This window comes from Carettochelys insculpta, chromosome 27 (genome assembly GCF_033958435.1).
Source record: "Carettochelys insculpta isolate YL-2023 chromosome 27, ASM3395843v1, whole genome shotgun sequence".
Classification (NCBI taxonomy): domain Eukaryota; kingdom Metazoa; phylum Chordata; order Testudines; family Carettochelyidae; genus Carettochelys; species Carettochelys insculpta.
The window spans coordinates 4,226,476-4,297,844 of record NC_134163.1 but is presented as its reverse complement, the minus strand read 5'-3'; the positions used below and the strand labels follow the sequence as shown (position 1 = coordinate 4,297,844).

The 71,369-nt window shown below is 59.4% G+C and overlaps 1 protein-coding gene across 1 annotated transcript; it reads right to left on the bottom strand.

Annotated features, from left to right (window-relative positions):
• Window positions 1-22,450: 22,450 nt before the first annotated feature.
• Window positions 22,451-70,361, bottom strand: CTXN1 (cortexin 1). The gene is made up of 2 exons (XM_074978293.1): window positions 70,262-70,361; window positions 22,451-28,179 (listed from the first exon to the last, which is right to left on the bottom strand). The coding sequence occupies exon 2, from the start codon at window positions 27,979-27,981 to the stop codon at window positions 27,727-27,729; it is 255 nt and encodes an 84-aa protein (XP_074834394.1). The 5' UTR covers window positions 27,982-28,179; window positions 70,262-70,361; the 3' UTR covers window positions 22,451-27,726.
• Window positions 70,362-71,369: the final 1,008 nt, after the last annotated feature.

Sequence of the window (71,369 nt, the reverse complement as noted above, 5' to 3'; positions counted from 1 at the left end):
TGCGTCCCACCCCAGCCCCCACTCAACCCCTGCCGCCCCATACACAGCCATCCCCCAGCCCCACCTTCTCTGCGTCCCACCCCAGCCCCCACTCAACCCCTGCCGCCCATACACAGCCATCCCCCAGCCCCACCTGCTCTGCGTAGCACCCCAGCCCCTCACTGCACCCCTGCCCCCCCATATGCAGCCATTCCCCACGCCCACCTGCTCTGCGTCCCACCCGAGCCCCTCACTGCCCAACTGCCCCCCATACACAGCCATCCCCCAGCCCCACCTGCTGTGCGTCCCACCCCAGCCCCTCACTGCACCCCTGCCTCCCACACACAGCCATCCCCCAGCCCCACCTGCTCTGCGTCCCACCCCAGACCCACACTCCACCCCTGCCCCCCATACACAGCCATCCCCAGGCCCACCTGCTCTGCATCCCACCAAAGCCCCTCAGTGCCCAACTGCCCCCCATACACAGCCCTCCCCCAGCCCCACCTGCTGTGCGTCCCACCCCAGCCCTTAACTGCACCCCTGCCTCCCACACACAGCCATCCCCCAGCCCCACCTGCTCTGCGTCGCACCCCAGCCACTCACTTCATCCCTGCCCTCACATATGCAGCCATCTCCCACGCCCACCTGCTCTGCGTCCCACCCCAGTCCCTCACTGCACCCCTGCCCCCCATACACAGCCATCCCCCAGCCCCACCTTCTCTGCGTCCCACCCCAGCCCCTCACTCAACCCCTGCCGCCCATAGACAGCCATCCCCCAGCCCCACCTGCTCTGCGTCCCACCCCAGCCCCTCACTGCCCAACTGCCCCCCATACACAGCCATCCCCCAGCCCCACCTGCTGTGCGTCCCACCCCAGCCCTTAACTGCACCCCTGCCTCCCACACACAGCCATCCCCCAGCCCCACCTGTTCTGAGTCGCACCCCAGACCCACACTGCATCCCTGCCCCCCCATATAGAGCCATCCCCCACGCCCACCTGCTCTGCGTCCCACCGCAGCCCCACACTGCACCCCTGTCCCCCATAAACAACCATCCCCCAGGCCCACCTGCTCTGTCCCACACCCCAGCCCCTCTCTGCACCCCTGCCCCCCCAAACACAACCATCCCCCAGCCCCACCTGCTCTGCGTCCCACCCCAGCCCCTCACTGCACCCCTGCCCCCCCATACACAGACATCCCCCAGGCCCACCTGCTCTGCATCCCACCCCAGCCCCTCACTGCCCCCCTGCCCCCCCATACACAGCAATCCCCCAGGCCCACCTGCTCTGCGTCCCACCCCAGCCCCTCACTGCACCCCTGCCTCCCACAGACAGCCATCCCCCAGCCCCACCTGCTCTGCGTCCCACCCCAGCCCCTCTCCACCCCTGCCCCCCATACACAGCCATCCCCCAGCCCCACCTGCTCTGCGTCGCACCCCAGCCCCTCACTGCCCAACTGCCCCCCCATACACAGCCATCCCCCAGCCCCACATGCTCTGCGTCCCACCCGAGCCCCTCACTGCCCAACTGCCCCCCCATACACAGCCATCCCCCAGCCCCACATGCTCTGCGTCCCACCCCAGCCCCTCACTGCCCAACTGCCCCCCCATACACAGCCATCCCCCAGCCCCACCTGCTCTGCGTCGCACCCCAGCCCCTCACTGCCCAACTGCCCCCCCATACACAGCCATCCCCCAGCCCCACCTGCTCTGCGTCCCACCCCAGACCCTCATTGCCGAACTGCCCCCCATACACAGCCATCCCCCAGGCCCACCTGCTCTGCATCTCACCCCAGCCCCTCAGTGCACCCCTGCCCCCCCATACACAGCCATCCCCCAGCCCCACCTGCTCTACGTCCCACCCCAGCCCCACACTGCACCCCTGCCCTCCCAAACACAACCATCCCCCAGCCCCACCTGCTCTGCGTCCGACCCCAGCCCCTCACTGCACTTCTGCCCATCCATACACAGCCATCCCCCAGCCCCACCTGCTATGTGCCACACCCCAGCCCCTCACTGCACCCCTGCCCCCCCATACAAAACCATCCCCCAGCCCCACCTGCTCTGCGTCCCACCCCAGCCCCTCACTGCATCCCTGCCCCCCCAAACACAACCATCCCCAAGCCCCACCTGCTCTGCGTCCTACCCCAGCGCCTCACTGCACCCCTGCCCCCCCTTACACAGCCATCCCCAAGGCCCACCTGCTCTGCGTCCCACCCCAGCCCCTCACTGCCCCCCTGCCCCCCATACACAGCCATCCCCCAGGCTCACCTGCTCTGCGTCCCACCCCAGCCCCTCACTGCCCCCTGCCCCCCCATACACAGCCATCCCCCAGGGCCACCTGCTCTACGTCCCACCCCAGCCCCTCACTGACCCCCTGCCCCCCCAATACACAGCCATCCCCCACCCCACCTGCTCTGCGTCCCACCCCAGACCCTCACTCCACCCCTGCCCCCCATACACAGCTATCCCCCAGGCCCACCTGCTCTCCATCCCACCTCAGCCACTGACTGCATCCCTGCACCCCCATACACAGCGATCCTCCAGCACCACTTGCTCTGCGTCCCACCGAGGCCCCTCACTGCACACTGCCCCCCCATACACAGCCATTCCCCAGCCCCACCTGCTCTGCGTCCCACCCCAGCCCCTCACTGCACACCTGCCTCCCACACACAGCAATCCCCCAGCCGCACCTGCTCTGCGTCCCACCCCACCGCTCACTGCCCCCCTGCCCCCCCATACAGAGCCATCCCCCAGGCCCACCTGCTCTGCCTCTCACCTCAGCCCCTCACTGCACACTGCCCCCCCATACACAACCATCCCCCAGCCCCACCTGCTCTGCGTCCCACCCCAGCCCCTCACTGCCCAACTGCCCCCCATACACAGCCATCCCCCAGCCCCAACTGCCCTGCGTCCCACCCCAGCCCCTAACTGCACCCCTGCCTCCCACACACAGCCATCCCCCAGCCCCACCTGCTCTGCGTCGCTCCCCAGCCCCTCACTGCACCCCTCCCCCCCCATACACAGCCATCCCCCAGGCCCACCTGCTCTGCGTCCCACATCAGCCCCTCAGTGCACACCTGCCCCCCCATACACAGCCACTCCCCAGGCCCACCTGCTCTGCGTCCCACCTCAGCACCTCACTGCACCCCTGCCCCCCATACACAACCATCCCAGAGGCCCACCTGCTCTGTATCCCACCCCAGCCCCTCACTGCCCCCCTGCCCCCCCAATACACAGCCATCCCCCAGGCCCACCTGCTCTGCGTTCCACCTCAGCCCCTCAGTGCACACTGCCCCACCATACACAGCCATCCCCCAGCCCCACCTGCTCTGCGTCCCACCCCAGCCCCTCACTGCCCCCCTGCCCCCCATACACAGCCATCCCCCAGCCCCACCTGCTCTGCGTCCCATCCCAGCCCCTCACTGCACCCCTGCCTTCCACAAACAGCCATCCCCCAGCCCCACCTGCTCTGCGTCGCACCCCAGCCCCTCACTCCACCCCTGCCCCCCATACACAGCCATACCCCAGCACCACCTGCTCTGCGTCCCACCCCAGCCCCTCACTGCACCCCTTCCCCCCCATACACAGCCATCCCCCAGCCCCACGTGCTCTGCGTCCCACCCCACCCCCTCACTGCACCCATGCCTCCCACACACAGCCATCCCCCAGCCCCATCTGCTCTGCGTCGCACCCCAGCCCCTCACTGCATTCCTGCCCCCCCATATACAGCCATCCCCCAGCCCCACCTGCTCTGCGTCGCACCCCAGCCCCTCACTGCATTCCTGCCCCCCCATATACAGCCATCCCCCAGCCCCACCTGCTCTGCGTCGCACCCCAGCCCCTCACTGCATTCCTGCCCCCCCATATACAGCCATCCCCCACGCCCACCTGCTCTGCGTCCCACCCCAGCCCCTCACTCCACCCCTGCCCCCCATACACAGCCATCCCCCAGCCCCACCTGCTCTGAGTCACACCCCAGCCCCTCACTGCACCCCTGCCCCCCCACACACAACCATCCCCCAGGAGCACCTGCTCTGCTTCCCACCCCAGCCCCTCACTGCACCCCTGCCCTCCATAAACAACCATCCCCCAGCCCCACCTTCTCTGCATCCCACCCCAGCCCCTCACTGCACCCCTGCCCCCCCCATACACAGCCATCCCCCAGGCCCACCTGCTCTGCGTCGCACCCCAGCCCCTCACTGCACCCCTGCCCCCCAATACACAACCATCCCCCAGCCCCACCTGCTCTGCTTCCCACCCCAGCCCCTCACTGCACCCCTGTCCCCCCATATACAGCCATCCCCCAGGCCCACCTGCTCTGCATCACACCCCAGCCCCTCACTGCACCCCTGCCCCCCAATACACAACCATCCCCCAGCCCCACCTTCTCTGCATCCCACCCCAGCCCCTCACTGCACCCTTGCCCCCCCCATACACAGCCATCCCCCAGGCCCACCTGCTCTGCATCACACCCCAGCCCCTCACTGCACCCCTGCCCCCCCACACACAACCATTCCGCAGCCCCACCTGCTCTGCTTCCCACCCCAGCCCATCACTGCACCCCTGCCCCACATACACAACAATCCCCCAGCCCCACCTGCTTTGCATCCCACCCCAGCCCCTGACTGCACCCCTCCCCCGCCATATACAGTCATCCCCCAGGCCCACCTGCTCTGCATCTCACCCCAGCCCCTCAGTGCACCCCTGCCCCCCCATACACAGCCATCCCCCAGCCCCACCTGCTCCGCGTCTTACCCCAGTCCCTCACTGCACCCCTCCCACCCCATACAAAGCCATCCCCCAGCCCCACCTGCTCTGCGTCCCACCTCAGGCCCTCATTGCACCCCTGCCCTCCCATATACAGCCATCCCCCAGCCCCACCTGCTCTGCGTCCCACCGCAGCCCCTCACTGCGCCCCTGTCCCCCATAAACAACCATCAGCCAGGCCCACCAGCTCTGTGCCATACCCCAGCCCCTCACTGCACCCCTGCCCCCCCAAACACAACCATCAGCTAGGCCCACCTGCTCTGCGTCCCACCCCAGCCCCTCACTGCCCCCCTGCCCCCCCATACACAGCCATCCCCCAGCCAGACCTGCTCTGCGTCCCACCCCAGCCCCTAACTGCACCCCTGTCTCCCATACACAGCCATTCCCCAGCCCCACCTGCTCTGCGTCGCTCCCCAGCCCCTTACTGCATCCCTGCCCCCCCATATACAGCCATCCCCCACGCCCACCTATTCTGCGTCGCACCCCAGCCCCTTACTGCATCCCTGCCCCCCCATATACAGCCATCCCCCACGCCAACCTGCTCTGCGTCCCACCCCAGCCCCTCTCTCCACCCCTGCCCCCCATACACAGCCATCCCTCAGCCCCACCTGCTCTGCGTCGCACCCCAGCCCCTCACTGCCCCCCTGCCCCCCCATACACAACCATCCCCCCAGGCGCACCTGCTCTGCGTCCCACCCCAGCCCCTCACTGCACCCCCTCCCCCAAACACAGCCATCCCCAGGCCCACCTGCTGTGCATCCCACCCCAGCCCTTCACTGCACCCCCTCCCCCAAACACAGCCATCCCCCAGGCCCACCTGCTCTGCATCGCACCCCAGCCCCTCACTGCACCCCTGCCCCCCCATACACAACCATTCCGCAGCTCCACCTGCTCTGCTTCCCACCCCAGCAAATCACTGCACCCCTGCCCCACATACACAACCATCCCCCAGCCCCACCTGCTCTGCATCCCACCCCAGCCCCTCACTGCACCCCTCCCCCCCCATGCACAGTCATCCCCCAGGCCCACCTCCTCTGCATCTCACCCCAGCCCCTCAGTGCACCCCTGCCCCCCCATACACAGCCATCCCTCAGGCCCACCTGCTCTGCGTCCCACCTCAGCCCCTCACTGCACCCCTGCCTCCCACACACAGCCACCCCCCAGCCCCACCTGCTCCGCGTCCCAACCCAGTCCCTCACTGCACCCCTCCCCCCACATACACAGCCATCCCCCAGCCCCAACTGCTCTACGTCCCACCCCAGCCCCTCACTGCACCCCTGCCCCCCCAAACACAACCATCCCCCAGCCCCACCTGCTCTGCGTCCCACCCCAGCCCCTCACTGCATTTCTGCCCCCCCATACACAGCCATCCCCAAGCCCCACCTTCTCTGCTTCCCACCCCACCCCCTCACTGCACCCCTGCCTCCCACACACAGCCATCCCCCAGCCCCACCTGCTCTGCATCCCACCCCACCCCCTCACTGCACCCTTGTCCCCCATAAACAACCATCCCCCAGGCCCACCTGCTATGTGCCACACCCCAGCCCCTCACTGCACCCCTGCCCCCCCAAACATAACCATCCCCCAGCCCCACCTGCTCTGCGTCCTACCCCAGCGCCTCACTGCACCCCTGCCCCCCAATACACAGCCATCCCCAAGGCCCACCTGCTCTGCGTTCCACCCCAGCCCCTTACTCCACCCCTGTCCCCCCAATACACAGCCATCCCCCAGGCCCACCTGCTCTCCATCCCACCTCAGCCCCTCACTGCATCACTGCCCCCCCGTACACAGCCATCCCCCCGCACCACTTGCTCTGCGTCCCACTGCAGCCCCTCACTGCACACTGCCCCCCCATACACAGCCATCCCCAAGCCCCACCTGCTCTGCGTCCCACCCCACACCCTCACTGCACCCCTGTCTCCCACACACAGCCATCCCCCAGCCCCACCTGCTCCGCGTCCCACCCCAGTTCCTCACTGCACCCCTCCCACCCCATAAACAGCCATCCCCCAGCCCCACCTGCTCTGCGTCCCACTGCAGCCCCTCACTGCACACTGCCCCCCCATACACAGCCATCCCAAAGCCCCACCTGCTCTGCGTCCCACCCCACACCCTCACTGCACCCCTGTCTCCCACACACAGCCATCCCCCAGCCCCACCTGCTCCGCGTCCCACCCCAGTCCCTCACTGCACCCCTCCCACCCCATAAACAGCCATCCCCCAGCCCCACCTGCTCTGCGTCCCACTTCAGGCCCTCATGGCACCCCTGCCCGCCCATATACAGCCATCCCCCAGGCCCACCTGCTCTCCATCCCACCTCAGCCCCTCACTGCATCACTGCCCCCCCGTACACAGCCATCCCCCCGCACCACTTGCTCTGCGTCCCACTGCAGCCCCTCACTGCACACTGCCCCCCCATACACAGCCATCCCCCAGCCCCACCTGCTCCGCGTCCCACCTCAGGCCCTCATTGCACCCCTGCCCCCCCATAAACAGCCATCCCCCAGCCCCACCTGCTCTACGTCCCACCCCAGCCCCTCGCTGCACCCTTGTCCCCCATAAACAACCATCCCCCAGGCCCACATGCTCTGTGCCACATCCCAGCCCCTCACTGCACACCTGCCCCCCCAAACACAACCATCCCCCAGGCCCACCTGCTCTGCGTCCCAACCCAGCCCCTCACTGCACCCCTGCCTCCCACACACAGCCATCCCCCACCCCACCTGCTCTGCGTCCCACCTCAGGCCCTCATTGCACCCCTGCCCCTCCATACACAGCCATCCCCCAGGCCCACCTGCTCTGCGTCCCAACCCAGCCCCTCACTGCACCCCTGCCTCCCACACACAGCCATCCCCCAGCCCCACCTGCTCTGCGTCCCACCCTAGCCCCTCACTCCACCCCTGCCCCCCATACACAGCCATCCCCCAGCCCCACCTGCTCTGCGTCCCATCCCAGCCCCTCACTGCACCCCTGCCTCCCACAAACAGCCATCCCCCAGCCCCACCTGCTCTGCGTCCCACCCCACCCCCTCACTGCACCCCTGCCTCCCACACACAGCCATCCCCCAGCCCCACCTGCTCTGCTTCCCACCCCACCCCCTCACTGCACCCCTGCCTCCCACACACAGCCATCCCCCAGCCCCACCTGCTCTGCTTCCCACCCCAGCCCCTCACTGCACCCCTGCCCCCCATACACAGCCATCCCCCAGCCCAACCTGCTCTGCGTCCCACCCCAGCCCCTCACTGCACCCCTGCCTCCCACACACAGCCATCCCCCAGCCCCACCTGCTCTGCGTCGCACCCCAGCACATCACTGCATTCCTGCCCCCCCATATACAGCCATCCCCCACGCCCACCTGCTCTGCGTCACACCCCAGCCCCTCACTCCACCCCTGCCCCCCATACACAGCCATCCCCCAGCCCCACCTGCTCTGCGTCGCACCCCAGCCCCTCACTGCACCCCTGCCCCCCCATACACAACCATCCCCCAGGAGCACCTGCTCTGCTTCCCACCCCAGCCCCTCACTGCACCCCTGCCCCCCATAAACAACCATCCCCCAGCCCCACCTGCTCTGCGTCCCACCCCAGCCCCTCACTCCACCCCTGCCCCCCATACACAGCCATCCCCCAGCCCCACCTGCTCTGCGTCGCACCCCAGCCCCTCACTGCACCCCTGCCCCCCCATACACAACCATCCCCCAGGAGCACCTGCTCTGCTTCCCACCCCAGCCCCTCACTCCACCCCTGCCCCCCATACACAACCATCCCCAAGCCCCACCTGCTCTGCGTCCCACCCCAGCCCCTCACTGCCCCCCTGCCCCCCCAATACACAGCCATCCCCCAGCCCCACCTGCTCTGCGTCCCACCCCAGACCCTCACTCCACCCCTGCCCCCCATACACAGCTGTCCCCCAGGCCCACCTGCTCTCCATCCCACCTCAGCCACTCACTGCACCCCGTACACAGCCATCCTCCAGCACCACTTGCTCTGCGTCCCACCGAGGCCCCTCACTGCACACCTGCCCCCCAATATACAGCCATCCCCCAGCCTCAACTGCTCTGCGTCCCACCTCAGGCCCTCATTGCACCCCTGCCCCCCCATATACAGCCATCCCCCAGCCCCACCTGCTCTACGTCCCACCCCACCCCCTCACTGCACCCCTGTCTCCCACGCACAGCCATCCCCCAGCCCCACCTGCTCCGCGTCCCACCCCAGTCCCTCTCTGCACCCCTCCCACCCCATACAAAGCCATACCCCAGACCCACCTGCTCTGCGTCCCACCTAAGGCCCTCATTGCACCCTTGCCCCTCCATATACAGCCATCCCCCAACCCCACCTGCTCTACGTCCCACCGCAGCCCCTCTCTGCACCCCTGTCCCCCATAAACAACCATCCCCCAGGCCCACCTGCTCTGTGCCACACCCCAGCCCCTCAGTGCACCCCTGCCCCTCCAAACACAACCATCCCCCAGCCCCACCTGCTCTGCATCCCACCCCAGCCCCTCACTGCACCCCTGCCCCCCCATACAGAGCCATCCCCCAGGCCCACCTGCTCTGCCTCTCACCTCAGCCCCTCACTGCACACTGCCCCCCCATACACAGCCATCCCCCAGCCCCACCTGCTCTGCGTCCCACCCCAGCCCCTCACTGCCCAACTGCCCCCCATACACAGCCATCCCCCAGCCCCACCTGCTCTGCGTCCCACCCCAGCCCCTAACTGCACCCCTGCCTCCCACACACAGCCATCCCCCAGCCCCACCTGCTCTGCGTCCCACCCCAGCCCCTAACTGAACCCCTCCCCCCCCATACACAGCCACTCCCCAGGCCCACCTGCTCTGCGTCCCACCTCAGCACCTCACTGCAGCCCTGCCCCCCATACACAGCCATCCCCCAGCCCCACCTGCTCTGCGTCCCACCCCAGCCCCTCACTGCCCAATTGCCCCCCATACACAGCCATCCCCCAGCCCCACCTGCTCTGCGTCCCACCCCAGCCCCTAACTGAACCCCTCCCCCCCCATACACAGCCACTCCCCAGGCCCACCTGCTCTGCGTCCCACCTCAGCACCTCACTGCAGCCCTGCCCCCCATACACAACCATCCCAGAGGCCCACCTGCTCTGTATCCCACCCCAGCCCCTCACTGCCCCCCTGCCCCCCCAATACACAGCCATCCCCCAGGCCCACCTGCTCTGCGTTCCACCTCAGCCCCTCACTGCCCCCCTGTCCCCCATACACAGCCATCCCCCAGCCCCACCTGCTCTGCGTCCCATCCCAGCCCCTCACTGCACCCCTGCCTCCCACAAACAGCCATCCCCCAGCCCCACCTGCTCTGCGTCCCACCCCAGCCCCTCACTGCACCCCTTCCCCCCCATACACAACCATTCCCCAGCCCCACCTGCTCTGCGTCCCACCCCAGCCCCTCACTGCCCCCCTGTCCCCCATACACAGCCATCCCCCAGCCCCACCTGCTCTGCGTCCCACCCCAGCCCCTCACTGCCCCCCTGTCCCCCATACACAGCCATCCCCCAGCCCCACCTGCTCTGCGTCCCACCCCAGCCCCTCACTGCACCCCTCCCCCCCCATACACAGCCATCCCCCAGGCCCACCTGCTCTGCGTCCCACCTCAGCCCCTCACTGCACCCCTTCCCCCCCATACACAGCCATCCCCCAGCCCCACCTGCTCTGCGTCCCACCCCAGCCCCTCACTGCACCCCTTCCCCCCCATACACAGCCATCCCCCAGCCCCACCTGCTCTGCGTGCCACCCCACCCCCTCACTGCACCCCTGCCTCCCACACACAGCCATCCCCCAGCCCCACCTGCTCTGCGTCGCACCCCAGCCCCTCACTGCACCCCTGCCCCCCCATACACAGCCATCCCCCAGCCCCAGCTGCTCTGCGTCCCACCCCAGCCCCTCACTGCACCCCTGCCCCCCCATACACAGCCATCCCCCAGCCCCAGCTGCTCTGCGTCCCACCCCAGCCCCTCACTGAATCCCTGCCCCCCATAAACAACCATCCCCCAGCCCCACCTGCTCTGCATCCCACCCCAGCCCCTCACTGCACCCCTGCCCCCCATACACAACCATCCCCCAGCCCCACCTGCTCTGCATCCCACCCCAGCCCCTCACTGCACCCCTGCCCCCCCATACACAACCATCCCCCAGCCCCAACTGCTCTGCTTCCCACCCCAGCCCCTCACTGCACCCCTGCCCCCCATACACAACCATCCCCCAGCCCCACCTGCTCTGAGTCCCACCCCAGCCCCTCACTGCATCCCTGCCCCCCAATACACAACCATCCCCCAGCCCCACCTGCTCTGCGTCCCACCTCAGGCCCTCATTGCACCCCTGCCCTCCCATATACAGCCATCCCCCAGCCCCACCTGCTCTGCGTCCCACCGCAGCCCCTCACTGCACCCCTGTCCCCCATAAACAACCATCAGCCAGGCCCACCAGCTCTGTGCCATACCCCAGCCCCTCACTGCACCCCTGCCCCCCCAAACACAACCATCAGCTAGGCCCACCTGCTCTGCGTCCCACCCCAGCCCCTAACTGCACCCCTGTCTCCCACACACAGCTATTCCCCAGCCCCACCTGCTCTGCGTCGCACCCCAGCCCCTCACTGCACCCCTGCCTCCCACACACAGCCATCCCCCAAGCCCCACCTGCTGTGCGTCCCACCCTAGCCCCTAACTGCACCCGTGCCTCCCACACACAGCCATCCCCCAAGCCCCACCTGCTCTGCGTCGCACCCCAGCCCCTTACTGCATCCCTGCCCCCCCATATACAGCCATCCCCCACGCCAACCTGCTCTGCGTCCCACCCCAGCCCCTCTCTCCACCCCTGCCCCCCCATACACAACCATCCCCCCAGGCGCACCTGCTCTGCGTCCCACCCCAGCCCCTCACTGCACCCCCTCCCCCAAACACAGCCATCCCCAGGCCCACCTGCTGTGCATCCCACCCCAGCCCTTCACTGCACCCCCTCCCCCAAACACAGCCATCCCCCAGGCCCACCTGCTCTGCATCGCACCCCAGCCCCTCACTGCACCCCTGCCCCCCCATACACAACCATTCCGCAGCTCCACCTGCTCTGCTTCCCACCCCAGCAAATCACTGCACCCCTGCCCCACATACACAACCATCCCCCAGCCCCACCTGCTCTGCATCCCACCCCAGCCCCTCACTGCACCCCTCCCCCCCCATGCACAGTCATCCCCCAGGCCCACCTCCTCTGCATCTCACCCCAGCCCCTCAGTGCACCCCTGCCCCCCCATACACAGCCATCCCTCAGGCCCACCTGCTCTGCGTCCCACCTCAGCCCCTCACTGCACCCCTGCCTCCCACACACAGCCACCCCCCAGCCCCACCTGCTCCGCGTCCCAACCCAGTCCCTCACTGCACCCCTCCCCCCACATACACAGCCATCCCCCAGCCCCAACTGCTCTACGTCCCACCCCAGCCCCTCACTGCACCCCTGCCCCCCCAAACACAACCATCCCCCAGCCCCACCTGCTCTGCGTCCCACCCCAGCCCCTCACTGCATTTCTGCCCCCCCATACACAGCCATCCCCAAGCCCCACCTTCTCTGCTTCCCACCCCACCCCCTCACTGCACCCCTGCCTCCCACACACAGCCATCCCCCAGCCCCACCTGCTCTGCATCCCACCCCACCCCCTCACTGCACCCTTGTCCCCCATAAACAACCATCCCCCAGGCCCACCTGCTATGTGCCACACCCCAGCCCCTCACTGCACCCCTGCCCCCCCAAACATAACCATCCCCCAGCCCCACCTGCTCTGCGTCCTACCCCAGCGCCTCACTGCACCCCTGCCCCCCAATACACAGCCATCCCCAAGGCCCACCTGCTCTGCGTTCCACCCCAGCCCCTTACTCCACCCCTGTCCCCCCAATACACAGCCATCCCCCAGGCCCACCTGCTCTCCATCCCACCTCAGCCCCTCACTGCATCACTGCCCCCCCGTACACAGCCATCCCCCCGCACCACTTGCTCTGCGTCCCACTGCAGCCCCTCACTGCACACTGCCCCCCCATACACAGCCATCCCAAAGCCCCACCTGCTCTGCGTCCCACCCCACACCCTCACTGCACCCCTGTCTCCCACACACAGCCATCCCCCAGCCCCACCTGCTCCGCGTCCCACCCCAGTCCCTCACTGCACCCCTCCCACCCCATAAACAGCCATCCCCCAGCCCCACCTGCTCTGCGTCCCACTTCAGGCCCTCATGGCACCCCTGCCCGCCCATATACAGCCATCCCCCAGGCCCACCTGCTCTCCATCCCACCTCAGCCCCTCACTGCATCACTGCCCCCCCGTACACAGCCATCCCCCCGCACCACTTGCTCTGCGTCCCACTGCAGCCCCTCACTGCACACTGCCCCCCCATACACAGCCATCCCCCAGCCCCACCTGTTCCGCGTCCCACCCCAGTCCCTCACTGCACCCCTCCCCTCCCCATACACAGCCATCCCCCAGCCCCACCTGCTCCGCGTCCCACCTCAGGCCCTCATTGCACCCCTGCCCCCCCATAAACAGCCATCCCCCAGCCCCACCTGCTCTACGTCCCACCCCAGCCCCTCGCTGCACCCTTGTCCCCCATAAACAACCATCCCCCAGGCCCACATGCTCTGTGCCACATCCCAGCCCCTCACTGCACACCTGCCCCCCCAAACACAACCATCCCCCAGGCCCACCTGCTCTGCGTCCCAACCCAGCCCCTCACTGCACCCCTGCCTCCCACACACAGCCATCCCCCACCCCACCTGCTCTGCGTCCCACCTCAGGCCCTCATTGCACCCCTGCCCCTCCATACACAGCCATCCCCCAGGCCCACCTGCTCTGCGTCCCAACCCAGCCCCTCACTGCACCCCTGCCCCCCCATATACAGCCATCCCCCAGCCCCACCTGCTCTGCGTCCCACCTCAGCCCCTCACTGCACCCCGCCCCCCCATACACAACAATTCCCCAGGCCCACCTGCTCTGCTTCCCACCTCAGACCCTCACTGCACACTGCCCCCCCATACAGAGCCATCCCCTAGACCCATCTGCTCTGAGTCCCACCCCAGCCTCTCATTGCACCCCTGCCCCCCCATACACAGCCATCCCCCAGCCCCACCTGCTCTGCATCCCACCCCACCCCCTCACTGCACCCGTCTCCCACACACAGCCATCCCCCAGCCCCACCTGCTCCGCGTCCTACCCCAGTCGATCACTGCACCCCTCCCACTCCATACAAAGCCATCCCTCAGCCCCACCTGCTCTGCGTCCCACCGCAGCCCCTCACTGCACCTGTGTCCCCCATAAACAACCATCAGCCAGGCCCACCTGCTCTGTGCCATACCCCAGCCCCTCACTGCCCCCCTGCCAACCCATACACAGCCATCCCCCAGCCCCACCTGCTCTGCGTCCCACCCCAGCCCCTCACTGCCCAACTGCCCCCCATACACAGCCATCCCCCAGCCCCACCTGCTGTGCGTCCCACCCCAGCCAATAACTGCACCCCTGTGTCCCACACACAGCTATTCCCCAGCCCCACCTACTCTGCGTCCCACCCCAGCCCCTCTCTCCACCCCTGCCCCCCATACACAGCCATCCCCCAGCCCCACCTGCTCTGCATCGCACCCCAGCCCCTCACTGCACCCCTGCCCCCCCATACACAACCATCCCCCAGCCCCACCTGCTCTGCATTCCACCCTAGCCCCTCACAGCACCCCTCCCCCCCATACACAGCCATCCCCCAGGCCCACCTGCTCTGCGTCCCACCTCAGCCCCTCACTGCACCCCTGCTTCCCACACACAGCCACCCCCCAGCCCCACCTGCTCCGCGTCCCACCCCAGCCCCTCACTGCACCACTCCCCCCCCAATACACAGCCATCCCCCAGCCCCACCTGCTCTACGTCCCACCCCAGCCCCTCACTGCACCCCTGCCGCCCCCAAACACAACCATCTCCCAGCCCCACCTGCTCTGCGTCCCACCCCAGCCCCTCACTGCACTTCTGCCCCCCCATACACAGCCATCCCCAAGCCCCACCTTCTCTGCCTTCCACCCCACCCCCTCACTGCACCCCTGCCTCCCACACACAGCCATCCCCCAGCCCCACCTGCTCCGCGTCCCACCCCAGCCCCTCACTGCACCCTTGTCCCCCATAAACAACCATCCCCCAGGCCCACCTGCTCTGTGCTACACCCCAGCCCCTCACTGCACACCTGCCCCCCCATACAAAGCCATCCCCCAGGCCCACCTGCTCTGCGTCCCACCCCAGCCCCTCACTGCTCCCCTGCCCCCCCATACACAGCCATCCCCCAGGGCCACCTGCTCTGCATCCCACCCCAGCCCCTCACTGCCCCCTGCCCCCCCATACACAGTCATCCCCCAGGGCCACCTGCTCTACGTCCCACCCCAGCCCCTCACTGCCCCCCTGCCCCCCCAATACACAGCCATCCCCCAGCCCCACCTGCTCTGCGTCCCACCCCAGACCCTCACTGCACCCCTGCCCCCCATACACAGCTATCCCCCAGGCCCACCTGCTCTCCATCCCACCTCAGCCACTCACTGCATCCCTGCCCCCCCATACACAGCCATCCTCCAGCACCACTTGCTCTGCGTCCCACCGAGGCCCCTCACTGCACACTGCCCCCCCATACACAGCCATTCCCCAGCCCCACCTGCTCTGCGTCCCACCCCAGCCCCTCACTGCACACCTGCCTCCCACACACAGCAATCCCCCAGCCGCACCTGCTCTGCGTCCCACCCCACCCCCTCACTGCCCCCCTGCCCCCCCATACACAGCCATCCCCCAGGCCCACCTGCTCTGCCTCTCACCTGAGCCCCTCACTGCCCAACTGCCCCCCATACACAGCCATCCCCCAGCCCCAACTGCCCTGCGTCCCACCCCAGCCCCTAACTGCACCCCTGCCTCCCACACACAGCCATCCCCCAGCCCCACCTGCTCTGTGTCGCACCCCAGCCCCTCACTGCACCCCTCCCCCCCCATACACAGCCATCCCCCAGCCCCACCTGCTCTGCGTCCCACCCCAGCCCCTCACTGCCCCCCTGCCCCCCATACACAGCCATCCCCCAGCCCCACCTGCTCTGCGTCCCATCCCAGCCCCTCACTGCACCCCTGCCTCCCACAAACAGCCACCCCCCAGCCCCACCTGCTCTGCGTCCCACCCCACCCCCTCACTGCACCCCTGCCTCCCACACACAGCCATCCCCCAGCCCCACCTGCTCTGCGTCCCACCCTAGCCCCTCACTCCACCCCTGCCCCCCATACACAGCCATCCCCCAGCCCCACCTGCTCTGCGTCCCATCCCAGCCCCTCACTGCACCCCTGCCTCCCACAAACAGCCATCCCCCAGCCCCACCTGCTCTGCGTCCCACCCCACCCCCTCACTGCACCCCTGCCTCCCACACACAGCCATCCCCCAGCCCCACCTGCTCTGGTTCCCACCCCAGCCCCTCACTGCACCCCTGCCCCCCATACACAGCCATCCCCCAGCCCAACCTGCTCTGCGTCCCACCCCAGCCCCTCACTGCACCCCTGCCTCCCACACACAGCCATCCCCCAGCCCCACCTGCTCTGCGTCCCATCCCAGCCCCTCACTGCACCCCTGCCCCCCATACACAGCCATCCCCCAGCCCAACCTGCTCTGCGTCCCACCCCAGCCCCTCACTGCACCCCTGCCTCCCACACACAGCCATCCCCCAGCCCCACCTGCTCTGCGTCCCATCCCAGCCCCTCACTGCACCCCTGCCCCCCACACACAGCCATCCCCCAGCCCCACCTGCTCTGCGTCCCATCCCAGCCCCTCACTGCACCCCTGCCTCCCACACACAGCCATCCCCCAGCCCCACCTGCTCTGCGTCGCACCCCAGCCCCTCACTGCACCCCTGCCCCCCCATACACAACCATCCCCCAGGAGCACCTGCTCTGCTTCCCACCCCAGCCCCTCACTGCACCCCTGCCCTCCATAAACAACCATCCCCCAGCCCCACCTTCTCTGCATCCCACCCCAGCCCCTCACTGCACCCCTGCCCCCCCATAAACAACCATCCCCCAGCCCCACCTGCTCTGCGTCCCACCTCAGCACCTCGCTGCATCCCTGCGCCCCCATACACAGCCATCCCCCAGCCCCACCTGCTCTGCATCCCACCTCAGCCCCTCACTGCACCCCTGCCCCCCCATACACAACCATCCCCCAGCCCCAACTGCTCTCCATCCCACCTCAGCCCCTAACTGCACCCCTGCCCCCCCATACACAACCATCCCCAAGCCCCACCTGCTCTGCGTCCCACCCCAGCCCCTCACTGCCCCCCTGCCCCCCCAATACACAGCCATCCCCCAGCCCCACCTGCTCTGCGTCCCACCCCAGACCCTCACTGAACCCCTGCCCCCCCATACACAGCCATCCCCCAGCCCCACCTGCTCTGCTTCCCACCCCAGCCCCTCACTGAACCCCTGCCCCCCCATACACAGCCATCCCCCAGCCCCACCTGCTCTGCATCCCACCCAAGCCCCTCACTGCACCCCTGCCCCCCCATACACAACCATCCCCAAGCCCCACCTGCTCTGCGTCCCACCCCAGCCCCTCACTGCCCCCCTGCCCCCCCAATACACAGCCATCCCCCAGCCCCACCTGCTCTGCGTCCCACCCCAGACCCTCACTCCACCCCTGCCCCCCATACACAGCTGTCCCCCAGGCCCACCTGCTCTCCATCCCACCTCAGCCACTCACTGCACCCCGTACACAGCCATCCTCCAGCACCACTTGCTCTGCGTCCCACCGAGGCCCCTCACTGCACACCTGCCCCCCAATATACAGCCATCCCCCAGCCTCAACTGCTCTGCGTCCCACCTCAGGCCCTCATTGCACCCCTGCCCCCCCATATACAGCCATCCCCCAGCCCCACCTGCTCTACGTCCCACCCCACCCCCTCACTGCACCCCTGTCTCCCACGCACAGCCATCCCCCAGCCCCACCTGCTCCGCGTCCCACCCCAGTCCCTCTCTGCACCCCTCCCACCCCATACAAAGCCATACCCCAGACCCACCTGCTCTGCGTCCCACCTAAGGCCCTCATTGCACCCTTGCCCCTCCATATACAGCCATCCCCCAACCCCACCTGCTCTACGTCCCACCGCAGCCCCTCTCTGCACCCCTGTCCCCCATAAACAACCATCCCCCAGGCCCACCTGCTCTGTGCCACACCCCAGCCCCTCAGTGCACCCCTGCCCCTCCAAAAACAACCATCCCCCAGCCCCACCTGCTCTGCATCCCACCCCAGCCCCTCACTGCACCCCTGCCCCCCCATACAGAGCCATCCCCCAGGCCCACCTGCTCTGCCTCTCACCTCAGCCCCTCACTGCACACTGCCCCCCCATACACAGCCATCCCCCAGCCCCACCTGCTCTGCGTCCCACCCCAGCCCCTCACTGCCCAATTGCCCCCCATACACAGCCATCCCCCAGCCCCACCTGCTCTGCGTCCCACCCCAGCCCCTAACTGCACCCCTGCCTCCCACACACAGCCATCCCCCAGCCCCACCTGCTCTGCGTCCCACCCCAGCCCCTAACTGAACCCCTCCCCCCCCATACACAGCCACTCCCCAGGCCCACCTGCTCTGCGTCCCACCTCAGCACCTCACTGCAGCCCTGCCCCCCATACACAGCCATCCCCCAGCCCCACCTGCTCTGCGTCCCACCCCAGCCCCTCACTGCCCAATTGCCCCCCATACACAGCCATCCCCCAGCCCCACCTGCTCTGCGTCCCACCCCAGCCCCTAACTGAACCCCTCCCCCCCCATACACAGCCACTCCCCAGGCCCACCTGCTCTGCGTCCCACCTCAGCACCTCACTGCAGCCCTGCCCCCCATACACAACCATCCCAGAGGCCCACCTGCTCTGTATCCCACCCCAGCCCCTCACTGCCCCCCTGCCCCCCCAATACACAGCCATCCCCCAGGCCCACCTGCTCTGCGTTCCACCTCAGCCCCTCACTGCCCCCCTGTCCCCCATACACAGCCATCCCCCAGCCCCACCTGCTCTGCGTCCCATCCCAGCCCCTCACTGCACCCCTGCCTCCCACAAACAGCCATCCCCCAGCCCCACCTGCTCTGCGTCCCACCCCAGCCCCTCACTCCACCCCTGCCCCCCATACACAACCATTCCCCAGCCCCACCTGCTCTGCGTCCCACCCCAGCCCCTCACTGCACCCCTTCCCCCCCATACACAGCCATCCCCCAGCCCCACCTGCTCTGCGTGCCACCCCACCCCCTCACTGCACCCCTGCCTCCCACACACAGCCATCCCCCAGCCCCACCTGCTCTGCATCCCACCCCAGCCCCTCACTGCATCCCTGCCCCCCCATATACAGCCATCCCCCACGCCCACCTGCTCTGCGTCCCACCCCAGCCCCTCACTGCACCCCTGCCCCCCCATATACAGCCATCCCCCAGCCCCACCTGCTCTGCGTCCCACCCCAGCCCCTCACTCCACCCCTGCCCCCCATACACAACCATTCCCCAGCCCCACCTGCTCTGCGTCCCACCCCAGCCCCTCACTGCACCCCTTCCCCCCCATACACAGCCATCCCCCAGCCCCACCTGCTCTGCGTCGCACCCCAGCCCCTCACTGCACCCCTGCCTCCCACACACAGCCATCCCCCAGCCCCACCTGCTCTGCGTCGCACCCCAGCCCCTCACTGCATCCCTGCCCCCCCATATACAGCCATCCCCCACGCCCACCTGCTCTGCGTCCCACCCCAGCCCCTCACTGCACCCCTGCCCCCCCATACACAGCCATCCCCCAGCCCCAGCTGCTCTGCGTCCCACCCCAGCCCCTCACTGCACCCCTGCCCCCCATAAACAACCATCCCCCAGCCCCACCTGCTCTGCATCCCACCCCAGCCCCTCACTGCACCCCTGCCCCCCATACACAACCATCCCCCAGCCCCACCTGCTCTGCGTCCCACCCCAGCCCCTCACTGCACCGCTGCCCCCCCAATACAGAACCATCCCCCAGCCCCACCTGCTCTGCTTCCCACCCCAGCCCCTCACTGCACCCCTGCCCCCCATACACAACCATCCCCCAGCCCCACCTGCTCTGCGTCCCACCCCAGCCCCTCACTGCACCCCTGCCCCCCCAATACAGAACCATCCCCCAGCCCCACCTGCTCTGCTTCCCACCCCAGCCCCTCACTGCACCCCTGCCCCCAATACACAACCATCCCCCAGCCCCAACTGCTCTGCTTCCCACCCCAGCCCCTCACTGCACCCCTGCCCCCCATACACAACCATCCCCCAGCCCCACCTGCTCTGCGTCCCACCCCAGCCCCTCACTGCACCCCTGCCCCCCAATACACAACCATCCCCCAGCCCCACCTGCTCTCCGTCCCAACCCAGCCGCTAACTGCACCCCTGCCCCCCAATACACAACCATCCCCCAGCCCCACCTGCTCTGCGTCCCACCCAGCCACTAACTGCACCCCTGCCCCCCAATACACAACCATCCCCCAGCCCCACCTGCTCTGCTTCCCACCCCAGCCCCTCACTGCACCCCTGTCCCCCCATATACAGCCATCCCCCAGGCCCACCTGCTCTGCATCCCACCTCAGCCCCTCACTGCACCCCTGCCCCCCCATACAGAGCCATCCCCCAGCCCCACCTGCTCTGCGTCCCACCTCAGCCCCTTGCTGCACCCCTGTCCCCCCATATACAGCCATCCCCCAGGCCCACCTGCTCTGCATCCCACCTCAGCCCCTCACTGCACCCCTGCCCCCCCATACACAACCATCCCCCAGCCCCACCTGCTCTGCTTCCCACCCCAGCCCCTCACTGCACCCCTGTCCCCCCATATACAGCCATCCCCCGGGCCCACCTGCTCTGCATCCCACCTCAGCCCCTCACTGCACCCCTGCCCCCCATATACAGCCATCCCCCAGCCCCACCTGCTCTGCGTCCCACCTCATCCCCTCACTGCACCCCTGCCCCCCCATACACAACCATCCCCCAGCCCCACCTGCTCTGCGTCCCACCCCAGCCCCTCACTGCCCCCCTGCCTGCCACACACAGCCATCCCCCAGCCCCACCTGCTCTGCGTCCCACCTCAGCCCCTCACTGAACCCCTGCCCCTCATACACAGCCATCCCCCAGCCCCACCTGCTCCGCGTCCCACCCCAGTCCCTCACTGCATCCCTCCCCCCCATACACAGCCATCCCCCAGCCCCACCTGCTCTGCGTCCCACCTCAGGCCCTCATTGCACCCCTGCCCCCCCATATACAGCCATCCCCCAGCCCCACCTGCTCTACGTCCCACCGCAGCCCCTCACTGCACCCCTGTCCCCCATAAACAACCTTCCCCCAGGCCCACCTGCTCTGTGCCACACCCCAGCCCCTCACTGCCCCCCTGCCCCCCATACACAGCCATCCCCCAGCCCCACCTGCTCTGCGTCCCACCTCAGGCCCTCATTGCACCCCTGCCCCCCAATATACAGCCATCCCCCAGCCCCACCTGCTCTACGTCCCACCCCAGCCCCTCACTGCACCCCTGTCCCCCATAAAAAACCATCCCTCAGGCCCACCTGCTCTGTGCCACACCCCAGCCCCTCACTGCACCCCTGCCCCCCCATACAAAACCATCCCCCAGCCCCACCTGCTCTGCGTCCCACCCAAGCCCCTCACTGCACCCCTGCCCCCCCATACACAACCATCCCCCAGCCCCACCTGCTCTGCGTCCCACCCCAGCCCCTCACTGCACCCCTGCCCCTCCATACACAGCCATCCCCCAGGCCCACCTGCTCTGCATCCCACCTCAGCCCCTCACTGCACACTGCCCCCCCATACACAGCCATCCCCCAGCCCCACCTGCTCTGCGTCCCACCCCAGCCCCTCACTGCACCCCTGCCCCCCCATACACAACCATCCCCCAGCCCCACCTGCTCTGCGTCCCACCCCAGCCCCTCACTGCACCCCTCCCCCCCCATACACAGCCATCCCCCAGCCCCACCTGCTCTACGTCCCACCGCAGCCCCTCCCTGCACCCCTGCCCCCCCATACACAGCCATCCATTGCTTGCCACAGTGTCTTGGTTCCACTTGTGTAAATTAGAGCATTCCCAAGTGGTTTGGTGTGGGGGAGTGCTCACTTCACTCACCCAGATGGAGTGATATCTTTGATGGCAGCTTCCTTCTTCAGGAGCATTGGCAAGGTGGCTGGTCCCTCAGAGGTTCATGTGGTACCATAAGGTCGGGGGCGGGGCAGAGCGGGGCGGGCGGGGGCGGGGGGGCGGCTTTCAATCTTTTCCATCCATGTGTGGAACATTTTGTCTGATTTGCGAATTTTTACTAGTGTGGGAAATTAGCCATTTGACCCATTTCCCAGGAATCATGGTAAGCTCTGGCTCTTTCTCTCCAAACTCTGGTCTAGGCAGTGTTTGGGGCAAGCCTCTGGCTGGTGCTGGGCAGGAGGTTGTTGTAGGCCCTTCTACCTTGTAATCTGTGACTGAAAGTAGGTTTGCTAAAGATATCTGTGTTGTAGCCAATCGAGACAGGGAATGTGATTAGGCTACTTTCTATTGATTCCAAGGTACAGTGGCTTACGAATTTAAATGCAAGGTTCTTTTCAGGTCAAGGTACACCTGGGACAATAGTTCTTAAATCAGGACCCCAACTGAGCATGTGATGCTCTTAACCAGTCAACAGTTTATTTAATTCACCCAGAAACACACAAGTATACAATCAACAGCTCGTCAACCAAGTGTAGACACAACCAGTGTTCTTAGGCATTTACTGAACATATAAATATAATCTTGCAAGCAATTGTCATAGACTAGGGTTGAGGCTCAGCAGTTTTACCAAGGAACAATGCAAATCACCAAGTGTTCTCATTCCATAGGACTATCTTTAACCAACAATTCTGTAGTGTTTCCAATACACTGAATACACTCCTAGCGCCTCTCAAGGAGTAAGGATGCACTTGTTTTAAAGGCACCTCGAAGAATGTGGTCCCTGCTATTTGGATGGATTGATATGAAAGGGGCAAGTCTAAAATACCAAAAGTAATTGCTTAAAGTTGCAGTTTAACCCTTCTTATTTCAGTCTCCTCGGCCTGGGGAGGCGCACGCATATGCACAGTAGCTAGTTAACATTCCCAGTCTGGTTACCTGAAATACACAGACCTAGTGAGCAAATGCAAACCTGCCATTATTCGTCTTCTACAACAGTGGCAGAATCTTTGAAACGGTCTCTCCGCACTTCTTCATAACCCTGGGATGGGGATCGCTGCCGCACGGCTGCTTCAAACTCTGCACTCTAAATCTTAGTTATGGCGCCAGTCACCTTGGCTTTAGAGCTGTGAGCCTGAATGAACACCATCATCTCCACATGGGGAGTCATCAGACGTTCAAAACTCATCACCACCCCATGAGCCTGAACACAAAGAGTAGCTTGTTATTGGGCTCAGCAAGCTCTGAGGTCCCCTGAATCCAGGCCTCTCTGGAAGGTGTCAGTTGAATGCTTTTCCTTCTGAATTGCTCTCAACCTTCAGCCATGTTTGTTACTTCCATCAGTGGCCAGTAGATGGTGATGGCCTATAACAAAGTCTTCAGGGCTCCTTTTACTTGTCTGTCGGGTGTTTTGTAATTTCATGGACTATATGTCAGTATTAAACATGACTTTGAATTGCCCCCCTGCCATTTAAGCAATTTCTCTTAATATTCCAAAGCTATACCTTGGTTCAGTGCTTGTACCATTCAATACTTGATGATCTAAATGTCCCCATCTAGTCCTATGCAGTATTGTTATCTCTTCTCATGCCGTACGATGGATACTTCTCGAGCGGAACATTCATTCACAAAGACAACAAAATCCCTCCTAGTTTTCTAAATCTAGAGGACCAGGGCCATTTCCTGTTCGATTATATCTAACACACTGCACATCTTTCAGGGCTTTTCATAGGACATGAGACATTACACTGGAGGAACAAGACAGATTATTCACATAGAAAGATGAAGTTCTGACTTATAAGGCAAACGACTGTTGAGTCTGGGGAAAGGGTGAGCAGTTTGGATTTGGAGAAATAAGAAGTGGCCCCATTTGACTGGCAGGTTTCACAAGTTATTTCTCATTGGTTTAACACCTTCCCTATGCACTCCTGGTCCTTGATTCACACCAAGGACATGTTCCAGCCTGACACTGGCTTTTCTAGGGGGAGCAGTGTCACTGCACCTGTGATTCACCAGCTCACTCCAAGTGGGATTACAAGAAGGCACCTGAGGCCTCAAGAGCAACCTGGTGAGTCAAGAAAGGATTGGCCAGAGTGGGAGTGGGACCAGAATGCAGCAGAGAATTGCTGCCAGGATTCAGGGGGCCAGAGGAGGTGCCTAGGTGAGAGAGCAGCAAGAGGGGTTTGCTGGATGACAGCCCCATGCCATAGGCCTGGGGCCAGAGAAGAGCAGTGGGACGTACCTGGTGGCTCTAAGCCAGCGTGCGGGAACCAAGGCTGGAGGCAGGACAGCAGAGAGCAGAAGCCGAGAGCTGGTACCCAGGCAACCAGCACCAGGGCCAAGGGAGTGAGGGCTGCAGAGAGGCTCAGAGTTTGCCTTTCCTGGGGACTGTGTAGTTTGACCTTTGCTAAATAAATTTGTGCTCCCCAGACATGATGTCCACCTGCTGGGACAGGCCCACTGCTCCTCAGCACCTTGTACTCAAGGAGGAAGCTAATGGTTTGGAAGCTACACGGGGGCAGTTGGCTGCATTTAGTCAGAAGGGAGGCCAGAGAGCAATAGCTGGGATTAAGGTATGGTCAAGGCATCGGATACCTACTGCATCCATTTACTAAGTGAGCCAGATCTCCCACTACTGGTGACCTGTCTTCTCCAGCATTTATCACTCCTCAGTGCTTCGCACATCTGCAAACTTCACCCATGGTGGTTCTCTGGTTCCTTACAGGTCATTGATAAAAAAGTTTGACAGAGGAGGGCCAAGAACTGGGAACAACTGGGAACACACCTGCTCAGTGATGAGCCCCTGTTTTCAGTTACATTTTGAGGCCTGTCGGTCAGCCAGTCTGTAATGCATTTAAAGTGTGCCACATTAATCTGATATTCTTCTCATTTTTAATCAGAGTTTTGTGCAGTATCAATCAAAGTTGTAATTTCATCAAAGAAAATATCACATTAGTTTGGCAGGGTCTGTTTTCCATTGAGCCATGCTGAATGGCACTAATTACATTAATGCCAGTTCTTCATTAGCTGTTTCATTACTTTGTATTTTTTAGGATCAATGACACACTGACAGGCCAATAATTTTCCAACTTGTCTCATTTACGTTTTTAAATATATGCACATTCACTTCTTCTGGCCCTGTGGAATTTTCAAGTCTCCCCAGACACAGTGAAAATCAAAACTGATAGTCCAGCAAGCTTCTCAGTCAGCTCTTTTAAAACTCTTGGACTTAAATTACCAGACCCGCTGATTTAAAAATGTCTAGTTTTAACATCCTCCTGAATTACTGTTGGAACAGAAAGCATTTCTTCTTCTACTACCTCTTCATCTGTCTACATCCTCTGGCTTTTCCCAGATACAGAAGTATTGAACAATACATGGCCATCTCTGCAGTTGTACTGATAATTGAACCATTTACCAATACCCTTGTAAGGCTTCTTATTGTTCCTTGCATGAGGGCACAGAACCGATTTGACTCACACTACGGGAGGTGGTGGTACACAGGGCTGGCTCATGGGGATTCATAGGGCAAGCTCTGGTTCACATGCAGCGGCAGGGGTGGGGTGGGGGCTGGGGCTTGCTCACACAGGAAGCGTGGCTGGCTCTGGCTCCTGTGGGAGGATGTGCAGTGCAGGGGGTCGGTGGTGCTTGTTCTCAGGGACACAGTGTAGCTATGACAAGAAGCAGAGAAGGGAGGCAGCTGGGCTGGGCACGTTTAACCAAGGTGCAGTTTTATTTCTGGGACAGCGACAGGGCCCTGCCCAAGGGGAGGAGCAGCTGCCCTGGGGCACGGTGATTTAAAGGGACCCGGGGCTCCTAGCCAGAGCCCCAAGCAGCACACTCCAGGCTCCCCTGAAGGGCTGACAGGAGAGGCTAGCCGCAGCCCCGCCCCTTCTGCCAGAAGCCCCAGGCCCTTGAGCACAGAGCTAGGCCCCCTCTACCGCGCCCAGGAGAGCACTAAGTCTCTCTGCAGCCCTGGGAGGAGGTTCTGCTCTCCCCGGGCACAGCCCCTCAGCCATACGTCCTCTCCCCAAGCCTCCCACCAGCCCACGCCTAGAACCCCAGCGCAGGGCTCAGGGTTGCAGGCCCCATCCTATCAAGGGCTTGGGGGTGGCAATGGGGCAGCACCAGTAAGAAGCTGAAGTAGGGGGTGGAGGGCAGGGGACTTAGAGCAGGGGCTTGGGAGGTGCGAGGAGGAAGGGATAGGCTGGTTGGGGGGCAGTGAGGGAGGAGGTGCCACAGGATCCTGGCTGCCAGCCCCATACGGCGGCTGGGGGCTCAGCTGCCAGCCCTGGGTCCTGCCTGCTGCCCTGCAGACCTGGGGCTCTGATGCTTGTGCCAGGCCCAGACGGGGTTTTGCTCTCGGCTGGAGATGAGTGGTGGGCATGGGGAGACGGATTTTAGCTCCCCCCCCCAACTCTTCAATGTGTCCAACGCCACTGACTGGAGCCCAGAGGAGAGTGCAGGCCTCCTGCAGCACCCCAGCAGCCCTGTCGCCTGCCTGCGGCTCAGCCCACTCCGCCTGGCCACCAGCGCTGTGTGGCAGCAGAGCCGCAGGAGCTCGGGGGAGCCCCGGGGGCAGCACCCTCTGCAGCGCAGCGCCTGGCACAGCCAGCTCCTTCCCTCACACACACCGCGCTGCTTGCCCCTCTGCCCACGGCCAGCTGCAGCGGCTGACTTGCCCTGGAAGGCTGCCTGGCTCTGCGACCGTGGCCGGGAGATGTCACCACAGCTGGTGGATCACTTGTGAGGGGCAAGCGATACCCCTCCCCACTCCAGAGCCAGCCCCCCGGCACTGTGCCACAGGCAGACCTGCAAAAGGGCACCAGGAGCAGGCTCAGACGGGTTGGTGTGGGCTCACCAGGGTGCGCTATTCCTGCCTGTCACTACAGCCCCCAGGGCGCAGGGGCTGAGCTTCCTGGTGACCCACGGCCACAGCTGTCGTCAGCTGCAGGGCCAAGGCATGTCCTCCAGCCAGGGCAGCACACACTGCTCAGGCAGACCTACACTAGGGGCAAGTCACACTAAGACATGCACACTCGCTACGAGCCTAGGAGCCCAGGTACCTCAGGGCAACTTTCCGAAGGGCCAATTTACCGTGGCCCCACAAGACTCGAACCCTGCCTGATCGGCCTCCGGTGCACAGAGCTGCCTGTAACTCAGTGCCCTCAGGCTCTCTGCAGGGCCTAGGCGGGGAGCCCTCAAGAAACAGGGCCCCTTGCATGTGGGGCAGCAGCTGCCTGGGGACCGGCAGACCAAAGGGAAAGTCACAGAACCCAGCACTGGAGGTGTCTATAACAGCCCCCGCTCCCAGACACAACCCCCCAGCCCTGCCCCAGGCGACACCAGTAACTGCAGGAGCTGGCTGGCAGCAGGAGCCGTGGGCTGTGTCTGGAATGTAGCCACCGAGCCCTGACCCCCCCGAGAAACCTGACCTGCAACACCCCAGCCCCACCCAGGCCCAGGCCCATGCCCATGCCCATAGCACACAACACTGGGAAGCACAATTCAGTGCTTTTGCGGGGGGTCTGATGACTTGCCCTGCCCCAGACACCCCCTTACTGGATCCCCCCAGATATCCAAGCCACGCAGTGCTGCAGCCTCGGGGCGACTGGAGACCTGCCGGATACAAGACAAAGCCAGGCAGGCCCTGCTGTGCCACGGGCAGGGTAGGGGTGGGGCAGGCCAGCTCTCCTGGAGCGGAGCAGGACGAAGGTGGGGTCCTGCGCTCCTGGCCCTGCTACACCAGCGCGTAGTCAAACTGGCCCCTCTCCAGGCCCTCCTTGTGGTCAGTCCAGGAGGAGGCGGGCATGCGGCTGTAGGGGTCCAGCAGGATGCGGAAGCAGCGCACCATGAGCATCACCAAGAAGACCAGGAGGAAGATGACGAAGGCGAAGACCGTCTTCTGCTCAGCGTCCATGCCCAGGCCCCCGGCGGGCGGCTCTGCCAGGGAGGGCGAGAGCAGCTCATAATCCAGCGTCGAGGCATCATTCATTGCAGTGCCGGAGCACGCCCGCCACGCAGGGAGCTGGGCCAGGGTGCAGGCTGGTCACTTGGCACCCATCCTCCCAGCCTAGCACACAGGCAGCCACCGTGGACCTGCTCAGCCTACGCTCAGCAGCCCAGGACTAGTCCATGGCTGGGGCCCTGCACTCACTCCCCACTGCAGCTGCCCAGCTCCGGCTCAGCGCTCCTGAAAGGGAAGGAGAAGGGCATGAGGCTGCTGGCTGAAGGGAGCTCACATGTCCCGCTAGCCCAGGGCTACTCCTGACCCTCTGCCCCAGCCGCTGCCCCACCCCGGGGAACGGGCCCTCAGCCTGAGCCACCAGCTTTTGCAAGTAACGTCTCTCCGATGCTGGCAGAGTCGCGTCCCCGGGAGCCCAGGGAGTGCTCCAGGACCCTGCCCGGCCTGCCATGCCCCAGCACTTCTGCTGTTTGCTCTCCTCCACTGCCAAGTGCACCTGGTCCTGCAGGGCTCAGGGAGCGGTGCTGGCTCCCCCGCGGGAGACGGGGCCCTCCCCTGGGAAGCCTCAGAGGGGTCACTATGCCACTATTTCCTTTCACCAACTCCCTTTACTCCACCTGCCCGCCACACTCCAACCCTCCTCTCTCCAGCCACCCATCCCTCCCCCATACTCTCACCTGATCCTGTCCATTCCTCTCCAGCTCCCTAGCCGCTCCTTCCACCCATCCCTTGCTCACGCAGCCCCTGCGTCTTCCCCATTCCCCGAGTGAGCCGCACCGCAGGCCTCCGCCATCAAAGCCATTCCACTGCCGCAGCTGACAACATGAAACTGGTTCATTGGCAAACCATCGAGGTGCCCAGAGCACCTTAGAGACCAACACATTTACGTGGGCCTGAGCGTTTGTGGGGAAAGCCCACTTTGCCAGAGGCATGGAGATGAATCCACGCACCTGACAAAGACCTACCACACACCCCCACACTTACCACCCTGCTGGGAGGGTCCCTGGGAAGCAGCGCCCCATGGGGGCTCTCAAGAGGTAAGCAGGACAGTCTCCTGCCTCTCGGTTCAGCTCTGTTCTGGCCCATCCGCCCGCCTGCTCGCTCTCTGCCCCTTGGGCAGCCTGCAATGGGGCGAGCACTAGCTTCTCCCAGCAGGGCCCTGTGGGCGACACTGACCCGGCCCTTTCCAGAGGGCTCCGGGCACAGGTGCAGCATGGGGAGAGCTGCACACGCACCCTACCCCCATCACAGCAGAGCCAGCTGCTTGCCACAGACACTGCAGCCCCCCCGGCCATGTCAGGCTGAGGGGAGGGGGCTGAGCTGCAGAGCTCTCCAGCGCCGGGGTGTGGAGGGCCGCCAAGTGTCGCATCAGTCTCTCAAACGCAACCATGGAGCTACCGAGCGCTCCGCAGCAGGCGAGGCTGTGACAGGAACACCTCCCCCACAACGTGTCAGCCCTGGGACCAGTCCCCCTTCCCAGAGCCAGCGCTGAACCAGACCTCACAGGCCCAGGCCTCTAGCTCCACTCCCAGCCTGGCTGACTGCAGGCAGCTCAGCAGTACATGCGCCGAGCCCACCGCTGCACCTGCCAAGCCGACAGAGCCCAGACGCTGGCTGGAACGTGGAGACCGCCCTGCTGGCACTGCAGCCTGCTGAGTTCCCAGCGGTGCCCCCAGTCTGCCTGATCCCAGGGGTCCGCGCAGAAGGCCAGCACCCCAGGTGCTCGGTGCTGAGCCCTGCCTAACACACCAGGCCAGAGAGGCCAGCACAGGCCCAGGCCCTCAGGGAGCTGATCACAACGATGGGTTCCAAGCAGCACGCAGACAAAGGCGCATTGGGCCTGGGCCAGGAAGCAGCACCCGCACCCCAGAGCCTGTCCTGCTTGCAGGGCTGTCATCAGCCCTGACAGCAGCAACTGTGCCCTTGGCTGGGCCAGTCTCACTGCTCCGCTCCCCTTCACAGCCACACAGTCCCAGCCCAGCCCGTCTTGTCACACCACCTGCCCTGCCCAGCTCCACCCTCGGCTCCAGGCTAGATGGGCTCTCAGGCTCTGCGTCCTGACCCCAACCCTCCACTGTGCTGTCCAGCCAGGTCCCCGCAGCACAGCCTGCAGGAGCTCAGAGAACCTCCTGCCGTGACAGTCCCAGCCCTGGGCTCTCGCCTGTCCCCTGCGCACAGGGCTCGGGTGGGTCCATGCGGCACCAGGTGACTGGGGGAACCCTCTGAGAGGCATCTCCAGACTCATCTGGCCCCGTCACCAGGAGCGTCCCTGGGGCACTGGCTGCAGCAAGCCATCGTGCCCATACAGGCTGTGGAGCCCCACAGGTTGGAGGATGGTATGGGACAGGCTGCCAAAGAAGGACCCCCTGCCCCCATGCAAGCCCTCCTGCATTCCCACCCTCCCCTCCCTTGCCTCTTGTCAGCTCTGGCTGGCATTTAGCCACCACCAGCAGGGCCTGTACTCTGGGGGGTAGGGGAGGCTGTGCAACACCCCCAGGCTCCAAGTGCCTGTCTGCAGCCTCTGGCCGTGCCCCTGCTGTGTGCACTGGGGTGTAGGGTCAGCACCCCAGGCCCAGCACTCATCAGGGCATAGGAGAGACCAGTCAAGTTGTGTTCCTTAGCGACCCATTTTCAACCACAGCGCCGGAGCCACAGCTGCTAGTGCCCTGTGTGCCCCACACATGCAGCCTCCAGCCCCAGCCAGCAGCCCAACCGTGGAGTAGCTACTGGTTTCCCTGCAGACACAGGCTCAGTGGGCAAAGCCCTGCAGAATAAGCCTGCCCTTAGCCCCTGCTCAGTACAGTGCAGGGTGGGGAAGGAGCCCAGGCAAGTTCCATGACTGACTGTGGCGTGACAGAAAGCGGCTCCAAGCATCAGCTTTGGAGACCAGAGCCCTATGTGCATGGGTCAGCTCCCATTAGCTGGGAGTACCTACAGTGTAACCACAGCAGCATGAGAAGCAGAGAGCTGTGGGTACTACCTGGGGCAACCCAAGCAGCCGTTAGTCCTTTATTTGCACACTAGCGGCAGGGAAGAATGCAACATGTCTGGCCCAATGTAGCAAAGAGCGGCATGGCTGCAATGTGGGTTCCCAGCCGATTGGCCAGGTAAAACCAGCAGATATTTTTAAAACATCATCCAGGAAGTTCTGCTTCTTTGCTTTTGGCTTTCAAAGCCCTTAGGAGGCCAAATGTTTCCAGTCAAATGGGCTAACAAGATCCATTGTTTAAGGAAAGGTGAGAGTCTTGTGGAATCCCCTGAGTCCTGGAGCTGGGGCTTTAAGCAAAGCATCATACCCTGGGTGTTTTGCAACAAATCTGAGCTAGTTAGCACTGGGCCTTGCTAGTGCATAGCTGTTCCAAGAGTGAACGCAACCTGCTCAGCCCACATCCAGGCTGTCTCCCAGTTGCTCTCTCCTTTGTGTGTATTGTATTTTGTTATTTATGCTAGAAAACAATATGGTCAATGTGTTACTGATCCTGTTGTGCCATTAATCCAGGACCCCTCCTGACTCTCCCCCATTTGCTGATTCAGTAGTCCAATGTCCATGCAGTGCAGCTTTGTCAGCCCAGACTTCAGTGGAGACAGCAGTCCCAGGCTTCCTGGCAGAGTTGCATGCAGGGCCTTGCCACTCACTGACTGCTCCAGGAGTGACTCATACAGCCTCACGTCTCCCTAGCTTCAAGGAAAGGTGCCCCGTGGCTGGGGGAAGGTGCTCAGTGGGTTGCAAGAAGCCAGCCTAAACAAAGTATCGCCAGATGCAAGCTGTGTTGGCCACATCCTGGGTGTTCCTGGGGCAAGGAGCCCCCAGACAGAGAGACAGGTAAGGACAGGAGCATGGGGGCAGTAAGAGGTGGCAGGGGTAACGGATGAGTAAGACTGGTGAGATTGACTCCCCTGCAAGGCTTGGTGACTCCTGGGGTGCCCCATGGGCAGTGGCATGCCCCATTGCCCTGGCATAGGCCAGAGCCTGCAAGGGAGGCAGTGTTGCCTAGTGAGTAGAGCACTGGACAGGGACTCAGGAGAGAGGGGCTCTGTTCTGCTTTGTTGCTGTCTGTCACCTTCCCCCCGACCTCACTTCCCGTCGGTAACATGGGGCTAACGACACTGACCTCTGGGCATGATCGCTGAGCTCAGGATGTGACAACAGAGCCACTGACTGCTTGAGAGCACCAACATCACTGCACTGTCCCCGGGCAGGCTGGGCCCTGGGCGTGTGGACTGGCTCCGCTTCCAGCCCCAGCAGGGGCAGGAGGCTCATGCCCAGTCGCAGCGTAGCCGTGCCCTTTGTGAGCAGCGTTCCCCTGAGACAAGCTCACTGTGCACACAGCTGAGGCCAGTCGTCATGGGGGCTGAGCAGAGAACCTTGCTCCTCTGGCCATGCCCCCTTCCCCACCCACACCTTCTGCCAGGCTGCAAGGGCACTCTAGCCTCCCCCAGACCCCAGGGGACACAGCTCCAGAGGAACCCCCACTGGAGGACTCCTTCCTGCAGCAATGCTGCGCAGGGGCTGGCTGGAACTGGGAGCTGGACCCTCGGCAGCACTGAGGACCCCATTCTAATTAGTCACCTAATGCAGAGCTGATGAGGGTCTGCCTCCTCCGGTTTCTGGGACTCTGCCCGGGCACCTCCACACAGCCATCACCTCCCCTGCACTCCCAGCCTCACTGCTGCTCCGAACACAGCAGGTAATGAATGCGGCTGGTGGTTAAGGAATATTCCATTGACTTTTGTTAAGATTCAGGTTCCCTTAGTAACTAAGAACACCTCCCTGCGAGATAAGCCACTGGCTTAATGGGGGCAGAATCCGGTTAGAAAGGAAAGCAATTGTGACTAACACCAGCAGCACCACGAGGACCAGAAACGTGACTGTTAAATCGGAGAGCAGGCGAGTTACCGACCACAACTAGGCAATTGCCTCTACCAAGGCAGGCCCAGTCCGGGAAGTCATGGCTGCCAGAGTCAGGCTGGACAGACGAAGGACAGACAAACTGGGGAGCTGGCAGAACTGTGGTGCTCGCTCCGAGTTCTCTGCAGCTGTCCGACGGCTCCTGCGCTGACCCACAGGCTCTGCTGCAGGGCGAGGGTCACACTTCCTGCTGAGCTGGGGAGGAGCCAGGCTCTGGAGAGGCCCAGTGCACTGGCAGGATGTCCCCAACCCTCTCCCAGCACCTGTCTTGCGGAAGGGCAGCTGCGGGGTCTGAGGGAAGGAGGCTGATGGCTCCTGTCCCCAGGGGGAGATCTCTAGGGCCAGCAGGAGGAAGTGTCTCCGTCTCTAGATGGTGTCGCTTTGGGCCTGGTGGTGCCCTCACAGGGACTGTCTGGGAGTCAGGGCCTACCTTGAGCCATAGGGCGGCACACCAGTGTTCCCTGTGAGCTGAGCACTTGGGCAGCCGCCCGGGAGAGGTTCAGCTCTGCCCAGCGGATTAGCAGAGCCCCCAGCCGGCAGCGAGGTTTGCCCAGGTGGTACACATCCACAGGGGCCTCAGTGTACACAACAAAATTCATTCTGCCCCAGATGGGGAAAATCAGCAGGAGCCCTGCTGGATACCTGAGCCCGTCCCACCCGGGAATGGCCCGAGGTTGTGCCCAGTGCCACATCTGCCAAGCCAGCCACTGGGCTCCGAAAAGAGCTCCTCCCTCTGTGCCCCTCCTCGCCCTGAGCCACACAAAGCCCACCAGGTTTCCCGGCTACAGCTGGCGTGAGGCTGGGCTCTGGGAACATGGGGCAAGAGCCAGGGAGATCACCTGGAGCAGCCTCTAGCTCAGCTTCAGTAAGCCCAGCACTCAGGGCCTGATCCTGGCAAGACCTTGGCTGCACGGTGGTCAGTGGCACAGAGGCTCCCAGCCCACAGGCTCAGTGCTGGCGTCATCCTCTCAGTGTTACTGGTAACTCTCAGGCTGTTCGCAATTACCAGCCATTGGAAGCAGGAGCCGGACTGTTTACATGGACATGCACCAGTAGTGTCCAAAGTCGAGCAAGAGTCTAATTCCAGAAAGCAGCTCTGGGAACAGTCACTAGGCAGAGCAACATGCCTCTCCCTGGCGATTGCATGAACCACCCCGACAGCTGCTGCATACAGACATCTGGGTGTTGCGATCCCTGGGCCCCCCAGAGTGGCCTCAGGCCATTCCCAGGGGGTCAGGCTCAGGCGTGCCGCAGGGGTCCTGCTAATTCTTCCACCCACATGCAGAATAAATGTTGTTCTGTGCACATGTGCACAGTCAGCAGACGCACCCGCTGCCAATTTACTAGGGACTCGTCATGCTGAAGGCACTGCAGGCAAGGTGCTGCACCCCAGCTGTCACTCACAGCTGGGGGACAGAACTGGGTCGGGCTTCCTTCACTTGGCTGGCTTAGAAAAGAGGCCCAGCCCCCGGCCATTGAGAGAGGCTGTAACCCACAGGCGAGCGCGGCTGACTGAGTCTGACATCCTGGGCATGGAGCTGACAGGTTCCCTCTGCCGGGTCACAGCTGTCTGAAGCTCTGGTGGCTGGGATCCTCCTCAAGCCCTGGAAACTGCCATCTCCAAGTGATGGTTAAAAACTATGCAGCGTCCCCAGGAACAGCCAGCCAGTGATGTGATTTAGGCATTGTCAAGCTGCCTGGTACGTAGTTAAGGAAACTCCATTCTCTCAGGGTCAGGCCCTGTGTGCCCCTGGTCATTAACCTCCGATCTCCTGTATTGTGTCTACTGCATGGGTCTCTATAGAGCACCTCAATGCATGTGTGACATCACCTCCTCGGAAACAGCCCTTGCTCAGAACATGGGGACCCCAGGATCAGGTCCAATGGTCCCAGTCCAATGGAGACGCTAGTTTGCTCCAAGCCACAGCAGCCAAGCCCTCTCCACACATGCTCCAAAGCTGAACCCACTTTCTCTGCCTCTGCCTGCCCGAGGCTGGCCTGTGCCTTCACCTGCCCACAGCTGCAGCTGGTGTGTGCGGCTGGGAAGCATAGCCCCATGCGTGGCTCAGTGGTATCAGCCCGGAGCACGTCACTCACATCTTAAAGGGCTTAGGGCTCCTGTTTCAGGAAAGGTTATGGCTGATGCCAAAGAAAAAGGAATCCCAGTGGGTTACTGGGCAGCTGCCAGAGCCAGTACAAGCCCTGCCATGTCCGTGTCACAGCAAATAAGAGACTGATGGAAAATGCAGCACACACATCCTGGCCTGGAAAGAATTATTTCCCGCCCTGCACAGAAAGCTCCAGCGCACCCCAGCACACTTTCACTTCACATATAACCTACTTTTGCACTAGGATCTCACTGCCACGAGACAGTTGTACATCCCAGGCCAGCCCTGCCCCTCTGGAGGGGTGTGTGTGACCTTCCCTCCCAGGCACAGTCCCAGCTCAAGTGGCCGAGGGGGTGGGGAGAGGTACCAGCTTTAGAAGTTTATTTGCTGCCTTGAGTAACAACTGAAAGTGGTTCCCACTGGAGACGACCCTCTGCTTCACTCTGACCAGAAGCTGCCCAGGTGTACTCTGCACGAGGGCACAAGCGCCAGCGTTCACCCCAGAGGTGGCTGCAGTTCAGTGCTGGATAAGTGGCAGCCCGATTGCAAGACCAGTTTCCAAATCTGCCCTCCCATTACCACCCCATTCTGCATGGGGGGTGTCTAGCAGCAGGTGCCGCTCAGCGACTGGCAGGAGGGCTGAGTTCCAGGTATGTCACCCTCCTGCAGAGCTCCGCTGCCGTCACCCTGGACAGCAGAGCCCAGCTCGACCAGGGGATGCTGTGGGTACGTTGCTGACCTTTGCAAGCGCCTTGTGAGCTGCCAGGCTGAGAGCTGCAGGACCTTGGCTCCAGCAGAGGCTCATCCCTCCCTGCGCCACAAGCAGGGGTGTGATCTGACCTGGGAGCCATGGCTGGGACTCCTGACTAGTTCCTGCCATTTTCTATCCTCGCCTGGAGGCACCCAGCACCTTTCCCAAGTCCAGAGTCAAACACCCACCACCCCCCGAGAGCCCAGGCAGAGAGCTGCCTGGGAAGCCTTGCATCTGCCATGACAGTGGGGCGGGCGTGCAGCCTGCACTGCTCCCTGCAGGTTCCTGCCTCCAGCCTGATTCCCTCCTGCCTCAGGAAACTCCGTCTTCCTCCCTTGCCTGCTCCCAACACCGGGCAGAGAGTTCACCATTGTCAGCCCCACTTGGACCCACCTGTGCCACAGGCCTTCCCTTCCCTGTGGCCAGCACCAGGCTCTACTGACCCTGCCGGGGCCTCCCTGGACCCCAGAGATCAACAGACACTTTGTGGGCCCTGGCATAGAGCCTGCCCCCACCGGGGTCCCCAGCCCCTCTACTGCCTCCAGCCCTGTCTGCCCGCAGCTCTACCAGCCTCTGGCACAGCTGCTCCGCTGCCTTTCCCTGCAGCACACAAGGGCGTGTGCTACCCGCAGCAGGAGAGGGCATGAGTAGAGGGCAGGATGGGGGCTGTGCAGCCCATCCCATGCCACCCCACAGCCCCATGCAGCACTGGCACAGAGATGCCACAGTCCCTTGACAGCGGCCCCACCACTGTTCCCTGGACTACAGTGCCGGGCCTGGCCCCCCCACCAGCACCCAGCGATTCTTCTGCCCAAGAGAAGAGGGCAAATCCCCCAGGATCAGGCAGCAAAGGAGCCTACCAGCTTTCCTCTGCCAGCCCTGGCTGCGGCACAGTTCGCACAAGGCAAGCAGCAACAGGCATGCTCCAGCCCACACACAGCCCGCATGGCCCAGACGCACAGGCAGGGCCGGGGAGCAAGAGCAAGGCCGTGCGGGCAGAAGCTCCTTGGCCGCAGCCCCAGCAGCAGAGCTCTGCCCCGAGCCGTCCTGAAGGCTGCTGTTGCATGGGCCAGTTCGCTGCTCAGCAACAAGGCGGCACCATCGCTCCTGTGCCCGTTGGATTTACAGGGCCCCTCCCTGCACCCTGCCACACCCGCCCGCCCCGCAAACGGGCACCACTGCAAGAGGGGATGTACCTGCCTGGCCCTGGGACCAGTCCTCAGGCCCAGCCACTCCCGACTGCGCTGCCTGCCATCTCTGGGAAGGAGCCGCTGGGAGGGAGAACGCCGGAGGCAGCTGCTCCGCTGGCTCTGGAGCAGGTTCCTATGGCGATGCAGAATCAATTACAATAAAAGGTGGAGCAGCAATCGGAGCCAACTCCTCATTGGCAGCCGGCAGAGCCAGACAGGCAGGGGTGCTGGGCTGCAGGGGCCAGCTGGGGGGCGGGGCAAGGGCTCAGCTCACCCTCCTGCTGCTCGGGGGGCAGCACCCAAACTCTCCAGAGGGGTTTCCAGTCGCTGCAAGGGCCCAGTGCCAGGCGGGCAACACGGGCATGGCCTTCTCCACACCTGGTGCCATGGGGTGGGGGCAGGGCTCTCGCTCACGCACTGCACTGCACAGGCCGCAGCACCCCAAGACACCCCCCAGGAGAAGTCCATCTCCCCACCCTGCCCCACGGAGCCACTCATCCATCCGCCACGGCCGCGCTGCAGCTGCTCCTCACCCAACCAGCCCCTGCCCCGGGCCGGCAGCCGGAGTGGCTGCAGGGTGGTGTAGCCAAACTGGCCCCACTGGCTCTGGCTGAGCCTGAAGCGTACCCCCCACACAGCCCCTTCTCCACAGGGCTCCATACATTCCTGCCCACTGTGCTTCCAGGCCAGGCCCAAGATCTCTGTGAGCGTTGCCCTCTCCTGGGCCCCATGCGCAGCCTTGCGCCGCCTCAATAGGGCTGCCCACAGCTGCGAGAGCCTCTCTCCTCCCAAAGGCAAACACACCTGGGACGGGCGGTGGGATTCCATGGGGATCTGGAGGGTTGCTGGGGCAGGGCTCCAGGGAGGCAGGTTCCAGCATCCCACAGTGGACGCCCCATGACACTGCACATCAGCTGGGCCAAGCCCCCGAGCAGGTCCTGAGGTTGGGGCTGCTCGCCAGGCACAGGCCAGGCCTGAGGCCGATGGCTGGGTGAAGCAGCTGCAGAGGAGTCGGAGAGGGGATGTTGTGTCTGGTAAACACCCAGCGTGCTGGGGCGCAGATGGAATTGTCCCCAGGAACCAGAAGGAGGCTCTCAAAGGGACCAGTGAGGCAGGCACAGTGTGTACAGCAAGAGGGCTGAGCTGGGGCTGGCAGGAGAGTTGGGGGTTGGAGGGCACAGACTGATAGGGTGGGCCTGACGGACAGGTTTCCACAGACAGGGAGGAGAAAGGCTCCAGGCTCCCTCTTGCCGCCTCCCACCACACGCCTGTCCCGTTCGTCACCCAGACCCAACACACAAGCTGCAGGCAGCCCGGGGAGGCAGGTTCACCAGCCCCACCAGAGAGCAACACGTTGAGCCTGACCCCACCCCCTGGGCACTGCAGCACTCGCAGAACAGCCACGTTTGATGGCCAGGCAGGCAGCCAGCAGTGCCCTGAGGAGGGTGACCAGCTCTGAACGGCCCTTGCCCACATCTCACCCAGCCTCAGCGTTCCACAGGGACCTGCCTCTGCTGGCACGTCGGTTGCATAACAAGGTTCTGCTCATGCATTGATGGTCGGGCCCAACGGGTAGTGGTCAATGGGTCAATATCTGGATGGCGGTCTGTTTCAAGCGGAGTGCCGCAAGGCTCAGTTCTGGGGCCGGTGTTATTCAACATCTTTATTAATGACCTGGATGAGGGACTGGATTGTACCCTCAGCAAGTTTGCAGATGACACAAAACTGGGGGGAGAGGTAGATACGTTGGAGGGTAGAGAGAGAATCCAGAGGGACCTGGATAAATTGGAGGATTGGGCCAAAAGAAATCTGATGCGGTTCAATAAGGAGAAATGTAGAGTCCTGCACCTGGGGCGGAAGAATCCCAAACATTGTTACAGGCTGGGGACCGACTGGCTCAGCAGCAGTACGATGGAAAGGGACCTAAGGGTTATGGTGGATGAAAGGCTGGATATGAGTAAACAGTGTGCCCTTGTAGCCAAGAAAGCTAACGGCATACTGGGGTGCATTAGGAGGAGCATTTCGAGCAGATCTAGGGAAGTAGTTATTCCTCTTTATTCGGCACTGGTGAGGCCACATCTGGAATATCGTGTCCAGTTTTGGGGCCCCCAGTATAAAAAGGATGTGGATTTGCTAGAGCAGGTTCAGCGAAGGGCAACAAAAATGATTAAGGGTCTGGAGCACAAGACCTATGAGGATAGGCTGAGGGATTTAGGTTTGTTTAGTTTACAGAAGAGAAGACTTAGAGGTGATTTAATAGCAGCCTTCAACTTCCTGAAGGGGAGCTCTAAAGAGGAGGGTGAGAAACTGTTCTCAGTGGTGTCAGATGGCAGAACAAGGAGTAATGGTCAGAAGTTGAAGAGGGAAAGGTGTAGGTTAGATATTAGGAAAAATTACTTCACCAGGTGGGTGGTGAAGCATTGGAATGCGTTGCCTAGAGAGGTGATGGATTCTCCATCCCTTGAGGTTTTTAAGTCCCGGCTGGACAAGGTCCTGGCTGATCCTGCTTGAAGCAGGGGGCTGGCCTAGATGACCTCCTGAGGTCCCTTCCAGCCCTATGATTCTGTGAGTGCTGGCACGGTCTGTACAGCCGGTGCTGAGTCCATCAACCCAACCTGTAAACCTGGATGGAACGGAAACTACTCCCAGGTGATGCGCGCCCGCCCCCAGCCCTGGGCCCAGCACCTGTGTGCAGGGTCCTGGAGACCTAAAGCATCCAACCACACAGGGCACGGCCGACCTGTGGAGCTTTGGGCAGGTGCTGCTGCAAACCTCCTGCCATGATCTGGTCAAAGGGGCCTCTCAATGTAACTGTTACCGGCTCCTGCTGGGCGGAAGCTGAAACTCAACCCAAGTGATGCTCTTGGATTTAACGGCCTTTCCCCCTGGGACAGCAGCTTGTGTTTCAGAAGCCACATGAGAGCAGCAGATGATTTTTATTGTTTTTAAAAAATTCATTATGAAATATTCACCCTGCAGAATTACTACAGCACCTAAAACCAGGGACTTTACAGGTGCCCAAGCAGTAAGGGCAGTGCCAGGGCAGCAAAAGTACTAAAGTCCTAGTGCTGTTCAATCCTCCCCAGTGTGAGGCCATCCTATGGTGAAGGGGATTCATCACTAAGGTTGTGTCTACACTTGCATTCCCCTGTTGAAAGAGGCATGCAAATAAGGTAAATTCAAAATGCAAATGAGGTGAATATTTGCATATTTGTCATCTCATTTGCATATTCTTTAGAAAGAGCTTCTTTCCAAAGAAGAAAACCAGTGTAGGTGCTGCTCTCTCGAAAGAAAACCCCATCTTCGAAAGAATCCTTCTGTCCTTTATCGAATGGGAAGAAGGGCTCTTTTGAAGACGGGTTTACTTTCAAAAGAGTAGCGTCTACACTGGCTTTCTTCTTTCAAAAGAAGTGCTTTTGAAATAATATGCAAATGAGATGCCAAATATGCAAATGTGAATGCCTCGTCTGCATTTTTGAATTACCACATTTGCACACCTCTTTCAAAAGAGGAATGCAAGCAAAGACACAGCCAAACATCTGGAAATTTCCTGAAAAATCCAGCTGGTCTGTTAATTACAATGATGTTGGGGAAGGTGGTCCACACACTATGTACTCAGGCTGCAGTGATGCGTCAGGAGTGCTAATGACTTCCTTACAAAATGAATAACAAGAACCTAGTAATCTTCCACTGGGTAGGGGGGTACAGCTGGCTATGGCTTCTGGGACTGAGGAATGGCCAGACATGGCCTCTGCCTCCACTCTGAGGCCGTCCGAGCACCTGTGAGAGCAGGGCTGGGGCTGGAGTGGCCATGCTGACACATTTCAGGGCAGTATGTGCCTAGCAGCCCTCAAGGTGCAGGAGGCAGCCCTGTGTTGGTCCACACAAGGTGCAGCCCTGCACGGCTGCCTGCCCCTCGCTCAGCGACAAGGGAACAGGCACAGATGACAGGCAGAGGTCACAGCACAGCCCAGCCTGGTTCCGGGAACTGGCACTGCAGGGGCAGCGGCAGCCAGCAATCACAGCTCCAACATCCACCATGGACAGTGGCCAAGGTGCCAGCCACCACCACCCTTTGTACGCACAAGCTTCCCACTAACCCGTGGTCCTGTACCACATGCTGGGTCAAATCCTGCTCTCCGTCACACCATGGCGTTACTCTGACCTTATACCAACGTGTGCCCATCCACAGTCATGCCGCATTGTGGCCCTGGGGTCACAGCCGGGGTCTCCTGGCCCTGTTGCTAGCCTGCTGCCAGGAGGGTTCAGTCAGCGGCTGGCCCCACTGGGCCCTGTATTGTAGTAGGGCTGCGGGGGCCCTGGTGCTCAGTGCTGTACAAACACAGGCTAAAAGACCAGGCTGCCTCCGGGAGTAGCTCAGCGTGAACAGGGAACAGCTTAGCTTGTTCCTGAGATGCCTGAACGCCTCAGCTGAGGGGTGAGCTGGGCAGATTCCTTCCAGTGCAGTGACCTGAGCTGGGGCTGCCCCCTTGAGGGCACAGCTGCTGCAGGGCACAGAGCAGGCTGTCTGGCACTTCTGAGTAGCCCTGTGCTGATTTAATGCTGCCCAAACTGCACATGGTGGCAACGGGGGTGGGAGTGGGGCAATATTGCTGGCTCCAGATTATGCTAATCTAATTACTTCAGAGAGTCAGCCAAGCTGTTTGAACAGACCAGCCCTTTAAAGGCCAGGCAAAACAATCAGGCTGTCAGCAGCCAGCTCAACATGCCCCCAAGCGCTTTGTCTCAGCAAAAGAGAGGTTTAATTACAGAAACGCTTATCTACCCCGTTATGAAATGCATGCAAGAGACCACCTGTCAGTCAGGTGTATCGCTGCAAACCAGTAACAGTACAGGAGAGGAGATGGCTCAGCATTAACCAGTCTTGGGAGGCCATCTCTGTATGTTACATCCCAGCTGCCCAAACATGGGGTTCAGGGGAGGGGCGTGCCCCCCAGTTGGTTTCCATCACGTACAGGGTTCACAGCTTGGTTCAAAGGTTCTCAGGACGGTGTTGTGCAAACTGTGCCAGGGCCCTGCACCCCATGTTACATCCACTTTGCCCCAAACCTCTGCTCCCAGAGGTACAGCCCTGAAGCCAGTTACACCCAGCTGTTCACCAATGCCAGGCACAATACAAGCTGCTGAAACTGGAGCTGACCAATCTGCTCTCTGCTTTGCTCTTCTGGTCGTGTCCCATACCCCCGTTCTGAACACCTGCGTTCCAGGGACCAGGGCGTCCAGGCGCCTCCTAAGCGTGCAGGTGGGCAGAACTGTTCCACAGCATCTTCTGTCTCTAGACACCAGCACAGGCTCCCTGCCCTGACCTGCCAACTCTCCAACCTACTTTGGCCACGCCAGGGGTTATGGGAGCTTTCGCAGGCACGAACCAGGTCCTAGTAAAGGTATAGGCCAGATAGCCTGTATAACTGCCCCACTCTTCGTGAGTATGCTACTTCTGCCTAACTTTTCCTAATGAATATATAAAGTGGATAAGACAGATTGTTAATATCAGACAGACAGACATACTAGCCAGCACGTATTAGTCAACATCCTGAAATGCAATGAATCTGAAAGTGGAATCTAAGTACTTCCCTGACTGCTGACAAAGGCCTATTGTGAAATGCTGCAGTGACCACACTGGATAAGCTCCCAGGGCAGCGAACATTTTTCCCTTTGAAGATAGTTACAGGAAATGCACAGTCGGAGGCTTTTGCTCCAAGCAGGCGCACTCACTCCGGGCTGGGCTACAACCATCCGTTATTTGTGCAGTTTCACTGATGGGAGATTTTCATGTCTCTGCCAATGGCGAGAAACTTAATGAAAATTAACTCCTGCTGTGTGGGGAGAGAGGACTGCAGCAAGCACATGGTGCAGTGCAGAGCTGGGGGCGCTTCTGGTCTCCCAAAGGCCTTGCTCATGGGCAGGCAGGTGGCTGGCCTGGGTCTGGAGTCCAGCTGCTGCCAGGGGAGTGAAAAGCCAAGAAGAGTTAACCGACGGCCAGTGTGGCCATTCCACAGCTAAGCCCCTGCCCCACGGACAGCGGAGGAGCTGGGCAGGTCCTCCCGGCCCACCTTTCCTGGGAAGCCCTCGCAGCTGCCTGGTCCGACCTTGGCTGAGCAGGGGCCCCTGGTGGTCTCCAGGACTGGGTGACAGTAGGAACAGAGGCCGCTCAGGAAACATGTGAGAGCACACTTGACTCCTCCGTGGTATTGCCCAATCAAGCAGAGAATTGCTCCTCATTTCTCACTCCTCCAGCCCGACCTGGCCCAGCGCGGCTTTGCAGGGCTATTACAGGGTAGACAGGCAGGTACATTCTTCACACTTCAGCTGTTCCTTGAAATGTGCAAATGTGGAGCTGGCCCAGTGCGTGGTGCAATAAATCCCAGCAGTAGGCGACAGTGAGGGCTAGTCCCCACAGGCACAGGGCTGTGCAGGCTGGAAGGGAGGTGGAAGTAGTTATCCTAGAGGCCCACGCAGCAAGGAGCATGTGCTGGCAATGGCAAGGCCAGGCAAAGGCCCTGGAGCCAATGCTCCCAGGACACCTGTTGGATAGCAAGTAAATGCAGCAGTTCCTGATTAACGAGATGCTTCGTCCTTGGAGCAGAAGGAGCAGCCAGCACAGCTGGCCCTTTCCCCCAGATAGCTCAGCCCCTTTCGGCAGGCGGCATCCTGCAGGCAGGGTGGAGTCACTTATACAGCTGCCACCAGCCTTGTGGAGCATGTGCAGACTCAGGTACTGGTCCAAAGAGCTTGCAGAGCAGTGAGCGAGGGCAGGTGGCAGGATAGGGAAGGGTGGGTGACTCCTCAGGTACCTGCGCTGATTTTACTGAGTAGGGCTCTACCAAATTCACAGTCGTTGGGTTGGCCCTGGGTGAAGTCTGGGCTGAGTGCTCCCCCTGCAGCGTACACATCTCACAGGAGAGACCAGCATGGGCCTTGTAGGGGTTACAGGTCATTTTAGGGGGAAGGAGCAGGATTGTCACTCTTGCTACTGAGCTGCCATCAGAGCTAGGCAACCAACGAGCAGTAGCTGTTGACCAGGTGCCTGGACATGAAGGCAGCATCCCAGCAACACAAGAGAAAGGGTAGTGCTACCACCCCAGGCCACCCTTATACCCACATTGCTGCTGGTGGCTGCTCTCCTTCCACGCTGGGCTCGCAGTCAGCAGCCACCATTCTCCAGCAGCCCCTCTCTGAAGGCAGTGCTGCCATCACAGTCAGCTGCAGTACAGAAGCAAGGGTAGCAGTACCACAAACCATGCTCCCCCACACACATACACAGTAACCTTCACACACACACACAAACTCACTTTTCAGTCAGGACTCCTCCACTTATACCATGGTGAAGTTTCATATGGAAATACCCTAAATTTCATGATTTTGGCTTTTAAAAGACCCGTGACTGTGAAACTGACCAAAAGGGGCCACGAATTTGGTAGGGCTCTATCAATGAGCAATTAGCTCTCAGCCAGTGGGCAAAACAGAGGGAGTCATTTTCTTAGGGGTCTGAGTGAGGAAAGGGCTGGGGCTTGCAGATCCAGGGGGAGGAGGGAAATGGGCGTGGCAGAAGGAAACACAGGAGCACCACTTGCAGGACAGAGACAGAGGTGACAGTCTATACCACTATGTTCACCCCTTTACCAGGCTTGGGTACATTGCACAGGAAAATATGCCTTGTGGATAATTAATAATTTGCTCACCATTATGTGTGGCAACATTGTGTGTAAAGTTGTAAAAATCTGTAAGTGTCTACACGCAGTAGTACAAGGCCCGGTCCCAACAGGGGAGCAGTCACAAACTCGCTCCCCAGAGATAACAAACTGAGCCAAGTGTCAACAAAATTAAATGGGCCATCACCTGGTCAAGTGGCCATTCTTTGGCAGGAAACAGTATGTGAAGCAAACCTACATCTCAACAAAGAAACAGTCGGGAGAGTCCCATCCACACCAATTCTCTGGCTCCTGCTTGAGTCTCAAAGACAAGAAGGAGCTATAAAAAGGGGGAGCAGAGGACCCCAATTACCTCTGCTCACAGAACTGCCAAACCCAGGAAGTAGCTGTGAGCTGCAGGAGGGACCCTGGGTGTAAATTGCTGGGGCTGCCCTGCAGTGTAATTTGAGGGAAGCTGACCAGAGTACTCATACCCTGCACTTGGGAGTTACAAGCCTACTGGAGGTTGCATGGGAGCAGACCAGAAGAGAATATAAAAAGCACTGCAGACCCGAGACCTGGGGGGCTATAACTGCTCATGATGACTTGGAGAATGTCACAGGGAGGTCCAGGCCTCAGCTAAGAGAACAAGATGCCTGGATTTAGAGATTGTGGACACGATGGGCTGGAGAGGGGCATGTGGAATGAGTGGCTGTCTCTCACTGCAAACGGCCCAGGCACAAGCAGGCACAGGCCAGACAGGGTAATGGGGATAGTGGCCATTGGCCTGGAAGAACATGGACAAGCTCATAGAGAGAGAGGACACACTAGTCAGGGGAAGGAGCTGCAAACAGCGACAAGGAGGCCAGAGCAGGTAGAACAAGCAGGTGGGGAGCCATGGAGGGAAAAGCACCAAGGAAGTGACAAAAGCCCCTGAGAGCTGCCCTAGGAGCTGGCAGGAGAGCAGGATGGGGCTGTGTGGGAACATATCCAGAGACCAGGGTGCAGTTCCCAGGATCAGGCCAGATGCTTTTTCCCCAAAGAAATCTGCTAGTCTGGGAGGTGCCACAGGCCTCCTCGCTGTTTGCACGGATACAGACTAACAGGGCAGCTCCTCGGAGATGGAAACCTGCACAGCTGGGGTGAGCTCAAGGCCCTTGATGGTTTCACTGTGTAACAGCTCCCAGGGCTACAAAGCAGAGCAAGGGCCTATAATAAAGCCCTGTTGCTGCTGTGAGCCTTACCCCAGAGATCTCAGAGCCCTGCGCTGGCTCTGGCCTCACCCCACCTAAGGGGTGCCTTGAGCACAGGCCTGGCTGCACCCCAGAGGTGCTGGGGGAGGGGAGCCACGCAGCTCAGTTTCCTTTGCAGACATTCTGCCCAGAGAACAAAACAAAGGAGCTGCCACCGGAAGAGTGGAGGAGTAGGCACAGCTGGGCTGCAGTGAGCACGGGGGAACCAGCTCTGCTAGCATCGGGCGCCACTGCTGATTAACCCCCGGCAGTGCGAGACGCAGTCTTGGGTTGCCAGCGTTCGAATTCCACAAAACCAACCTCCTTTGCCCTGCTCCACCTCCTCCCCACACCCCACACAATTCAGCCCAGATCAACACTTCAATCAGACCACCTTCGCTCTGTGGCACGTCAGGGCTTTAGAGCAGCTGCCAAAGCCGTTCCCAGTATGAATTCCATTTGGAAATCCTGCACCAGTAGCAAAGTCCCAGCCTTGTCTGCCTGACCCCTTTTGGCCATGGCAGCAAGTAGGTTCTGGTTTGCTAATGAGTCATCCACGTCAGCTAGAGCTAACACACTAATGACTGGACTTGTTCCCCCAGTGCCTCCTGCTCTCTCTGCACACAACGACACCCAGGCTGGGTGAGCGCCTCGGACCCTGTGCTTACCAGCCTCTTGTAAAGCCCCCCCTCAGCCAGCTTGAACTTTCACTGGAAACACAGAAATGAACTCAGTCCTGGTTGTCCATCAGAACGAGACACCCAAACAGTTCAAATTTGGCCCCCTGGTCAGTGGGACCCAGACACGGGAATACTTAAATACCTTCTTCTTTGCCAACCAAAGCACGACACCTGAGTAGTTCCAAACTAGGTCCATGGGCAGTCAGAGCGAGTCACCTGAACAATTCAGAACTGGCCCTGTTGTCAACTGGAATTCATCATCCAATCACTTCAACACCACCCGCTGAAACCATCCCCTGACGTGTACCAGAGTGCTTGGATTCGACTCAACGCCCCAGGGTAACTGCCATTGTGCTAAAGAGCTCATCACAAAAACCACATTATTGTTTCCCTAATGGATGTTTTCCCCCAGAAATTTTGGCTGAAGACACGTTTTCTGATGAAAATCTTTGTCGGGAAACATCCACCCAGCTGAAGGCCAGGCCTGGCATTGGGACAGAGGAGACCCAGCTCATTCCCAGCTCTGCCAGCTGGCCACCCTTGGACAAGTGACCTCCCCTCTGCAACCACTTCCCCCACACCCACAGTTTGTCTGTTGAGACTACGAACTCTCAAGAGCTGTGGGCTGAGCGGAGCCCATTACAACTGACCATCTCTAGACGCTGGTAATAATATATGAAATTGCAGGCTAGGAGCAGCCACTAGCCCTGATGGTGTCAGTACTGCCCCAAGGCTGAGAGTCTCCCTGTGATTCACTGAGTGCACACCTGGGAAATCCCTTCAGGCTGAACATTCCTGGGCTCACATGCTGTGCAGCAAAGAGCAGTTTGGGAGCTTGGTACAAAAGGTGCAGCCAAGGGGTGTGACACTGTGAGACAGCACCAGACAGGTAACGACCCCCTGTGGGGCATACCCAGCACCATTGCCTATGGCAGATTGCGAGGAAAGACAGAGACTGCCTGCCTGGCTCCAGGACGCCTGCCAGAACCGTGCAAGCTCACCTGGCTGCAACATTTCAGCAGCTCGAGAGGAGCAAATGTCATCTGCACATGCGTGTGTACTGTCAGGTAGGCGAAGGGGGGTGCACACAGGCAATCCAGAGCAGAGCCTAGCAAAGCTGCGATGTTGAACTCAGATGTACGAATTAGTTTGTTTTTAATTAGCAGACCAAGTAATTGGTAAATTATTGTATTTAAACAGCCAGTGATTTAATTGCTGAGTAAATCAGTTCCTTGGTATTTAATTACTAGGCTCTCCTCTGGATTGTTTGCAGAATGGGCACACGTGCTCAGACAGTGCCAAAGGAATCATATGGCTGTAATCAAGTGATTCTAAGTCCTTTATTTTGCTAGGCGTTGTCCTGCCTGACACTGGTGAGTGCACGTGTGTGCATGGGTGGGCACGTGTGTGCTGTGAGTAGGGTCCCCCCTCGGGCACATACTGATTCCACAGGAAAAACAATCCAGACACTCCAGCCAGGGCACTCAGGTCCCAAGGAAGACTGGGCGTGTCCCATGCTGCTTTCACACCCACTGCACATCTCACTCATCCAGGACAGCTGGAGCCAGGCAGGTGCCCAGGTATTAGAGAGAGAGGGTGGGGAGGAATATTTTTTTTTGTGGACCAACTTCTTCTGGGGAGAGACAACCTTTGGAGCTGCCACACAGAGCCCTGAAAATCTGCAGATCTCTGCAGGTATCCACAGCTGCAGATGCAGATATCTACAGCTTCTTTTGGCGGACACAGACATGGCTGCAGCTACAAACTTTATATCTAGAACCCTGCAAACTGGTGGCTATCGGCTTTATATCCAGGGGTATCTGTATCCATAAACACTGATGCAAATATCTACAGATCATGTGCGCTGGTGCAGCTGCAGGTGCCAATTCTGTATCTGCAAACAGCTCTAAGTGCACAAGCTCTTTGTCATGTCTCTTATCCAGGAGCCCGATTTAGCTGGAGCCCTTTCCCTGCACTGCATCCCTAGCAGCTCTTATTTGTGCTTCAGCAAAGGAGCCCTACATTCTGCTGAATGCTACAGCTCCCCAGGCCAAACTCAGCTACTCCAGCACTAACCTCACTGAGTGCATCACATCCAAAGCTGCACCCAGCCTAGTGCCCGACTGGCCTTGGCTCTGGAAAGCACTTGTAATTGCAGTGCACTGCAAGCATGCAACAGTCTGTCACAATAACGAGGTTCCTCACAAAATACTTCCAATGCTGAGTTGGAGGAAAAGAAAAAAACCGAATCCAGTTTTTCAGCAGGAAAGTTCAAAACAAAAATGTTCCGTTTCCATCACCAAGGTCTGAATTTTTCTTTATAACATTTGAGTTGAAATTTCTCCGAACTTTTCATTCCACCGAAACATTCCCATTTCCATGGGTTTGTCCCACTTGGCAGAGAAGATGAACACTGAAATGTCAGCCTGTCCCACAGGACAGAAATGCCTTCTCTACCCAGGCCACTGCAAGTTTCCAAGCCCGACCACGTTTGCTCCCAAGTTGGCTGATACCTGATCAGCACACGAAAGCTTGGGGCTGGTGACTGAGCACCAGCGCCTCAGCTGTGTCAGGGGAGCTGGGCTGCTGCCAAGAGATGAACCATTGCCTGTCAGGGTTAGATAGAACGGCAAGAGCCATCTAATCTAACCTCTGCCAAGATGCAGGGCTCCTGTGTCAAAATCACCCCAGGCAGATGGCTCTCCAAACTCCTTTGCAAACCCTCCAGTGAAGGAGCTTCCAGTTTCCCTGGGCATCTCTTCCCTTGTACAACTGCTCTCAGTGTCAGGGAGTTTTTCCAGGGGTTTACTCGGATTCTGCCAGGCCGCAACCTCTTTTCCTGCCCTGGGTGGCAAAAGAGCAACTTTGCTCCATCTTTAAGACAGCCTTTCAAGTACATGATGAACGTTACCATGTCTCCCTCAATCCCCTTGTTCAAGTTTAATATACCCAGTTCCTTCAGCCTTTGCTCACACGGCCACATTCCATCGCTTTGGTCACCCTTGTCACTCACCCCATTTCCACACATCTTTTCTATAGGTTGGTAACCAAAACTGGACCCAGTACTCCAGCTGAAACCTAACCAGCACCAAACAGAATGGTCACCTCCCATAACTTGCATGCTGTGCTTTGCTAATGCAACCTAAAACTGCATGCGCCTTTTGCTAGCATCAACATGAGCCAGAATGGGATGCTGTGTCCAAAAAAAACCACTTTTTTTGAATTAAGTGATGAGCTAGCTTTCATGGGACAGACCCACTGCATCAGATCAATCTCATTTCCAACACAGACTCACATTTAAGTACAGAGGACCAAAAAAAAAAAAAAAAAATGGAAGGAGGGGGATGTTAATTGTCCTGCCTGAGATAATTAAAAGCATCAAAGGAAGGGAAGCAGTCCTTGTAATGTGGGAGGTAATTGATGTCTCTATCCAAACCACATGTTAATGTGTCAAATTTGCACATGAATTCCAATTCACAAATTTCTTGGCTGTAATCTGAATTTAAAAACAGATTACAGGGAGAAATTGGTGAACAGGGGTCATATTCAAATCTGACGCGTTGATATATGGCAGAACAGAGACAAATACCTCACACATTACAAGGACTGCTTCCCTTCCTTTGATGCTTGTAATTATCTCAGGCAGGACAATTAACATTCCCCTCCTTCAGTCTTTTTTTTTTTTGGTCCTCTGTACTTATGTCAGTCTATTGGAAATGAGATTGATCTGAAGAAGTGGGGCTGGCCCACGAAAGCTCATCACCAAATAAATCATTTTGTTAAAGTGCTACATTTCTGTTTTGTTCTGGAGTACGGACTCACATGGCGACCTCTCTGTTACTATTCATGTTGTGGCTGTGATCCACCACAGGTCCCAGATCTTTCTCCCAATACAGCTGCTAAGCCAGTTCTTCCCCATTGTATATTTGGGCATTTGGTTTCTCCTCCACGAGCGTAGCCCCTTACAACGGTCTCTGGTGAATTTCAGAGAGTGGTTAGGTGTTTTGCCCCACCTCATGGAGCTCCCCATCAAATGCTGTTCCAGAACTTCGCTCCTCAGAGGCTTAGAAATCTTTACCTGATTTCCAGCCTAAACACACTGATGGCCAGTTAATAGCCACTTCTTGTGTCCACTGTGGCCAAATCAAGTCTAGGAAGCTCAGTCTGCACATGCTCTGTAAGGACGCATTAGAGTCCAGCCACTGAACTCGCTGGAGAGCACGCCTGCACTGGAGTATGCTCCCTCCCTCACATGTCCAGTGTGCATAGGCATCATCCACACAGAGCATGTCACAGCCAGGGCTACAGGGCCTGAGCAGGGAGCTCCGAGTGCTGAGAGCAGGAGCCTCTCTCCAGCTGGTGTGCAAGGAGACATGAAGATCAAAGCTGCCTAGCTAGAATGCAGAGGGGTGAGGAAGAGGAAGATGAGATGTCAGGCTGATGGCAGGAGATCCAGGGGTGGGGAACAAAGCCTGGGGATGGTAGAACAGGACTAAGTAAGGGAGGAGACTGGATAGGTGCATGGGGTTGAATTGAAAGGCACAAATCAGTCAGAGAAGCTGGGAGCAGAGGGGGTAACAGGTAGGAGGGGGACACGGTAAGTGTGGGGACCTCTGCAGCCACTAAAGCCCACTCCCCTCCAAGATCTGGAACAGAACTTGTCTTGCTGCATCTGCCAAAGAGCCCAGTGTCTCCATTCCCCACCCCCTTGTGGCCTGACCACTGATAACAGCCTTCTGCTGCTGCTGCCGCCACCACCAGGTACTCAGTTAGCTCAAGCGAAGCGGGCCCATGCAGTGGATCTAGAGTCCAGATGATCAGGGAGTTGGGGGCAGGGGGCAGGCTGGTTCAACGGGATGGAATTTGTTTTTTCAGTTCTTTCACTAACTAGGAAAGTACTTTTACAAATTGCACTGAAAGAAGGCTGCAGCTGCAGAGTGCAACACGTGGGGGCTGGGGAATCCCAGCCAGAGCTACCAGCACCTCAGTGGGGCCCAATCCCATCACTGCAGAGCTCAACCATCCTCAGCAGCAGTGCAGGGGCTGACAGCAGAGCTGAGGCTGGGGTCTGAATGGGATTGAGGGAAGAGTGAGGCTGGGGGCAAAGTCCCCCCCCAGCCCCTGGGACTGGCCTCAGCCCACTCACAAGCCCCCACAAACATTCCTCCAAGAGCACACCCAACTGCAGTGAGATGTGTTTGCTACTGCAGCCTGTGCTGGGGAAATGGGGTTTCCTGCACATATGCGTGCTCAGCAGCCCAGGCAGCTGGGGCATTGCTCAACTAGAACATGTATGAGAATTCTTGGGGGGTGATGCTGGAGGCCTAAGCTGCCCCCTCCCCATCTTCAAGGCCCAAACTGTCCCCACCGCAACCTAAGAACAGCTCCCAGACTGTCATTTATACTGCTGTCCCACCCACTGACTTTCAGTGGGAGGAGTGAGCAGGGCCTGGCTCCGCCCACCAGGGCCTGTGAGAGGTGTCTCTGCCGCTGGCTCCATGGCGGCCATAGCACAATTACCAGATCCGCAATGTTGCATTTCAGTTCCACTGCAGCTCGTGGGCAATCTCATCTGGTCCTGGTGCCTCAGTGCTGTGTGGTTATCAGGTTGTTCCAAAACCTCCTCTAATGACACCTCAGTCTGGGACAGCTCCTCAGGTTAGTTACCTGCACAGAATGAACAGCTCGGGGTGGAGACCTTTCTCCTGATCTCTGCAGTGAAGACCAATGCAAAGAAGTGAATTTTTTTCTCCACAAACAGCCGGTCCCACCCCGCAGTACTCTGTTAGCGCTTTGCCTGTGCAGTGCGAGACCTCTGACAGCCCGGCAGCTTTCTTCTTGTGCTGTTCTCAGCAAGAATCCCCGTTTGCTTTTGTCTTTTGCTAGTTGCTCTTCTAGGGGGCGTGGGGGTGTTGAGCTTGTTTAGGGGCTACCCGCTTAGCTCTCTACATGGCAGGAGGTTGTGTTCCTTGGAAGGACATGGGCGTGGCCCAGACTGCCTCTTTTACTGTTGTTTAGCCAAGAGGGTGGGTTTGGGTCCTGGTACTGTCTCGTTTTCTCATCAAGGCCCAGATTGCCCCTGCTGCCTCCAGTGGGTGGAAGCAGAGCTGACTTTGTTCTGCCTGGCGGCTGTGACCAAACTGCACTGGCAAGTGCTCTGTGGATCAGAGAAGCCAGATTTGTATTCAGGTCACTCTGAAAGGGAAGAACAGGATTGACAGAGTCATTCTCAGGGGCTGAGATTGGAGCACGCCTAGACAAATCTCCTGCACAGAACATTCCAGTTGCAAGTGAATCCAGTTTGCTTGCCAGACAGCATATCATGCAGCAGCTGGGGCTTGGAAGGGAAGTGGATCATACTCAAGCACCACAGTGGCCATAAATTAACAGCATCACCCCGAGTGACAGAGTCGGCCCCTTCTCAGGAGCTCAAGTTTCCTGGTCACTGAGCCCCGGCTGATGCAGGGCCTAAATTATTCATGCCCACCTGGCCAGGCAGCCATCACTGAGCTGGAGACAAAGGGCAAGCGGCTCTTCCCATCCCTTCCAGCTGCACCGCAGGCAGAGGGCTTGGAAACAGCCACTGGGACTCTGCATAAGCCTCCCGTAGCTGAGATTGCAGCAGGCCCATCAGCCTCTGAGCCATGGGTGGCAGGAGGAGGTCACTGTTCCTGGGACCACGTTTCAGACTTTGAGGACGACATGGGTGTTTCTCAAACTCCTACTTCCAACAGCCCACTCAGAAGCCACGCCCAAGGTGCAGAGAGCGGGGCTGGGCAGACTATGCCAAGGACGCACAGTCTGATGCCAGGATCCAGAGTCAAGCTAACCTCTCCTGGCTCTATCTGCCCTGGCCTATACTCTTGCCAAGCCAGCCTCTGACAATAGCCTGTAGGAACCAAGGGAGGCCAGAGTCATCGCCCCGCAGGACTACGGATCTCCTTAGCAGCGCCCAGAGGGAGCTGAGAGTCCCTCCAACTGCCAGGACAGCAAGGTTTGTTGTTCTGTGATTTATTCTGTCCCTGTTGATGTTCACAGGGACAGACGTGGCCAGACAAGGAACAAAGAATGTTGACGTAGTGTAGGTGAAGGGAAAGGAATGGGCAGGATAGAATGAATGACCTTGGGAGGCAGACTGGGGACCAGACCTGGCCCCATTTTGCCAACAGAGCTACCAGTGCCCCAGGCTGCCTCAGGCTTTATTTTGCTTTCATTTGACGCTGGTTGCGTCTACATTACAAGATAAATCAAATTTAAAGGAGTTTGCTCGATATTACAACATCGCTGTAAATACCATTAGCTCCAGTTAGTGAGTCTTAATACCAACAACAAAATGTCCACATTACTGGATGGGCATAGCATCAATTTCAAATTTCAAACAAAGGCCAGTGTGGAATCACCGTGTCTTCAGTTTGACTTTATTACCCTCTAGAGGTGTTCCATATGTTCCCCACAAAGCTATGTGGTGACCCTCCAAGTAGAGACCCTTCCTTCTGCGGTGCTCTCCATCCAGCTGTGCAGGAAGGTCCCCGGCAGCCTACAAGTTTTTAAATGAATTAGAACTCTGCAGTACCCAGAATATGAAGTTCCAGATGCACGGCTGACGGAACTGGGAGGGGATGGACAAGGCTGAGAGCACAGCTGCCTGTCACTATGCCGAAGTCCACAGAGGATGCACAGCACAGGGAACCCAAGCAGATGTAAGGGACGGCAGAGTTCTGGTACTGGGTGCTCTGAATTCTGGGACAATGCTTTGCATTCTGGGATTCTAACATGAAACACCCACAAGCAAGCAGGGCTAAGCGACTGTGGGATAAGTTTCTTCCCATAAGTTGAGGAAATATGGATTGGATCCATGGACTATAAGATGGATAGAAAGCTGGCTAGACAGTCAGACCCAGCAGGTAGTGGTCAGTGGTTCAATATTTGGTTTGCGGTCAGTTTCAAGTGGAGTGCCCCAAGGCTCAGTTCTGGGGCTGATGCTGTTCAAACATCTTCATTAATGACCTGGATGAGGGACTAGATTGCACCCTCAGCAAGTTTGCAGACGACAATAAGCTAAGGGGAGAGGCTGATACGTTGGAGGGTAGAGATAGGATCCAGAGTGACCTGGCTAAATTGGAGGATTGGGCCACAAGAAATCTGATGCGGTTCAACCAGCAGAAGTGTAGAGTCCTGTACTTGGGACGGAAGAACCCCAAGCTGTGATGGAGTTCTGGGGTCCCCCAAGCTCTGCACCCTGTCCGCAGGCAGGAGAGTCTCTCACTCAGCAGGAAAACAGCAGGTTTATTAGCCGACAGGACACAGCATCGTACAGAGGAGTCAGTACAGCAGGCAGAGACAGCCAGTCCAATCCATGTTGGGGAGAGGAGGCCCCGAGGGGCCCCCAGAGCCGGGGCCTGGCCCCCTCCTTGGTCTCTCTCTCCCTCAGCCCAGACTAACTGCTTCCAACTCCCAGTTCCAATTCAAACCCCTCAGGCTCCACCTCCTCCTTTGTCTCCCGTACAAAGGTGTTACCTGGTTGTCAGGGTTACCCTCAGCAGGACCCCACACCCTCTGTGAGCCACTCACATACACACAGGTATCCCCCACTCCATCACATCTCTCCCCCCTTCCAGACCGAACTGAGCGGGGTCACTCAGCCAGTGACCTGGGGAAGTTTGGGGCCCTCCCCTCGTGATTGGGCATCGGCTGCACCCTCAGTGCTCCCCTTGATGTGCACCACCTCCATGTCATAATCCTGCTGGGGGAGGCTCCAACTCAGGAGCTTGGTATTGGCCCTTTTCATGTGATGCAGCCGGACAAGTCCCTTTAGTTCCCTCAGGTTGGTCGGTCTCCCTGCTTCAGCCCCGGTCCATCAGCCACGTTCTCAAATCGGGCAGGCAGAGCCCATACAGATGCTGCAGCACCAACAGATCAAATAGTTCTTTTCTGGTTTGGGCCCTGCCCTGTCTGACCACCAGCCCATACAGCTGCTCCAGCCAATGTTTGGAATTCAGTTACAGTCCAGTAAAAGAAGGTACAAATGCTTCCATCCTTGGCATTTAGCCAGACCACCAAAATGGTTGTGTGCCTCAGTTTCCCCTTCCATGCCACACAATAGGTTTGGAATGTTCCTCCTCATGTGACAGGTTGCAAGACTAGTTACAGGGAACAATGGTGACATTTCAGAGTTACAGACTCCTTCAACATACAACTCATGCTTCTACATCAATGTCATCATGTCACATGGCTCTTTCCAAACATTCAGTGCATGGTACAATTCTACAGCTTGGTTACAGCAGTCAGCGTGAGTAACAGAACAAACCCATTGCAACTGTACATTTACGTTGCTCTTTGGCAGACCACAACTTTTGTGTAACCTCCTTGAGAATCTGGTATTTTGGGGACAAATGGCTGAGGCCTTTCTTAGCACCATCAAGTTCTAATCTTCTCTCTTGCCCCTGGGGTGGAAATTTGATCTCTCTGGCTGTGCCCTCCCTTCTAACAAGAGCTGGGCCATTGATGATCTCAGGGAGACGGCCCCCTTCCTGCCAGTCTGGAAATTTGCAAACCAAACTGCTTTCTGAGAGTTGTTTTGTGAGTCCCAGACACAGAATCCACATGAAGGAATCCCTGTTTATCCCTTACTGGCCCACCAGGCCCACAGCTCCTTTGTCCTTTTACCTCCAACTTCTGCCTCCCAGTGGAATCAGAATTGGAGTCCAGTGTGAGAATATAAGTGTTTCTAGCATCTGGAGATGGGGAATTGCTGAACCTCTCCTGCATCCTACAGAGACTGACTGTGCAGCTGTTTTACTTGGTTCTCACAGGGCTGCTCACACTACCTGATAGTTTTCACTTTACTTGCACCAGCTTCCAAATCCTGAGAAACTTTTACCCTGCCTGCTTTGGACCCTTCCAGAGCACAGCCAGTGGTTTCACACTCAGGCAGGTCCTGGCCATCAGGAGCTGAAACAAACTTCTCCCCAGGCAAAGGGTTGCTCTGGCTCTTACAGACAAGCACCTCTCCTGTTCACTCTCCTTCACCTCACTCCCATTTTCTGCAGTCCCCACAGATGGGTCAGGAAAAGTTTCAGGGAAATTCTCTTCCTCAAGAGCTCCCCCAAACAACTCACCCCTGTCTGCCTCCACAGGGGCACTGCTCCCTTGAGCCACAACCAGCTCCTGGGTTTCACCTACACCCAGGATCACTTCTGGCCCATCAGGCAGATTCCCATATAATCCCCCTCCAGGCAGACAGCCAGTACCACCGGACAGAAGGTCAGGGTCCCTTTCGTCCCTTCTGCTACCAGCTCCTTTATCTTCATCAGTCAGCATAACTCCATTGCCCATCTGTTCTTGTGTCCTGGCGAGAGGATGACTCTGGTAGGACAGAGTCCTCTCACCCCCTCCCAGTAACACCTCAGCATCAGGCAAAGAACAGGTACCAGAATCGTCTGGTCTCTGGGATTCCCTGATGATCCTAACTGGATTAGACCAAGTTAAAGCATCATTCCCCCTGAGAGACACAGAGGTAGGCCCACTTCCCATCTGGGCTTCAGCTGCCCTCAGATCCAGCTCTGGGATCTTGGCTCCATCTCGAGCCCCCACAGGCTCAGGCAAAGGATTCACTTCCCCAGAAGCAGAAGCACTTTTCTTGCACCAAGGACCAGTGTCCTTAGCAGGGATACCACTGCCCATCCCAGAGCCATTCCCTCTGCTCCAGCCCCCATGGCTGGATTCAGAGACACACCTGGAATGCTCTTTTCTGGTGGATCCTTCTCCAGCCACCCTAGGCTGAGGAATCCTCCTCAGACAATGGGCTAGTTTCCTCATTGGCACCTTTTCCAAACGCAGGCTCTGCTCTCTCCCCAGGCTGCTGCTGCTGTTCAACACAGACAGACAATGGGAGACACTCTCTCCTTTGTCCCAGCCCCCCGGCTGGTCTCCACACACACACTGAAGGTGGAGCAGCTTCTCTCACAGACAACTTGCCATTCCCAGTGGACAAGCTGCTTTCCTGCACAGACACACAGGCACCTTCCTCGGCCCAGGCCTGGAAAACTCTTCGCAGGTCTGTCTTGGCCACTAGTAGATGATGGGTTGGAATCGCTCCTTCCCTCCTTGAGCTGTGGCAGGCCACTCGGTTCAGAGCTCCATGCAGTCCAGGGTTCCCTGCCCCGATCCGGGCTCACCTCTGCAGGATTCTCCTTAACCCTCAGCTCTGCCACTGCACATCCACGCTGCCTTGTCCAGCTTCTTTAATCTCGATTCAGTTTCCAGGTGCTGCCACTTCACAGCGGAGTTGCTCAGCGTGGCTGCAGGCTCTCAGGCTGATGCCCTCTGCACCCCACGATTCCTGGAAGAATCCCTTCAGTGTGCCAGGCTCCTTGCGGGTCACAAGCTGCCCGGGGTTAGGCCGTAGGCCCCTCTGCCCTCTGGGACCGACTCCAACAGACTCCCAGAGGAACCCCTTCTTCAGTGTGACACCCGCTCTCAGGGACCATGAGCACCCTGTCTTGGGAAGGACTCATTCAGCGTCAGCCTCCTCAGGGGTCACTTGTTCCTGGGGGTTGGGCTCTTGGCCCCTCCACCTTCTGGGACCGACTCCAACAGATTCCCAGGAGTAACCCCTCCTTGGGTGTGACACCCCCTCTCGAGGACCACGACCGCAGTTGCTTGGGTTCGGCCGCAGGCCCCTCCGCCTTGGGGAACTGCACCTCACTGCCCTTCAGCACACCTGGGTCTCGCAGGCCCCACTTCTTCCAGGGCCCCGGTCACTTACTGCTGGATGCTCCATCCTCGGGGTGCAGAACATCCCACTCCTGACACCAGTGTGATGGAGTTCTGGGGTCCCCCAAGCTCTGCACCCTGTCCGCAGGCAGGAGAGTCTCTCACTCAGCAGGAAAACAGCAGGTTTATTAGCCGACAGGACACAGCATCGTACAGAGGAGTCAGTACAGCAGGCAGAGACAGCCAGTCCAATCCATGTTGGGGAGAGGAGGCCCCGAGGGGCCCCCAGAGCCGGGGCCTGGCCCCCTCCTTGGTCTCTCTCTCCCTCAGCCCAGACTAACTGCTTCCAACTCCCAGTTCCAATTCAAACCCCTCAGGCTCCACCTCCTCCTTTGTCTCCCGTACAAAGGTGTTACCTGGTTGTCAGGGTTACCCTCAGCAGGACCCCACACCCTCTGTGAGCCACTCACATACACACAGGTATCCCCCACTCCATCACATCTCTCCCCCCTTCCAGACCGAACTGAGCGGGGTCACTCAGCCAGTGACCTGGGGAAGTTTGGGGCCCTCCCCTCGTGATTGGGCATCGGCTGCACCCTCAGTGCTCCCCTTGATGTGCACCACCTCCATGTCATAATCCTGCTGGGGGAGGCTCCAACTCAGGAGCTTGGTATTGGCCCTTTTCATGTGATGCAGCCGGACAAGTCCCTTTAGTTCCCTCAGGTTGGTCGGTCTCCCTGCTTCAGCCCCGGTCCATCAGCCACGTTCTCAAATCGGGCAGGCAGAGCCCATACAGATGCTGCAGCACCAACAGATCAAATAGTTCTTTTCTGGTTTGGGCCCTGCCCTGTCTGACCACCAGCCCATACAGCTGCTCCAGCCAATGTTTGGAATTCAGTTACAGTCCAGTAAAAGAAGGTACAAATGCTTCCATCCTTGGCATTTAGCCAGACCACCAAAATGGTTGTGTGCCTCAGTTTCCCCTTCCATGCCACACAATAGGTTTGGAATGTTCCTCCTCATGTGACAGGTTGCAAGACTAGTTACAGGGAACAATGGTGACATTTCAGAGTTACAGACTCCTTCAACATACAACTCATGCTTCTACATCAATGTCATCATGTCACATGGCTCTTTCCAAACATTCAGTGCATGGTACAATTCTACAGCTTGGTTACAGCAGTCAGCGTGAGTAACAGAACAAACCCATTGCAACTGTACATTTACGTTGCTCTTTGGCAGACCACAACTTTTGTGTAACCTCCTTGAGAATCTGGTATTTTGGGGACAAATGGCTGAGGCCTTTCTTAGCACCATCAAGTTCTAATCTTCTCTCTTGCCCCTGGGGTGGAAATTTGATCTCTCTGGCTGTGCCCTCCCTTCTAACAAGAGCTGGGCCATTGATGATCTCAGGGAGACGGCCCCCTTCCTGCCAGTCTGGAAATTTGCAAACCAAACTGCTTTCTGAGAGTTGTTTTGTGAGTCCCAGACACAGAATCCACATGAAGGAATCCCTGTTTATCCCTTACTGGCCCACCAGGCCCACAGCTCCTTTGTCCTTTTACCTCCAACTTCTGCCTCCCAGTGGAATCAGAATTGGAGTCCAGTGTGAGAATATAAGTGTTTCTAGCATCTGGAGATGGGGAATTGCTGAACCTCTCCTGCATCCTACAGAGACTGACTGTGCAGCTGTTTTACTTGGTTCTCACAGGGCTGCTCACACTACCTGATAGTTTTCACTTTACTTGCACCAGCTTCCAAATCCTGAGAAACTTTTACCCTGCCTGCTTTGGACCCTTCCAGAGCACAGCCAGTGGTTTCACACTCAGGCAGGTCCTGGCCATCAGGAGCTGAAACAAACTTCTCCCCAGGCAAAGGGTTGCTCTGGCTCTTACAGACAAGCACCTCTCCTGTTCACTCTCCTTCACCTCACTCCCATTTTCTGCAGTCCCCACAGATGGGTCAGGAAAAGTTTCAGGGAAATTCTCTTCCTCAAGAGCTCCCCCAAACAACTCACCCCTGTCTGCCTCCACAGGGGCACTGCTCCCTTGAGCCACAACCAGCTCCTGGGTTTCACCTACACCCAGGATCACTTCTGGCCCATCAGGCAGATTCCCATATAATCCCCCTCCAGGCAGACAGCCAGTACCACCGGACAGAAGGTCAGGGTCCCTTTCGTCCCTTCTGCTACCAGCTCCTTTATCTTCATCAGTCAGCATAACTCCATTGCCCATCTGTTCTTGTGTCCTGGCGAGAGGATGACTCTGGTAGGACAGAGTCCTCTCACCCCCTCCCAGTAACACCTCAGCATCAGGCAAAGAACAGGTACCAGAATCGTCTGGTCTCTGGGATTCCCTGATGATCCTAACTGGATTAGACCAAGTTAAAGCATCATTCCCCCTGAGAGACACAGAGGTAGGCCCACTTCCCATCTGGGCTTCAGCTGCCCTCAGATCCAGCTCTGGGATCTTGGCTCCATCTCGAGCCCCCACAGGCTCAGGCAAAGGATTCACTTCCCCAGAAGCAGAAGCACTTTTCTTGCACCAAGGACCAGTGTCCTTAGCAGGGATACCACTGCCCATCCCAGAGCCATTCCCTCTGCTCCAGCCCCCATGGCTGGATTCAGAGACACACCTGGAATGCTCTTTTCTGGTGGATCCTTCTCCAGCCACCCTAGGCTGAGGAATCCTCCTCAGACAATGGGCTAGTTTCCTCATTGGCACCTTTTCCAAACGCAGGCTCTGCTCTCTCCCCAGGCTGCTGCTGCTGTTCAACACAGACAGACAATGGGAGACACTCTCTCCTTTGTCCCAGCCCCCCGGCTGGTCTCCACACACACACTGAAGGTGGAGCAGCTTCTCTCACAGACAACTTGCCATTCCCAGTGGACAAGCTGCTTTCCTGCACAGACACACAGGCACCTTCCTCGGCCCAGGCCTGGAAAACTCTTCGCAGGTCTGTCTTGGCCACTAGTAGATGATGGGTTGGAATCGCTCCTTCCCTCCTTGAGCTGTGGCAGGCCACTCGGTTCAGAGCTCCATGCAGTCCAGGGTTCCCTGCCCCGATCCGGGCTCACCTCTGCAGGATTCTCCTTAACCCTCAGCTCTGCCACTGCACATCCACGCTGCCTTGTCCAGCTTCTTTAATCTCGATTCAGTTTCCAGGTGCTGCCACTTCACAGCGGAGTTGCTCAGCGTGGCTGCAGGCTCTCAGGCTGATGCCCTCTGCACCCCACGATTCCTGGAAGAATCCCTTCAGTGTGCCAGGCTCCTTGCGGGTCACAAGCTGCCCGGGGTTAGGCCGTAGGCCCCTCTGCCCTCTGGGACCGACTCCAACAGACTCCCAGAGGAACCCCTTCTTCAGTGTGACACCCGCTCTCAGGGACCATGAGCACCCTGTCTTGGGAAGGACTCATTCAGCGTCAGCCTCCTCAGGGGTCACTTGTTCCTGGGGGTTGGGCTCTTGGCCCCTCCACCTTCTGGGACCGACTCCAACAGATTCCCAGGAGTAACCCCTCCTTGGGTGTGACACCCCCTCTCGAGGACCACGACCGCAGTTGCTTGGGTTCGGCCGCAGGCCCCTCCGCCTTGGGGAACTGCACCTCACTGCCCTTCAGCACACCTGGGTCTCGCAGGCCCCACTTCTTCCAGGGCCCCGGTCACTTACTGCTGGATGCTCCATCCTCGGGGTGCAGAACATCCCACTCCTGACACCAGTGTGATGGAGTTCTGGGGTCCCCCAAGCTCTGCACCCTGTCCGCAGGCAGGAGAGTCTCTCACTCAGCAGGAAAACAGCAGGTTTATTAGCCGACAGGACACAGCATCGTACAGAGGAGTCAGTACAGCAGGCAGAGACAGCCAGTCCAATCCATGTTGGGGAGAGGAGGCCCCGAGGGGCCCCCAGAGCCGGGGCCTGGCCCCCTCCTTGGTCTCTCTCTCCCTCAGCCCAGACTAACTGCTTCCAACTCCCAGTTCCAATTCAAACCCCTCAGGCTCCACCTCCTCCTTTGTCTCCCGTACAAAGGTGTTACCTGGTTGTCAGGGTTACCCTCAGCAGGACCCCACACCCTCTGTGAGCCACTCACATACACACAGGTATCCCCCACTCCATCACACAAGCATTGTTATAGGCTGGGGACTAACTGGCTCAGCAGCAGTACAGTGGAAAGAGACCTAGGGATTATGGTGGATGAAAGGCTAGATATGAGTAAACAGTGTGCCCTTGTAGCCAAGAAGGCTAACGGCATACTGGGGTGCATTAGGAGGAGCATTTCGAGCAGATCTAGAGAAGTAGTTATTCCTCTTTATTCGGCACTGGTGAGGCCACATCTGGAATATTGTGTCCAGTTTTGCGCCCCCCAGTATAAAAAGTATGTGGATGTGCTGGAGCAGGTTCAGCAGAGGGCAACAAAAATGACTAAGAGGCTGGAGCACATGACCTAGGCGGAGAGGCTGAGGAATTTAGGCTTGTTTAGTTTACAGAAGAGAGGACTGAGGGGTGATTTGACAGCAGCTTTCAACATCCTGAAGGGGAGCTCTAAAGAGGACGGAGTGAAATGGTTCTCAGTGATGACAGAACAAGTAGTAATGGTCTGAAGTTACAGAAGGAGAGCAGTAGGCTGGATATTAGGAAAAACTACTTCCCCAGGAGGGCAGTGAAGCACTGGAATGCGTTGCCTAGAAAGGTGGTGGCTTCTCCATCCTTGGAGGTTTTTAAGTCCCACCTTGACAAGGTCCTGGCTGGGATGATTTAGATGGGGTTGATCCTGCTTGAAGCAGGTGCCTGAACTAGATGACCTCCTGAGGTCCCTTCCAGCCATAGGAGTCTAATGCAATGCTCACACTGTCAAACTTGCATAGGGCAACGGGAATGTGGAAACACGGAAGAAGTGTGGGTTGAACTTCAAGAAGGTTTGAAGACACAAAATTTGAATCTATAAGAAAGGTTAAATATTGAATTTATTAAAAATCAAAATTGTCTCACAGTGTAGACTCAGTCTCAGTCTCTTTTGAAAGTGGTATGTCTGTGAGATTTGGGTGTGACAATGCAACACCACAATGAAGGGTCACACAAAGCCACCACCAGGGATAAGGCCAGGCTGGAAGCACCCAGTGAGAGTTACCACCAAGTTGCTATGTCCCTGGCCTGGGCAGGTTTTTTTGTAGATTTGCCATTTGTCAGGTTTTATTTACGTGGGTCTAAAGCTCTGAGTCATCACAAAGTAGAGCCTCTACTCTAATGCATCTGATGAAGTGGGTCTTTGCCCACGAACGCTTATGCTCCAAAATATCTGTTAGTCTATAAGGTGCCACAGGACTTCTTGTTGCTCTCAAAAGCTACAGACTAACACGGCTACCTCTCTGATACTGCTAAAGGGGCTGTGGCTAGCCAAAGCTGCTGCTGGTTTCTCACTTCTGCAGTTTAAGCAAGACCAGACCAAACCTGAGAAAAAGCAGCTGACTGCCCACCACCTGCAAGCCCTGGCATGGGAGGGAGAGGGTTCGAGTCCCAGGCATGAGGGACCCTGCACTGGTCTCTTCTGTTAACTCTTGACCCAGTTCCAGCCCTACTGGAAGGGTCAAAGTAGAGCCACGCTTAGAAATCCTGCCATGACTGAGAAGCTCCAGGTGAGTGACCCACACAGGTTAATAAAGGTGTTTGGGGGGCTGGCGGGGAGATCATCATCACTATCATTTCTCAAGCACTTCCTTCCAGAGCTTGCTGCCCACAGGCTGCCCAAATGGAGGTGACTGAACACTTTGCCAAGATGGGGCTGGTTTCTCAGTCTCTGGCTGAGACAGCATTCTGCTGAAGCTGCCACAGCAAACCTAGGGAGGGGCACGCTGCAACCAGTACCATGCTGGAGCAGATGGGACGATCGCAGAGCTCCCTGGCCTCAGGGTCTGGGAATCAACACAGAGCGCTAATGGTGAGTGGGGCTCCAGCAGCAGCTTGTAGGGTGAAGGGCTCAGCAGTCACCCAAGCACCCAGAGCCAGCTCCACCTGCTAAGCTCCTGAAAAAGACCTCGTTTGCAGCACACAGGCTGAAGGCAGCTGCTACCAGAGCCAGCCCAGGTTTTGTATGCCACATGCATGGCGGAGCTGGCTTGCAGGCAGGGTGCAATTTGTGGGAGGAGCTTGTGGCTCAGTTTGTTGAGGCCAAAAAGAAAGCAGAGAGCAGTTCTGCCATTAGGAGTCAGCCTCTCTCTGCTTTGGGATGGGCCTGACCCCTGGCCGCACTGTGCCTGTGTGCAGAGGGAGAGCAGCTTTACCAAGCATGCTGGTTCCACTGCTGCCTTGTCCCCCACCCCAGCTGGGAGCTCCAGCCTGTCTCTCATTACAGGTGCAGACTACAAGGCCTTTTTGGGGCCATCACTTCTGCTCTTGCACAAAATAGGAGCCTCGACCCTGGCTGGTCCCTCCAGGTACCACTACAGCCCCCATGTGTGACAGCATCTGAGCATGCAGGACCAGGCAAGTAGAGCCCTGCAGAGACTGCAGTCTGGGTCCAGCTGCCTTCCCATCAGTTCAGGGTCACTGTCTCATTCCTACAGCCAGCTGCGCCTCCCCATATGCCAGCAACACCACTGTGAGTCACGGTAACTATGGCAACCTGTCTTGGCAGGGCGAGGAGCAAGCAGCACCAATACACGGAGGACTCATCCAGTTGTGGCTATGCAGAACAGCCATGCTGCTGGGATCTGGGGCCCTCCCACAGCAAAGGGCCCACGCCCTGGACAGCCCTATCCCAGGCATGCCCCACCGATGGCCAGCCCTGAGTAAGGAGAGGGCACTGAGCCAGCAGGAGTAATGGCACGAGACCAGGGAACCAACTGTTTAGGTGCCCCTTTCCTGCAGAGGCGCTCAGGGCTGCCAGGGGACAGGGGTCTGCCCCCCAGCCACAGGTGCTTCTGTAGGGAGAGAGCTGGAGGGAGTCCTCTCCACTGGGTAGACTGAACCCCAAGCCCCTCAGTCCCAGGTGAAGCCCCTCACCCCTCCCCTTGCACCCCAACCCTCTGCCCAGCCCTGAGCCTCCTGCCTGACTCCCCAGCCCTGCTCCTGGAACGTCATTATGTGCACTAACAGAGGTGACCTAACACATGGGGCACAGAGCATGATTTGTTCTGCTACGGGTGGTTGAAATTAGCTGGAGCCCTGCCAGGGCCTGAACAGTAAGCACAGGGTCTGCTTTACGACTGCATGTTCTCAGGGGCAAAGTTTCACTGCCTGCAAATACATCCCAGCTCAGCCTTCAAGCAAGGTGGTAATAGCCTGAACTGCTGACATAAACACCTGCCACTTGTGTACAACTTCCCAGAGAGGGCCTTGAGTGGAAAGGCCCAGAGAAAGAATGGGATGAGGGTGCTCTGATGCAGGGAGGGGCCCCCCCCCCACAAAGGTTCTCATGTGTTTGTGCCTACCTGTGTGCAGGGTTGGGGGAGGACAGAGCAGCTTTCCCCCAAAGGTGGTGGACTCTGCCCACCCCTGTGCTGTGTTATGCCCTGGTACGCGGATGACTTTCTCTGCTTGGACTCAGCCACAGCACCAGAGCAGAGGCACCAGCACTCCCTCTTCCCTCCTCCTGCTGCCCCCAGCGGTTGGAGTGCCTGGCTAGTTCTCCTCCCCACTCCCAGGAGTGGTCTGGGGGCAGCTCCTCTGGCCGGCAATGGCAGGGGAGGAAGTCCATGGCCATGTCACTGGCCTTTCCAGGCCCCTCCCTAAGCAGGGTGTCCAGAAGGTCCCTGTGCAGCCTGGGCACAAGCATGGATGTGAGAGACAGAGGTGGATGCCTGTGATCTGGAATGCACAGACCCACCCTGGTGAACACCTTCTGCTGCTACGATCCTCCGTACTGCATGTGCAGGGGTGTTGCTGAGAGGCTGGCCCAGCAGCCAGGAGAATACACCCCTTTTATTTCAGCAGCGCAGGAGCCTCCCTCCCACCTGCACAAACAGCCGCTTTTGTGCAGGACAAGCCCTGGGGGAGGGACGTGACCCAACCCACACAAGGCACAGGTCCTGCGGGTGCCCACAAACGCCCCTCCGACGCTCAGCAGGCGAGATGCCTCGGCCCTGCCCACTGTCACTAAAAACAGACTTGGGGCAGCGCCCAGCCACATGCATGGGGCAGGGCGAAGGCAGGACTTGTCCACTCGGCCCTGCCCCACTCAGAGCTGCATGTGGGGCTGGGAGCTCGGCCCATCCCCCTGCTCTGGGGTAGTGCCACCCCCACCTGTCATTCCCTTCTCTGACCCCTGGCAGCCCTGCTTGGCTGCTCGTGGGGGGGTGGGGCCAGACAGGGCTTGCCTGGATCCCACCTGCCAGGCTTGGAGTTCACACCCCCCTGCATAGCTGTGAACCAGCCACACCAGGGGCACCCAGGCCAGCCAGCTCCACCCCGACCTCCCCTCTGTCCAGGCAAGCTAGGGCCCCATTCAGCCCGTGGGTGGTGGGGACCTCTACATGCTACAGCAAAGTAGTCTTCACAGCCAGTTTGGGGGGGTGGAGGGGGAGTGCCAGCAAGGGCTGCATCCCTGAAGCATGCAGAGCCCTGTGGAGTGATGTGCATTTCCCCAGCAGCTGTGCCATGTAAGCCCCCCCCACCTTCCTTCCAGAGCCCCCAGCCCCACCCCCAGCCTGCTCCTGCACCCCAGCTTCCAGGCCCCCCAGCCCACTCCTGCATCCTTCCACCCAAACCCTACCTCCTCCCCAGATTCCACATCCCAACCAGCCTGCTCCCCAGCAGCTCCCTCCCATGCACCATGCCCCTCATTTTTGGTCCCACAAAATCTACTAGCCCCAGACTCCCAAGGCTCTGGGCTGGTGCTTGAGGGTAGTGAGGTGAACACCTTAGTTCTGCTTCTCAGTTGGGGGCTATGTCTGTGCGGGTTTTTTCCCTTCTCACTTGCATGTGGCCCCTGGCTGATTTTTCTGAGGGTTAGTGGCCCCCTCACACACAAAAGCTTCCCCTGCTTCATGGAATAGTCCAGCTGCCCTCAGGGTTGGGGAAAGTCCAGCCGAGAGGGCAGGGACTGGACTTGATACCTCCTGAGGTCTCTTCCAGCTCTATTTGATATGCATCTCCAAAAGCTTTCCTTGCTTTCACTGCAGGCCAGGCATGGTGCACCCTGGGAATGACTGATCTGAACCCTTCCCACCACAGTAACTTTAATGGTTGCAAAAGCAGCGCACAGACCCAGGACACTCCCACTCTGCCTAAGCCCACCATCAAGCCCCAGCAAAGAAAGAACAGCCACACACAATCCCAGGGGAGACAGGCCCCTACCACCACCACCACCACACTGCCCAGACTGCTGGTCCTGCCAGCTCACCTCCCTTCAATCCTGAGTGGTGGGGACACATAGTGCTTTTCAGACAGCGCCTGGAGGTAGGTGGTAGCAGGAGAGTTCCACTCTCTAGCCTGAGGTTGTGGAGAAAAGCCAGATATGTGACCTGCTAAAGGTACTGCCATCAGAAGGCAAAGCAAACACCCAGCATCTCCTAGAGCTAAAAGTCTCCTTTTTAAGTCATTCCCATGGCCTGGGCAGGGGCTGTCAGGGAGGAGGTAGCTGGCTCCTGGATTCTCACCCAGGGTAGCCAGACTGTGACTCCCACAGGCAGTGGCTAGGCTGCTAACCCTGAGGCCAGGCAGGAGAAGTCCCAGCCCAGCCAGGTCTCAGAGTAACAGAGCCCAGTTCTAGAACAGGGACTGTCTAGCACAAAGCCTGCACCTGTCCTCCCACTGGCTGCCCATCTCCAGCCCACAGGGCTTTGACAGCACTCTAGCAGGAGGGGTCAGCCCATCCTCCGCAGCCAGCACTAACGAAGCAGGGCTAGGAGCCTGCCACAGCTGATGTCCATCAGTACAGTCCCACTGAAATTCAGAGAGCTTGCAGTTTGCAGCAGCTGCGGAGCTACCCTGGGAGTGGCACTAGCGAGCAGCAGGAGACCTGGATCAAGGTAGGAGGGAGCAAAGTGTGAGTTAAGTCCCAAGGAGATTATAGAGCTACCAAGGGATTGCATGAAGGTGAGTAATCGGGCAACAAACAGCAGGAGAAATTCAGTGTTGACAAATGCAAAGTAATGCACAGGGGGAACATCACCCCAATGACACATACAAAGTGATGGGAACCAAATTAGCTGCTACCACTCAAGAGAGATCTTGGAGTAATTACGGCTAGTTCTCAGAAAACATCCCTTCCATGTGGCGCAGCAGTCAAAACAAAGGGAATCATTAAGAAAGAAATCCATAATAAAATAGGGAATTCTGTGATATTTTCTGATACACCCACATCTTGAATGCTGCAGGCAGATGTGATCACCTCATCTCCAAAAAGGGATCTTGGAATTTGAAAGGGATCAGAAAAGGGCAACAAAAGTTATTAGGGGGTCAGGAATGGCTTTCATATGAGGAAAGATTAATAAGCCTGAGATGTCCCAGCTTGGAAAATACACAGTTAAGCAGGGATATAGTAGAGATCTAGCAAATTGTGACTGGTGTGGAGAAAGCGGATAAGGAAATGTTATACACACATTGTCATAACACAGGAACTAGGGACCGAGATGAAATAAATAGGCAGCAGGTTTAAAATGAAGTATTTCTTCATGTAGTGCAATCAGCCTGTGGAACTCCTTGCCAGAGGACATTGTGAAAGCCAGGATTGTAGCAGCATTCAGAAAGAGCCAGTTAAATTCATGGAGTATAAGTCCATCAGTGGCTATTAGCCAGGTCGGCAGGGATGAGATCCCCAGCCAGTTTGTTAGAAGCTGAAAATGGGCTACAGGAGAGGAACCGCTTGATTCCCTGGTCTGTTTCTTCCCTCTGGGGCACCTGGCACTGGCTACTGCCAGCAGACCGGAGACTGGGCGAGATGGGGAAAGGCAAGAGACTGTTGGACTGTCTCCCAATGGAGGGCGAGTGGCCGTGAGCCAGGACCGCACTGAGCCCTTCACAGACACCAAATGTGCTTTCGTAGGATGCTCTGGGGACTGTGCCCAAAGGGCACGTCCACATCTCCCCAGCTTCTAGGGCTGCACACACGGCTCCCAATGGCATTCAGCAGGTGCCTCCTCTCCTCTGCACTAACCCAACTGCCACCTCCCAAGCAAGCAAACGCCCTCAACAACAAAACCACGGACACATGTAACCACATCCGTCTGCAGGGCCTGCCCCTGCCCCGCTGAAATCATTAGCCAAGGACCCTCACCTGCACACTGCCCTTGCAGGATGGGCAGCCCCAGTCCATACTGTACCCAGAGCTCCTGTCACACTCATGCACGTGCCCTGGGGCCTGCAGGATGGCCGCCTGCCTTGCTGGGTCCAAGTCTTAAACCCCAGACTGCCAACTGCTGGCCAAGCAGAAGGGATCCAGGTCAGGCCATGCTTCCCCGTGGGGCAGGGGGAAGGCCAGACAGGGACAATGCAGGGGGCAGTGACCCAAAAGTAAACACATGGAGCACCAGGCGCTGGAAGCCGGGCACCCCCGTACCCTGCGAGGGAAGAGCTCCAGGACAGATGTGTGACGACCTGAGGAGAGCCTGAGCCAGGCCCAGCAGCTGGCAGCTCAGCCCACCCGGCCGCTGATCTCCCCCAGCCCTTCTGAACAGCACCACCAAGTCCCCCCACCGCACGTGCTCCGGGCCAAGCCCGGGGCGCTCTCCCGCCACTCCTCCAGCGTTACGCGGACTCTGCCCCCGGCTCAGCCGCGGGTGGGCGCTCAGGCACGGCCGGCACTTCCCGGCCACGGCCTTCGGGGGCGCCGCGAGCCCCGCCCCGGGGAGCGGCGTGGGCCGATCCGCTCCTCCAGCCAAAGCTTCCCATGGCCCGGGCAGTGCCACGGAGCCGCCGAACGCCGCCGCTGGGGGAGCCCAGCCGAGCCGAGCCGGCCCCGGCCCCCCGCCCCTGACGCTGCGCTCGGGTAAAACCTTTCACGCGCAGGGCGGGTCCCGTGTCACCCGGCGGCTCCGCGCCCGCAATCCCCACGCCGGGCGCCGTCCCCCGGTGTCAGCACCGCCCGGGCTTCCAGCGGCGCAGGAGCCAGCCGAGCTCCGGCCCGGCCCCGCGCTGCCCCTACCTGCCCAGCGCGGTTCCCTGGGCCAGCGCTGCCGGCGGGGCTGGACAGCGGCTACTGCGACGCCCGACGTTGCCCGGCTCGGCTCGGGGCTTTGAATTCCTCCCGCCGCTCCTCATTGGCTGCGGGAAGCAGCCCGGGGGTGTGGCGGGGCGGGGGGCTGGGCACAGCGGGCGATGGGGTGGCGGGGGGTGAGCGCCGGGCGGTGCTGGGCAGGGCTGGGCACGGGGGCTGCCTGGCAGCACGGACACCCCTGCCCCGGCCGCGCCCTTTGCTCTCAGTGCGCACAAGCGCCCGTCCGCCTCCAGCCGCCCCAGGCTGCTGCTGCTGCTGCTGCTGCTGCACAGGGTCCCCCGCCCAGCCCCACCACCGCCCGGTGCCCCCACACCCGAAGGTTCAGCCACATGTCCTATAGGTGCTCCGGACTCAACTCTAAGCACCGCGGGGTGCGGGGGTGGAGTGGAGGGTTTCCCCATAGACCCCCGGCCCGGCTGGCTGCCCGCCCGGGGCCCAGTCCTGCGCAGGGGCACCAATCCAGTTCAGTAAGGAAGAGGAACAAGCGGCAGATGCCTGCAAGCTGCATGGCCAATATTTTAAAACATAACACCACCTCAAGCAAAATGTAAACCCCAGCTATACAGACCCAGGAGTCTTCCTTGAGCAGGTCCTGTAAGGGTGACAGGCTGGAGGAAGTATCCCACATTGAAGTGTCAGTAAAGGAGGTTATGTAACAAACTGACAAACAGTGCATTGTCAGCAGGACCAGGTTATCACCCCAGTCCTGAAGGAACTCAAGTCTGACATTGGAGAACAATTAACTGGGGGATGGACCCTCTCCCTTAAGCAGTTCAGCACTAGGTGACTTGGTTGAAAGGACGGCCAAGAACAGTCATCAGACTCTTGGATGAACAAGACATTTGGAGAAAGACCTCACAAGGTTTTTCCAAGCAGAAATCGTGCCTCACCAATCTACTAGAGTTCTTTGGGGGTTTCAACAAGCATGTGGGCAAGGGGGATCATAGGCCCCACCTCGTCCCCCCACATACCTCCCACACTCACCGTGGGTGCTGTGCCACTTCCAATGAGTACGGGGGCAGTCCCACTCCTCCCC

Bases quoted from the DNA above. Each gene is read 5' to 3' on its own strand.
- CTXN1 (XM_074978293.1), bottom strand. From the start codon at position 27,981: ATGAATGATGCCTCGACGCTGGATTATGAGCTGCTCTCGCCCTCCCTG.